A 55,539-nucleotide genomic window follows, 5' to 3' on the forward strand; every position below is an offset into this window, starting at 1 on the left:
GTCTAGATGAATCTTATTTTCGGTTGACTTTGTGTAGTAGTTGGGATAATGATTAGTTTTTGCTTACAGTGCTTGACAGTTGTATATTTTGTTGCCTTATGAAGAAATCCCCAACTTTTTTGCAAAATAAAAAAAAAAAAAGATATAATTTACATTGACGTTTCCACATGCCACATTATAATTATAAAGTTTTGAGTATTACACAATATTAATTACACATTAAACAATCCATTATAAAACTCAAGCTGCTTTTGAAAAAAATATGAATGTAATGAATGTGTTCCACAAGCAGTTTTTCTTACATGAGAATATTCTTTTTTGAGTTACCTGTACTACCAATTAATCAATTCAGATCATATAGCAGTGCAATCATAACAACCTTAGGATTTGAACATCACGATACGTGCATGCAGAAATCTCAACATAACAGAGAAAACAAAGAAAAATAAGAGTAAATTTTAAAGATAGTATAAAGTATCTTCCTTTGTCGCTGCAGTATCATTTACAGTAAATGCAGTACACAAATTGCTTTACAATTACAAGCCGTGATGGCTATGGTGGAATAATGACTGGTAGGGCTTCGTGTTTATATCTTTCTATCCATCTTAACAACTATTATGTGAACAGCTGACTAAATCTGGTATGACAAGAAAATGAACACCCACCATATCCATAGCTGCATCCAGCATAGGAAACAGGAGAAAGAATATGCTAAAATTGCATTAGTTAAATTTGTGTTTGTATTGTGATTAAAAAAGCAAGTCTTTGTTAAAACACTGTCAACCACTCTACTGATTGGTTTTTGTTGTTACCTTTGTACACAGAGATTAAGAGATGTAATTTCGAGATTATTTTATGTATTTTTACATATTCTAAGTTTGTTAGACATTTCTTGAATTTCATACATTTCAGCATTATCTAATTGTGCGCAGTTATTTTATACTGCCTATGATCAAGATATGTTTTTAAAGAATAATAACAAAAATGTATGATTCGGAGTGATGAGTACTGGGGAAAATTAGTGTTCCAATTTTTACTTTCATAACCTACAATACATTTATAGGTTTCAGAAGAATAAATCTTATTTGATCAACAATTAAAGACCCCATTCTTTCATACTCACCTTTTGACTTATTAAAACGATTCATTAAAATGGCAATGTTTGCTTTGAAATTTTGCTGTACTCCTGTAACAATACCTTCATTTCCTCTATACAAGTTAAGCTTTTCTTCTTTATTCAGTAAATGTTCTTCAGGGATTGGTGCCTTTCTAATGCTATCATAATAATATACTTCCAAATCATCAACCATTCCAATTCCAGTAAACTCAGGAAAACCTTCAGCCCCTGAGACTCCAGTGTACATATACCAATAAGAATGACTACCTGAAAAACAAAAATGTGAAAACCAAGAAGATTCATGTGAATATACTGTAAACTGTACTTATAAAAAAAGTAATGAATGAATGCAATGGATATAAGGGCGGCACAGTGCCGCAGTGGGTAGTGCTGCTGCCTCGCAGTAAGGAGACCCGGTTTCGCTTCTCGGGTCCTCCCTGCATGGAGTTTGCATGTTCTCCCCGTGTCTGCGTGGGTTTCCTCCCACAGTCCAAAGACATGCAGGTTAGGTGCATTGGCGATCCAAAAAAATCAGAAAATGTTCACTCTCTCCAACATTACATTCTAATATATAATTCAATACATTTGTTTATCTGAAAAGACCTTTGCACTACCAAGAAATACGTACTGTTTTAAAGGCTGGAGGCAAAACCTTTCAGAGTAGTAACAGTCTCTAACCATCTAGGCAGGTAAAATGTGTTAACCATCAAGTGCAAAGGGTGAAGGCAGCTCAAATGAACTCGTACAAAAGAGTAAAAAATTGTATCAGTAATGAGCTCTGAAGCACAACATGATTGCTCAAGTTAATAATCAAAATTACTTCATTCGTTTTCAAAAGTTTGAAAAACACCTAACTTATAAAATATGCTTCCACATTTACAGTAGTACACCAGTATGGCTCAAACATTGCTGTCCAGTGTAGACATTTTTAATTCGGTGGAGAAAAACTTGACTTTTTCATTCAATAAGAGGTTAATGCAGAATGATGATTCTTACTAAACACAGCAGCGTCTGTGGTGGACTGGTCACAGAATATGATTTTTTAAATTTATAGTATATGAAAAATTATATTACCTTTTAAATTAAAGCTGCTGTAACAATTTAACAATTCAAGTTTGTCAGCAACCTACTTTGTTGGGTTTGTGACATTTGCTGTTGTGAGATTTATGTTTGTACTGGTTTACAGGGCTGCCGGATTTGACAGGCACTTTATAGCCCAATCACAGTTATAACCCCACCCAATCCTACAAAATCTAGCCTAGCGTTGGTTACCCATTTTAAGCAAGCAAACAAACATTCACAGTTTCTGTGTTTTGGGGTAAATATAGAAATTACAAAACTAAGCTTTAGAATGTACTGTACCAAGCATTTATGTGTGTTATATGGTGATAACTTGGGAGTTTTTTTAGCTTTGTTTGTAAGAGTTTCAAAAGGCCTTTCCAGGTATTCTGATTATTGAATCCATCCATCCATCCATTTTCCAACCCGCTGAATCTGAACACAGGGTCACGGGGGTCTGCTGGAGCCAATCCCAGCCAACACAGGGCACATGGCAGGAACCAATTAAGGGAGCAAACTACATTAAAAAATGCAAATTAATAGTAAAACAACAAAAGTAGATCCAGAAATTGATAAAGTACATCCAGCACCATTCTTTCAGCTCAAGAAAGAGTGAATCACATACTCAAGAACATCAGTGGAAATTAGGGGGAAGTACATTTAAAGATGAATCCAGGAAGCACTTCATAACGTAAAGAGTTGTGGGGCTCTGGAATGAAACTACAGAGACTTGTAGTTGAAGCAGAAACCTTGACAACCTGTAAGTGGGTAACATATTGGGACAGCTTAGCTATTCGTTAAACAAACGGGCTTGATGGACTGAATGGACTCCTCTCGTGTGTCAAATTTCTTATGTTCTTCAAAGAGTATTAAGTGTTTAAGGCTATGGCAAAAATACTAATATTTCCAAATGTTTTATGAATGTAAAAATCATACTTCTGTACTTTTCTACATGATGAATAAAAAAGAGGCAAAAATGAGTAGCTAATTAAATTAGATTAATTTGAGGTAAAAACCTGCAACCACTGGGGATCCACAGAACTGTGGTTGAGAACCACTGTAGAATAGCATAATAATGAAACCTGCCTATGCTTCAACTAAATAAATAAAAGACTAAATAAGACACTACAGGTAGGTAACTATATAAAAACTGCTCACATCATAATATAATATAAAGTATTTAACAGAAAAGTACCATAAAAATCCATCAAGTTTATAATATCACTTTACTACTAATGTAACAATTAAAAACCAATCAGGTAATACATAAATGCTTCATTATGTTATAAAGAATAAACAGTCACAAAGAATATAAGCCTTTTTGATTATATAAGTTAAATTTTTTTCTTTCAGGCTAAAAAAACATTACAAGCTTACATTTGTGACTCCACTAAGACAATGTAACACAATGACAAAGATCAGAGTGAAATACAGCACATTCTGTGCTCTTCAAAAACAGCTATGTTACAAAATGCATTCAACTATTTAGTATGTTAACGATTTATTGAAAATGTTGTATTCAAATAAAAAAAGCTTACCAACTATTCTTTATGTTGCAATTATGGGCGTTCATTAACCCATTACAAGTTGCATCTTTAGAAGTATTATATTTTAATATTTATTATTTTTACACCAATTGCAAACATTTCTGGATGTGTGATGGCTGCACACACCTACTGACTAAACTCTTTCACTGAAGATTCTACATTGCTTCTTCCAATGGTACACTACTCTACATGTAGGATGATACATAAAGTAGGAAGGACTTTGGGGAGTGGGGGCACTGGTAGAGCATCTGGTAAAAACTGGTTGTTTTAGCAAAAACATTAAGAATTATTAATTTGTCAGAATACAATGAAACCAAACATGGTCCTTATTACTTTACAAATAAAACAGAATTAAAAGTGTTTTTACAATACATCATTATATCACTGGAAATTAACATTTCCACAGTACTGGAATTATAATTGGATATTAACGCAACAGGCTTCAAATACATACTATATTAAAGTGATAAAATGTGCAGAGCTCAATTTTTAAAGCTGGGATTTTTCAAGTAGAAATGTGGAAACATTCATACCTTCTGAAGTATCACACACAATCTCACAGTACACAGGATGCAGAACTTTATACTCGTACTGTACACAACAAAATTAGAAAGGTTTTCGAAAGTAAGGTAAATATGTGGGTGGCCAAAGACTGACTTGTTTTGATATCTAACTCCTTTGCAAGGACTTCCAGATAGTTGGAAGATATAATGTGTCTTGAATTTTCCTAGTGGTGTGACTGTGGACACACTTTCCATGAGAGGTGAACAGTAGAATTCTCACTATATATTAAAATCACTCTAATTAGCTTAGTTTGATTTCTTCATAAGCATCTTGCTCCATGTGAAGAGTTTCAGTTCCTTAGGGCTTAGTTTGTGAATAAGGGTAAAGCCACTGATGTACTTGATCAATGTATCAGTGGAATGGTGGAGTTTTACCAGTCAAGGCTGTTGCTCTGTTAGTTTGATGTCTCTTTTCTCTCCTGTAGTCCTTTGTACGTTTGCAGTTTAAAAAGTGCTGGTTCTCATCCCAACAATGTAACACTCACTGGAAGAATATACTATTCCAAGCTACAAATCAGAGCATGATAAAACCAACAGGACAACATGATTAACACATAGCAAATTGGAACCCTGTTATTTACCCTTTATTGCATATTCTCCAAAGCTCCCTTTGAGATGCAAGTGAAGATTACAAAAAGAAGATAGAACCAAAAACACTGTAGTAAAACTCTTTTATGCCAATGTAAAACAGATCTGCCTTAAAGCCAAGTATGCAAACAATTCCAACTGAATAAATCAAGGAGCTAAATGGTGTAGAGCAGAGGCCACAGAACCCATTCCTTTCTAACACCTTCAACAAGACACTTGAAGCAAGTTTTTAATTGTGTACCCTCAAGTCCACAAAAATTGCATAGACAGTACAAACAAACCTTAAAATATCCAAGTGCAGATAAACAGCTGTTTCAAAAAGATCCAGTGCCAAAGCAGAATTCAGATTACTACTCCCAGATTTGAAATTCACTTACAGCCAAAGTTTCTATTTCAAACTGATCTTCCTTAACTGAAACATAGCTTGTCTCCTTTTTTAAATATAGAGCCAAAACGCCTCTTACTAATCTCAAAACTCCGTCCCTGTTTTGAATTTAAGACTAAAGATAATCCAATATACTGACTGTTTTCAGATTTTCTGTTTTATCCACCTCTCTGGCATTTGAAACTAGTTAAGATTTTTAAAAATCCAGCCACAGAAGTAGGCTTGGAAGCAAAAGATGCATTCTTTGATGGCAAGACTACTGAATACAGCATTCAGCTTGATTTATAAATTGAACTTATTACTATTACAACTGTATTTACTGTATTATGTATAATTATTTTTTTTCCTGTAAAAGTACATCTTAGTGTATTCTGTTATTTATCTAAACTATATGATTATCTGAAAGCAGAGCTTAAAAAACTGAACATTACAAATAGACTTCCTATAGTGGTGATAGGAAATTTAAACTGGTTTATCTTTAAAACTGATATTTTAAATTTTTAATACGTCATCTACTGTTTTTATTTTATTAATCCTAAATTCACTGTTGGATTCAAACGTATATATTGATGGACACGTTCATTAACAAACTTATCATGAAATAAAGAACAATAAATGCATTTAAAAACACAAATATTTGTACCCATTACAGACCAATAACGCCTGCTCGTTTTCCAGTATAATAATATTATGTAATTTCACCATTAGTTTATTTCACAGGTTGCTCTGAATACCTGGCCAGAGGGCAGGCAGCAGGCCAACCGGGAAAGCACCCGCTGATTGTAAACATCCGTCCGGCTCTCCGTACTATCAATATACCCTAGTATGTGTCAGGAGCTAGGCAGCAATGTGAATAAAGCAGGGCTGTTTTATGACTATATTCTATCCATTAATTCACTGTTAAATTCGCTTATAAAGTTAATACTATATGAGCTTACCTGCAAGAGTACCATGGAAACCACATAAGAAAAATACAAGCTGAACTGGCAACATTTCAAAATCGATTTAAGAATTAAAACAATCAAACATTGTGAGTAAGGACTTCAAAATTCAACTGTTCTCTCGGGATCGCTGGGTCGCACGATGGGGCAGGAACAGAGACTTCTTGGAAGTATGTGAGCGTTTGGCTTTTTTTTTTTTTTTTATTATTATTTTACAGATTCATTGTCACCTCCTGATTGGTTGGCTTGAACAGCTAACGAATCAAATTTCTCGTGTAAGCAGAATCCAGGTAAAGTTTTCTTACACTAAATGAAAGAGGATGTTGTCTTATATTGAAGCCAGTTAATGTGATTTAAAAAAAGTTACTCAGGATAAAACAAGGTAAGGCGTTCATTGACGGCTGGAGAGAAATTTTCGACAGCAAAGTCCCGTTTCAAGCACACAGCTCCAAAGGGTTTCAGTCCGTCCGAAACGGACTGTGTCCGGGTAAAGCCCGCTCTAAACGATGATGATAAATAATAGTATATACTTATCAAAACAATGAACAAAATTCATATTCACAATGATCACATACATAACATCACAAAGAGAAAGGGTGCGTTAATAAAGTTTAGGAATAAAGTAAATATAGATTTTCACGTAAGTAGTGAATGTTGTATATGCCAAGGTTACTTATACATATAGGTGGCGCAGTGGGTAGAGCTGCCTCGCAGTAAGAAGACCTGGGTTCTCCACTCCTTGCGTGGAGTTTGCATGTTCTCCCCGTGTCTGCATGGGTTTCCTCCCACAGTCAAAAGACATGCAGGTTAGGTGTTAGCGATTCTAAATTGTCCGTAGTGTGTGCTTGGTGTGTGTGTGTGCGCACCCTGCGATGGACTGGCACCCTGCCCGGGGTTTGTTTCCTGCCTTGTGCCCTGTGTTGGCTGGGATTGGCTCCAGCAGAACCCTGTAGTTAGGATATAGCAGGGTGGATGATGGATGGATATACAGTATATATATATATATATATATATATATATATATAGTTATTAATGTCACTACTTGCACTGTTTTGTCTTTTCTTTTTTAATCTTTAATAGTTAGTATTATGAAAAAATTTGTGTCAAATCTTATTCATCCATACTCACCAGGTGGTTGGATTAAAAAATGTATGATATATTGACTGATTCTTCCTCTTCCTCTTCTTTTGGCTGCTCCCATTAGGGGTTGCCACAGCAGATCATCTTCTTCCATATCCTCCTGTCCTCTTTCTCTTGCTCTGTCACACCCATCACCTGCATGTCCTCTCTCACCAAATCCATAAATCTTCTCTTAGGCCTTCCTCTTTTCCTCTTCCCTGGCAGCTCTATCCTTAGCATCTTTCTCCCAATATACCCAGCATCTCTCCTCTGCACATGTCCAAACCAATGCAATCTCTCCTCTCTGACTTTGTCTCCCAACCGTCCATCTTGAGCTGACCCTCTCATGTACTCATTTCTAATCCTATCCATCCTCGTCACATCCAGTGCAAATCTTAGCATCTTTAACTCTGCCACCTCCAGCTCTGTCTCCTGCTTTCTGGTCAGTGCCACCGTCTCCAACCCATATAACATAGCTGGTCTCACTACCATCCTGTAGACCTTCCCTTTCACTCGTGCTAATAACCGTCTGTCACAAATCACTCCTGACACTCTTCTCCACCCATTCCACCCTGCCTGCACTCTCTTTATCACCTCTCTTCCACAATAACCCATTAATCTCTGTACTGTTGATCCCAAGTATTTAAACTCATCCACCTTCACCAACTCTACTCCCTGCATCCTCACCATTCCACTGACCTCCCTCTCATTTACACACATGTATTCTGTCTTGTTCCTACTGACCTTCATTCCTCTCATTCTCCAGAGCATATCTCCACCTCTCCAGGGTCTCCTCAACCTGCTCCCTACTATTGCTACAAATCACAATGTCATCAGCAAACATCATAGTCCACTGGAACTCCTGTCTAATCTCATCTGCCAACCTGTCCATCACCATTGCAAATAAGAAAGGACTCAGAGCCGATCCCTTTTGTAATCCCACCTCCACCTTGAATGCATCCGTCACTCCTACTGCAGACCTCACCCCTGTTGGCATCCGGATAAGTTGCCTCCCACATTTAGCCCCTCACATTTTGCCCCAACACATTTTGTTCCCGGTAATGAAAAATTTAATAAACCTTACCCAACATTGAAAATAAAAACGTTCACTCAGGTAGTGTTCTTATACGACTCACAGATCAATGTGTTCCACTGAAAATAGTATGCGTGATTACCTTCATAAAAGGTGAGTATTGTACTTAAAATTTAATCCGTGTTATGTGATATAGTATTATAAGATTGTACTGGATTTCACGCATTTTTTTGCCAGCACTATGGCCATTGCCTTTATGGTTTTCGTAGCCTGATTATCGGTGGTGCATGACTGTGTTGAAGAACCATATATCAAAACTGTTGCGTCACCACTCACCGCATCGTGTATTACTTTCTCACTGAAAGCATTATTTCTGCATCGTGACTAAACCTAAAATCAACTTTATAAAATTTCACTATGGCAGAAAGAATTTCGTCAATTAGAGGCAAAAGAAAATTGATAGATGATGATAACCACATTTACGTGTTTTCAAAGAAAACAGTCGATGAACAACATGGAATCTGCAAAGGACGTGTTTAGACAGTCGGTTTGGAAGGCCCAGTTGTGAAAGTGCTAACTAAGTATAATCATCCAGCTCAAGCTGCAAGACCGGAAACACTGCGATTGGTTGACCAAATCCGGCAACATGAAAAAACCACAAGAAATTGCTGTATCTGTTGTTGCAGAGGCACATGCCAATGTCACATACAACTTTGAGTTCTAATCAATAATTTTATAAATGGAAATAATTTTTTGTGAACATTAAAATTACAAAGATATTAATTTAGTACATAAATTATATTTGTTATTATAATTGTATTTCACGTATGTTTTTTCGCAACGGCATGTGATACTAATTTTTGTAAAATCATTTGGATTCGTTTAATCGAAATACAAATTTATTGATGTTTACAGAGGATTTCATTTAAGTAATGCACTATTGCTAACTTTTTTATCATTTTGCTACAAAAATGTTTAAATTAGGAAAGATATTTTTGAACGCTGAGAACGATTATTCACTTTATTTTTTCTAGAAACTTCCAACACTAAACACGTCTGGGTGTGGGTATTAGAAGTTACTGGGGTGAGGGAGAAATATCATGGAGGTGAAATGTAGTGGGGGTGAAACGTGCTGGGGGTGAAATGTGAGGGGAAAAATGTTAGGGGCAAAATGTGAGAGGCGAAATTTCCATAAATCACCACTGTCACACATCCCTCTACATATCCTGTACAACTCTTACGTACTTCTCTGCCACTCCCGACTTCCTCATACAATACCACAGCTCCTCTCAAGGCACCCTGTCATATGCTTTCTCCAGGTCCACAAATACTCAATGCAACTCCTTCTGGTCTTCTCTAAACTTCTCCATCAACAATCCTCAGAGCAAACATTGCATCTGTGGTGCTCTTTCTTGGCATGAAACCATACTGCTGCTCACTAATCATCACCTCACTTCTTAATCTAGCTTCCACTACTCTTTCTCATTACTTCATGCTGTGGCTCATCAATTTTATCCCCCTGTAGTTACTACAGCTCTGCACATCCCCTTATTCTTAAATATCGGCACCATTACACTTCTTCTCCACTCTTCAGGCATCCTCTCACTTTCTAAGATTCCATTAAACAATCTGGTTAAAAACTCCTCTGCCATCTCTCCTAAACACCTCCATGCTTAAACAGGTATGTCATCTGGACCAACGGCTTTTCCATTCTTCATCCTCTTCATAACTGTCCTTACTTCCTCCTTGCTAATCCGTTGCACTTCCTGATTCACTATCTCCACATCATCCATTCTTCTCTGTCTCTTATTCTCTTCATTCATCAGCCTCTCAAAGTACTCTTTCCATCTGCTCAACACAGTGTCCTCGCTTGTGAGTACATTTCTTTATCCTTTATCACCCTAACCTGCTGCACATCTTTCCCAGCTCGGTCCCTCTGTCTAGCTAATCGGTACAGGTCCTTTTCTCCCACCTTAGTGTCCAACCTCTCATATAACAACAACAACATTTATTTATATAGCACATTTTCATACAAGGTGGCACGGTGGCACAGTGGGTAGCGCTGCTGCCTCACAGTTGGGAGACCTGGGGACCTGGGTTCGCTTCCCGGGTCCTCCCTGCGTGGAGTTTGCATGTTCTCCCCGTGTCTGCGTGTGTTTCCTCCGGGCGCTCCGGTTTCCTCCCAAAGACATGCAGGTTAGGTGGATTGGTGATTCTAAATTGGCCCTGGTGTGTTTGTGTGTGTGTCCTGCGGTGGGTTGGCACCCTGCCTGAGATTGTGCCCTGTGTTGGCTGGGATTGGCTCCAGCAGACCCCCGTGACCCTGTGTTCGGATTCAGCGGGTTGGAAAATGGATGGATGGATGGATTTTCATACAAATAATGTAGCTCAAAGTGCATACAACTCATCATACTCCTTTTCTTTAGCCTTCTCCACCTCTCTCTTCAACTTGCGCATTATCTCCTTGTACTCTTGTCTGCTTTCTGCATCTCTCAGACTATCCCACTTCTTCTTCATTGTCATCTTCCTCTGTTTACTCTCCCGTATTTCTTCATTCCACCACAAGGTTTCCTTTTCCTCCTTCCTCTGTCCAGATGTCATGCCAAGCATCCTTCTTGCTGTCACCCTTACTACATCTGCTGTAGTTGCCCAGCTGGTCTGGTAACACTTCACTGCCACCCAGTGCCTGTCTCATCTCCTCCATAAACTCAACCTTGCAGTCTTCCTTTTTCAACTTCCACCATTTGATACTTGGCTTTGTCCTCAGTTTCTTCCTCTTCTTGATCTCCAATGTCATCCTACAGACCACCATCCTATACTGCTTAACTCCACTTTCCCCTGCCACCACTTTGCAGTCTTCAGTCTCCTTCAGATCAGCTCTTCTGCATAGGATGTAATCTACAGCACCTGTGTGTATCTTCCTCCACTCTTGTACGTCACCTTATGTTCCTCCCTCTTCTTAAAATACATATTCACCACAGCCATGTCCATCCTTTTGGCAAAATCTACTGTCATCTGACCTTCTTCATTCCTCTCCTTGACACCATACCTACCCATCACCTCTTCGTCTCCTCTGTTTCCTTCACCAACATGTCTATTGAAATCCGATCTAATCACCACTTTCTGTCCCTTGGGTACACTGTCCATCACTTCATCCAACTCACTCCAGAATCTCCTTTCTCATCAATTGTACACATTATTGTGCACTAACAACATTCATCATCATATCTCCAGTTTTCAGATTCATAATCTTTACTCTGTCTGACACTCTTTTCACCTCCAAAACATTCTTGACATACTGCTCCTTTAGAATAATCCCTACCCCATTTCTCCTCCTATCCACACCATGATAGAACAATTTGGATCCACCTCCGATCCACCTGGCCTTACTCCCCTTCCATTTAGTCTCTTGCACGCATAATATATCAACCTTCCTTCTTTCCATCATATCGGTTAACTCTGTCCCCTTACCAGTCATACTGCCAACATTCAAAGTTCCTACCCTCAGTTCCACTCTCTTTACCTTCCTCCCCTCTACTCTCCTGTTGTCTGCATATTGATCTGGCAAAATTTTACACCGGATGCCCTTCCTGACATAACCCTCCCCATTTATCCAGGATTGGGACTGGCACGAAGAAACACACTGGTTCATGAATCCCCTGTGGCTGGGTTGTGTTTAGCTTCTATAAACTTTGCTAATAATAGTGGAGCTAACTTATTTGAGAATATTTTATAAAATTCTGCTGGGTAGCCACTAGGGCCAGTTGCTTTCCCACTTTGAAGTGAGTTTATAGCATCTAGTAATTCTTAAAGTGTCAGTGGTTTATCCAATTACGCAGCATTAAGATTATCTAGCTGTGGTATCTCTAATGAATCAAGTAAATCATTAAATTGTGTCTTATCTTCTTTAAACTGAGTAGAATATAAGGACTTATAATATCTCTAAATATGTGAGCGATATATTTATGGTTAATAAGTTTATCTCCATCTATGTTGTTAACTTCCTGCTTGTAGATTTGTTGGGCTAAGATCTTATTGGCCTTTTCTCTGTGTTCATAATGATGATGTTACAATTTAAAGATAAGCTGTTCGGTTTCTTTAGTAGACAAGAGCCTAAATTGTGATTGCAAAACCTGTCTTTTCCTGTAGAGTGCCTCATTTGGAGACCTGGCGTATTCTAGATCTATTCTGGTAATTTTGCTGATTAAATCAGATGCCTTCTTGGTTTTCAGTTTATTTTTGTGAGAAAGATATGAAATAATCTGTCTTCTTAAAAATGCCTTCAGAGTTTCTCAGAGTATACACGCTGAGACCTCTGAGGATGCATTTGTCTCAAAAAAATAATCAGTTTGCTTGGATATGAATTACGTAAAGTTCTCATCAGCTAATGACGAGGTTAAGACGTCATCTACAAGATGACTGTGTAGGATGCAGTAATTTAAGCTCCATGATCAGAGGAGCATGGTCAGAGATAGCAATAGTGTCATTTCATAGTGGGCAAAAAATAATTATTTATGAGGAAATAATCAATTCTTGAATAACAATGATACATGAGTGAGAAGAAGGAGTATGCTCTTAGGTCAGGTTTTAAGAGCCTCCATGAGTAAGATAAGTTATTATCTGTTACAAACTGTGTAATTATCTTTTGCACTATTAGATGTTATCACCATTGTATCTGAGGATGTGTCCAGGGGCCTTATATATTAATGGTGTGTACACACAAAAATGTTGCATATGCCCATTTCCATGCTAACATCGCAAAGTATGAAAACTAAACTTGGCATAAAGCGACGCACATTCTCATACTAGCTCAGTCCATTGTGTACACAAGTTTTCGGCTCGGTTTTGCAAACTGGCAGCACCTAGCATCAAAGCAGTGCTACTGTTCCTGTGTGGTTTCCCTTTATTTTTTAGATTCACATCCCTGATGCAGCTTTATTAAATACACTGAAATTAACCGGATATCGTTTCTTACTATCGCTTTTAAGTACAATTTCCTCACTGTAAACTTGAACTACAGTTGTAATATTGAACAACCTGAGCCACTTATGCTTTCATATTGTATATTTTTCATTGTTTTTTATCATATTGTTATTATTATTGTTATTGTTGTAGTTTTTTATCATTTTATAGGAAAATAAGTTTATGGATATTTGCATATTGAATCTCATTGTACCATACAAAAACAATGAAGAAATTCAATTCAATTCATAATGTATTCACAGATGATGACGACTGGCTTCTAAGTCGATTTAGTAGATATCCAAGCGCTGTCTTCTTGGAGCTCTTGATATCATTTTTAAGATGAAATGCAGTAACGTATTTTTATTACATTATATAGATACATTTTTAATTTAATTTAAATAAGGTATACTGTTAATAATTAAACATGTTGATATGGTGGACAGTGGTAGCAATGAACTGGCGCCTCATTCAGGGATTGTTCCTACCTTGTGCTGTATGCTTGCCAGGACTGGCGTGACCCTGGATGGATAGATGGATGGAAACTCTACTAAATTAAACATTTATTTTAAGATTAATTTTACGACATTCTACTTTAATGACAAAATAAAGTATGAGACTGAAGTGGACATTTGACCTTTTTTTCACTGTCTCTATTTTTTTCTTTTCCCTGTACCCTAATATACTTCTGTATGACACTAGACGGTGGGCAATGACTCACCTTTTTATGGCGACTTTGATATCTGACCATTTCTTTTTTATTTTGGGCACTGTGTGACTTTCTGAACTTGAACTTTTGAGTTTCTCCACACTCTGTATCACGCGATCAATGTTTATACCACTGCTTAAGCCAACAAGTAGTACTTTTTCTTTGTCTCAAATTCGCATTCGCTTAAATTCTTTGTTTTCACATGCTTTTTCCATTGTCTTTTAACCAAACACTGAATGAAAAGGGCTGATTATATTGATTTGCATATTAAAATATGCAAAATTCTTTGAGGAGTTGGGGTGGGGCGGCAGGCACGTGCACGAGCATTACTTTTTACGCTGACTGGAAAAAGAAGAGCAGAAGAATGTGGAAGTTGGCTTACGCACAGTTTTGTGCATGTGAATTTCCACTTTTGTCCGTACACCATGTTTTAGTCTGAATTCTACACACGATGTTATGCATGAGGCCCCAGTTGTTTTAGAGAATAGTTCATCTATGAATTTCACTGGATTGGGACTTTCCAGTTTTTTAGAAAGACCTTAAATTCTTATGTTGTTCCTTCTATATCAATCTGCCAGTACTGACAGTTAGTCCGCGAGCACTTTGGATACTGATTTTGCAGCCGTTGCTTTTTCTTCTGAGGCAGAAACTGATTATTCAACTATTTCAATGCAATTAGACAAGATTAGTTGCATTGAAAATAGGTCAAACAATCCTAACATGTAAAATTTTAACAGGCCACAAGAAAGGCAATGTAGTACATATTCTGCGGATAACATTAGACACCAAAGGAGATCTTGATATGCCGTTCGTATTAAAACATTTACAGTTTCCCATTAGAACAGATTTTGCTATGACAATTAACAAATCACAGAGACAAACGTTCAAAAAAGTCAATTTATTTATTAGAGAGAAAGAAACGATACTCACTCATGGGCAGTTATACATTGAGTTGTCACGATGTAAGTCCAAACACAGAATCAAAATTCAATGTGATATTGAAGAAAAGTTCATTCCAAATATTGTTTATACTGATGTTTTACAGTAAAAGTGTAAGTTTAAAAAGTATTTGTGTGTTAATTTCAAAGCCAAACAGAACAAAAACGTATAACACAACAAATACCTTTAATGCAACATGAAACATAATTTTCTTTCAATTTATTACGTTTCACTATTTTTTACTATGGTCAATTACTCGCTGTAATGTAAAATAGTTAGTTCTATTATGTATATGTAATAATTCCCAAGAAAATAACAATCTGTTTAAATTGTACATCCGCTTCCCCATACACGAGCGGCAGAGCCTCAAAGTGGCTAGTGCATAGCGCCCGCCCATGAGTTGGTGAGTGAAGGAAGCAGGGGGCAGAGCCCCCTAGTCTTGAAAATGTCCACGATTAATACACTTAGAGATCTGAACATAGATAATGTCTTTGCATCCTACGAACAATTCCTCTACTACCTGCAAGGTAGAAACTTTGTTAAACAGAACCTGCTCAATCTTCCTCACCTTCCATCTTGTTCTATTCCAGAAGAATTATTGATCTGTCTTGAAGACTCAGATAGCATTTCTACAATTTATAAAAATATTTTAAAGTCTCTTCCTTTCAAAGACCCCAGAGTACATCAGGGAAAGGATCTGTCATTCAATATTTCAAAAAAGGAGTGGAAGGCAGCCATGCACAGAATTCGGCTGAAATACTAGAGACTTATTTTTGTTTAGTTTAGAGAGTTTTTACCCAGATGAATATCCTGAAAAAGACTCCGGTTTGTTTTCTGAATTCAGTGTATCACAAATGCTCCAAAAATACATAAACAACAAGAACATAACTCAGAATTATACATGAAAACAAACAGCACCATCTACTGGCATGAACTAATACCAGGTAATATATCACATTCCTCCTCGTGGGCATAAACTGCCTCTGAATGTACTGGTGTGAGTGCTATTGGTCCTGTACTGGTTGTCAGAAGAAAGGATGGAGTAAAGTGACTGTGATGGACAGCTGACATATTTCATAATAGTGTTAGCTTTTCTTCAGCAGTGTGTTAATATATGTTCTGAATGTGAGGGAAATACATGCCAGTAATAGTCTGCACTGATTTCACCTTCCTCTACAATGCTTTACAGTCCTGAGCTGAGTAGGTGTTGTACCAAGATGTTATACAACCAGTTAGGTCAGTTTCCACTGAGAACCTATACCTGAAAGTCAGTGAGCATAGGTGCAATCATCTGAACCTTCCTCAGATTCTGGGGACAGAAATGTATTCATGAAACTCTATTTGTCACATCTTTGAACAACTAAGCACCCCTAAATAAACTCAAAACTGTTGGGAGTTTTTATGCTAAGCACACAGAATATACAGGTAAAACCAGTATGTTAATGTTCACATATATATTCATTTTGTGCTTTCAAAGTTTTATTTTTTTCTTGAATGGCAAGGTGGTGAAATGGTCTGTGCTGATAAATCACAGGTCACCAGTAATGGGCTTGAATCCCACCCTGGTTACTGCTTTTATATAACTAGCACATTCTGCCCATGTGTTTGTTTTTCCTTAAGGAACTCTAAGTTCTTCACAACACCAAAAAGATGTGTGCATGTCAGATGAATTGGAAACCTCTAAAGTGGCCATGTCCAAATGAGTGTGGCTGTGTATGTGCCTTGGGGTAGAATGAGGCCTGGCTGGTTGCTCCCTTACACCACATATTGCCAGGATACTTTACTTCAACTCTCAACTGGATTAATTGGGCTTGACAATAGATGGAATCATGGATATTTTTCCATATATGTACAGTATGTTAATTAAATATAAAATAAATGTGTACATTTTATTTATCGGTGACATAATTGCATGGCGACTAGTGTCACTGCTTCTCAGCTCTACAACCTTGGACTCAGTTCCAAAGACAGTCAATATTCATGCAAGGTTTGCATAGTCTCCCTCTATATTTGTGGGTTTTTTTCCTCTCAAGTACCCCAGCTTTCCTCTAATATTAAGCAAAGGTATCCATGTTAGGTTAATTAGTGAATCTAAATTGTTCCATTGTAACTAGATGGTTGTGGATGTATAACCCAGGGTGGCCTGGCATCCTATCCAAGGCTGGTTCTTGTCTTGCCCAGGGCTACCAGGCTATATGCAAACTGTTGGCAACCATGAGCTGCATTAGCAAATGAGAAAAATTTGGAAGACAGTGGAATATTAAGCAATGCAGCTGAAAAATATGAAGCTTTGTATAAATTTAAAATCTACTAACAGTGAAAACAATAGCAAATTAACCCTAATGTAATTTTAATGACATAATGTATTATTATAATTTAGTGCATTATTAGAAGTAAAGGTGCACAAGTTCCCCCTAATTTTCTCTTATAAAATAGGGACAGCTATATCAGTCTCATATTAGTGAGATAAAACAAATTTAACACACACAATGAAATAAGAAACATTTATTTTATTTTTTATTGATTTTATTGTAATCATTCCATACAAATAGATAAATTTTTACAAAAAAAAGGGATTGAAAACAAATAAGAAACATTTAATCCATGCATAGAAAAGCAGACACACAGGAGCAGCATCTTTGGTTCTCTTCTCAATGGTCTTAATGCAAAGGTTCAATGTGCTGTTCACATTTCACTGATGAAACAAAATCAAAATATTAATAGAACACATTCTGTTGAAAAGTAAAAAGTGATACAGTCAATATAGCAACCATGGTATTCATTTTATCAATAGCATTGAAATCTGTTGTATTGTCAATTAAAACATTCAATAAATTCATTTAATGTGTTGAACAGATAAATCACATTAGATATCTGAAAAGATAAATAATACAAAGAAACTGCTGTTAACTCCACAGACTTTGGAAATCTAATTGCCTTCCATTAATAATACTTAGCAAACTATAGTTCCATTTTCTAGTTTTAAAATATACAATTTCTTTTCTGAAATATTTGTCCGAGCCACAGTGGTAGTGAATCAGTGGGTTGTTTTTTTCAGATCAAAATGGAATAAATCTGACATAATATGATAACCCCATGCTGATGGTATAAATTCAGCCTTTGTTTTTCTGCTAAGGGGATGGAAATTAAGAATTCTTTTAACCAAATTCAGATTAATGTAGATTATCAGGATTGTTGTATTTCTCATGTTATATAGCATGTTAGAGGACTACGACTCTGTGTCAGTGAAATTTTCAAGGTGGAAGGTGGTACTGTAAAGTATTTCTTTATCTCACATATCATCCCAGATCCTGTGCTACTTAACTTTACAGACACTATTTTTGACACAGTACAACAAAACAGTTTTATCAGCATTAGTACCTTCATCATTCTAGAATCCAATGCACACTTGCCTCTCCATATTGAATCCTTAAGTTAAAAAACTGTCTTGCATAAATACTCTCCACACAACAATGGAAACCTTGAGTGTATGTGCTCCTTGGTAGTTATTTCTGTATGAACATCTGTACGTGGAAAATACACTAAACTTCAAAGGCAGATGTACAGAACTTACATGTGCTCATTAATGCAAATAGTCTGCGCCACCAGACAGCCAATTGTGTGACTGCATCTCAATAAATCCAAGTATGCTGACTGAATCAAAAGGTTTACTTGTTATTAAACTACACTTTAGAACTGGAAAACTGTGATATGGCTGTTGGTTTATAATACGGTTGTTACAGTACCTCAGAAAAGAGCTTCCCTAATGGAATTTTCATAAACTAACCTCTCATGTTTACAGAAAATGGTGTAATAGATGAAAATACTTAATGATAAGAAGTTAAAGAATGCAGCTTACTTATCTTGAAAGACTAATAATAGGATGCTTGAGAAACATTTCAACTAAATGATACGCTGTGCAAGTTGGGCTAAGTTGTGGAAAATTATATAAATATACAAAGTTAGATACATTTCACTTTGTTTTCATTAAATCTGTTACCATCCTGATTCTGGAAAGATCTAAACTTATATATTTTCATTGATTTACATACCTGTTCATTTGTCTTAATTCTTCTGTGTTTCTTGCTATCTCTGTGTCCCTTGCAGATGCTAATAAAAATAAATATATGTTTTTCAATCTATATATCAAAACATTTGCAAAGCAAATTAAAAACATAAAACAAGTCACAATCTAGAATTCTCTAATTATACTGTAAATCGAGTAGATATACAACTGAATTATGACACTTATGAACACCAAAGTAATCAGGTGACATAAACTCAAGACAGAATCCAGCAGGAAAATCTTCAGACAATGGGTTATTGAAATCTGAGAAAAACTACAAAGTCATGCAGTACCGAGCCATCTCTCTTCCTAGCATCTGGAAGAACCAGGCACCCCTTTCACCTAATCGATTGTCGGCACTATAATGTCATTTATACTGGTGACCATGACTATTATCCTTCTAGAGTAACCAGCACACTTACCCAGAACATGTAGTTTAGTGAATTAAGAAACAGGAACCACATGACTGGACACTCGTTTAGGTGGTGACTCATTCTCAATGTAACCTTCATAATCATGATACTATTCTGTGAGAAAATGCAAAATGACTTGCTCTTCCTGAAATACTCGTGCTCTCATATATGGTTTCTATTACCATGAGAATGTTAAAGACCACTTAATTCTTACTTTTCACCATTACCACTCTGAATAGAAAAGACATAACCCATACCTGCTTTAAATACCATTTTTGGCACATTTCTTAGTAAAATTAAGAGGAAAAGACATGTCTACTTAACAAATTCACCCACAGTAATGTAATATGAGTTAATAGTAGACATCTTAAATTAATGTTCTACCATTCAAGCCTGCCTGCTTTAATCTGGCTCCATGTATAAGCTTTTCAGAATGGTAGGGTTTCTTGGGAGACTAGATGAAAGACGGAATATGATTTGCTTTAGAAAATCTTGAATTTTTTTGGAATATTACTTCAAAAGTCTTAAAATGTTTTCAATATATGGAGCTTTGTAGATTTACAGTATATCTGCTAAGCAGCATTGATAAATATTCTTGAAAGTAAATGCAAATGTTGTAGGTGACTAACATAGAGTAGACATGTTTCTAAACCATACAGTAAGTCAGAATGTTTGAACCAATCAATAAATCTAATGTTTTATCTAAGTTCTCTATGCACAGTCATATGCATTACTTAATTATTATGGAACATTGTTCTTGGTGGCTATATATGTTGTGGTTATACTTATTAGTAACAATTTTATATGAAAACTGGATATCTCCTAATTATATCACTTACGGATATTGCAATAACAAAATAAAGCAACAGTCGTAATTGTATTATAAGAAATTGCATTGTCACTTTAAAGTACAGTACTTAAGGGCCACATTCATATCAGGTATTGGTTTCCTTTAGTAAAACTGACTATACTCCATGTCACTATGAGTTTACATTGTTTCTGATGGATTTATCCCAATGGCGGTGGAACTACACAAGTAATTCTCCAGACAGTTTAATGAAATTTTCTGCAAGCTGGTAACTGTTGGGTCAACAGACCCTAGGAGGATATAATGGGGTTTGTTGGGAAAAATGTTAAGAATAATCAAAAAACCAGTAAGGCTCTGATGACTTAAAGACAATTGATAAGAGACAAGCAAGAAGTCATCAGCCTGGAACACAGGCAACAACTGAACAAAAGAATCAAAAAATGGGAAATCGTGAGACATAAACCGAAAAACAAAACACAAGTCACGAAAACAAAAGAACCAATCACCACTTAACTATCCAAGTTTAGAACTAAATTCATCACTAACTAAAGAACAAAGATTTTTATATGCTGAGGGATACCACACATTGCCAGTGTGTCCATATTTAACCTGGAGGTAACTGGCTTGACCCTCAGCTTAAAAAAGAACAAAGTATCACAGATCCTAACCATTATTAAGGAATTCTTTTTCTAACTATGTTTAGCCGAAAGAGATTTGTTGTTGTTTTAAGTTATCTGAAGCATGGATACTGAATACTATAATGGCAACTTGATGAAATCTTAGGCTGCACACACGTGATCCAATGCACTAAAGCCATGTGACCACCAATAGCTATCACTACTAAAAACAGTATGGCCAAAGTCATGAAAAACAACTACAAACCAGCAGCGACCATGACAAGAATGTTAACCAAAATGGGGCTGAAGTGATGTCAAAAACATATCATTAAAATTAAACAATATCAAGAAAAAATTCAAAACTGAACCAAAAAACGGACAAACACTTGCAATGTGTTTGTAAAATTAATATAAAACATATGGGGCACGTTTTTATTTTGGATTGGTGAGAACTTTGTACCTGTTGCTGTTAGAGGTGCCATTACTATGGTGTGCACAGCCACACTGAATTCACCTCTTCCTTTAAGGTTTAAGGTGTTGTGTTAAAAAATTCACACTCAAAGGTGTTTAATCATTATAGACGGTGAGCAGTGAAGTCTGATTTTACTGCCTTTATTCACAAGCTGCTGTTTACTAAATAAATACATATATATGTACCAGTAACAGCACAGAATACACTTGAATTGAGTATTCCTAGTTTTCATCCTCTTTCTCTGTACATTTAGCATTCGTTTGCTCAGAGGTTGATGTGCTTGCTGCTTCCTGAGCAGCTCTTCTTTTCTCTGCCTTAGTGGCCCGCTTCTTCTCTTCTTTCATCGGCATTTTTTCACGTTAAAACTGATTAAGTCAGTCATTAAGATGTTTGTGTTGCAATTACTTAGTACATTTTCTTTAATTTTTCACTTAAGCTGGCACTTAAGTCTTCAATCTGCCTCAAGAATGATTTAAGATATGAAGAGGTAGGGGAAGTGACAGCAAAGGTGTTAGGAATGAGAACAAGGCCGCCCTCCTGGCTTCCTGAGTTGATTCTACAATAAAATAAAATAAAAATAAAAAGAGGAATTACCTTGGAGGTCAATCATCACCCTGAAAGTGGACAGTAGACGTCACGTAGTATATGTGTACCAAATTTCAGGTCAATCGGTCAAACAATTTGCTAGCTACAGGTGATTTAAAATCCTGGACAGACAAATGGACAGCCATGGTAGCGTATTATATATAAAGATTGCCGGGGTGGCAAGCTGCATGGAACATGAGATGTGGAATGAAGAAAGGAAAGTTAGGTGAAACTCAAAGAAGATGTGTCAACAAGTGGTCTCCTTAGGTACGCACAGTAGTTCCTATTCTTCTTTCTCCTCACAAAGCTATATAAAATACCTATAAATTCAGGTTGGTTTGGATTGCTAAATGCTCTTATATACACAAACTTCAAAGAACAGGGGGGGCTTTGGGGGAGTGTCATGGTGGTAAAATACACTGGGGTGTTAATCTTAAAGTGAACTGGGGTGTTAATCTTAAGGTGCAAAAGAAGACCAAACTAATAAGGGACTTAGTTAAGTTTCACAAATCCCTCTGTAATATAAAGTGTATTTGGATTTTTTGCTGAAAAATAACCTTTGACCACATTTGAACCACAGACAGAGAAAGTGATGTTGATTAATATGGGCTTTCACCAATAAATGAAACATATTTCTTCATAATTATGGTGTCCTGGCTGGATCATGAAACAAACAGATCTCTCACACCATACACATATATTGTATTTTACCTCTTAAATAATTAAGTGTGACAGCTTTGAACATTTACAGGCTAGAAAATAATAAAGTAATCTTTACACCTATTAAACACCTTGGTGAAAAATATTACAATTATTTTACACACCTCCTCGTTTTTTCCTTCTAATGAGAACTCCGCTACTGATCACTATAGCAATTAGTATTACTGCAGCAATGGCCACTGTGATTTCCATGACAGGTCCCGTTTCTACAACAAAGCATAAAACACAACTCACTATACGTTACAAGATAAAGCAATATCTTCCATTAGGTGACTCCCATTTAATGTAAATTAGACCATTCTTTAACATGACAGGCCTTTCGTAACTGTGTTTTCTCCAACCACAGGTCTATTTATGCGATTTTCATAAATGATTTTGTCAGAATTTTAAATCATGCATAAGCTGGCCATAAGTACTGAATTGTTATTTCATCCATCCATCGTCCAACCTCCTGAATCCGAACACAGGGTCACAGGGGTCTGCTGGAGCCAATCCCAGCCAACACAGGGCACAAGGCAGGAACCAGTCCCATGTAGGGTGCTAATCCACCACAGGACACACACAAACACACCCACACACCAAGCACACACTAGGGCCAATTTAGAATCGCCAATCCACCTAACCTGCATGTCTTTGGACTGTGGGAGGAAACCCATGCAGACACTGGGAGAACATGCAAACTCCACGGAGGGAGGACCTGGGAAGCGAACCCAGGTCCCCAGGTCTCTCAACTGCGAGGCAGCAGCGCTACCCACTGCGCCACCGTGCCGCCCTGTTATTACATGATTTCTTTAAAAAATGTGCTGTAGCTGTGTCCATATCATTTTGAAATATGTTGAAGTAAACAACTGTTTATGTATCACCTTTGTATTTCCAAGCCACAGTTAGTTTCTTGGTGAGACTGGTGTGGTCCACATGACACGAGTAGCTGTGTCTTCCAAGGTCCATACGATTTACAATGATTGTTTTCCTAACCTGGTAAGTTTTATCATTGTTTGGCAGAATATCGCCACCTTCCGAAGGTAAATCATCCAGTTCATTTCTAACCCAGATCACCTCAATGTCTCGAGGGAAGAATCCAGTTACATGACACACAACTTTAATCTCAGAAGTTGTTTGATTTATTTTCTCAAATACTGAAATCTTGGGTTGAGCTGTAGGAAGAAATAACAGCTGTAAAGGATATGCAATTCTTTAGTCCTTAACATAAATAAAAATTGAAATGATTAATGATTACTTAGCCCAAATGAACATGAAGCAAGATAAAAAGGAACTGTGATGGAGTGTTCAGAGTAATGCTGTTAAAAGGAGCAACCGGTGTGGTTGACACACCATAATAATAAGTTCTGTAAATTCCTAATTTGTGCTACTATGCCTTGACATATCCATCCTCCTTGTGCTTTGTTATCATATTTTCAGAAAATAACAACATCTAGGTTGCCTTTAAACAATGTTAAATACATCTCAAACACACATCAGATGATTAAGAATCAAAACGGTGCCTGTATTCTACAACTTAATCTGCATCCTCCCTACAAATGCTGATGGCCTCTAAAGTACACTGTCACACATTTACTGTAATTCTTTGCTTTTCAGAACAACTGTGAAAAAACATAGTGATTATGTCCACAGAATTGAATCTGATTTGTTTGAGACATTTTCCAAATTGATCAAACCTGTTTGTGTTCCCCAGTGCAGAAAACACACTTTCCAAAGTCCAATGATGTTAAATTGAAAATCATTTTTTAAAGTCACTGCTCTTTCTGAATTCTTGTTACTTCCTGTGCATGTGTGTGATATATTTAACATAATTCATTTGCCACAATTTATATTCCTGCTTCAAGATACTACCTTTCCAGTAGATGATCATTAATCAGGTCGTCTAATCGGAGCACAACTAGCAACCTATCCCACACACTTATCTACATCTATATATATTGTACATATACAGTATATATAAATTTATATATATCAGACAGTATATATTCAGTAATTGTTTCCTAACTGAAAACACCCAAATTTGTATTACAAGAAGAACAGGGTACATTACATTCTATGGCAGTTTTAGGACAGAGGAAAAATGGGAAATATTTATAAAGCTGACTGCACTCTTTCAAAGACAAAGAACAAGTCTGAGAGATTGGGGAAGCCAACAGGAACGAACAAACTAAAAGACCAGACCACACACTACCCACCAGATAGATAGATAGATAGATAGATAGATAGATAGATAGATAGATAGATAGATAGATAGATAGATAGATAGATAGATAGATAGATAGATAGATAGATAGATAGATAGATACTTTATTAATCCCAAAGGGAAATTCACAAGTAGTCAGAATACTGAATGTGTTCTTACACACACACGGATGTGGATGGAAAAACAAGATGAATAGAAGTCTGTCCACAAGAATAATTAGGAGGGGAAAGTTAATGAGGACAAATTTAATTTGGCTGTAAGAAGCAGCAGTACAGTGAAACAACAGCTAGACAGGAGTTGCCAGTAAAGAAAACTAAAATGTTGTGGTCAGGCCAAAAGTAGATTTTTGCCTAGAATGTCAAACAGGGCAGATGCCAGGAATCCATGTGGTAAAACAGTAGCAGTAGTCAAATATTTAACAGCAATACTGTACTAGAAAGGCTCATACAGCACACAGATAATGATGAATTTAAAAAGGTCTGGAGTTTTAAATATACTGTCACATATAAAGAAAATTCCAGTCTGCTATTCATGCTGTTTAAATGGTGAGTTTTGCAATGGTCATCCTGTTCACATTATGTTTTATCATTTAGTTAAATTTGCTTTACAAAGTAAGTATTAAATGTGTACCATACAACCTTTTCTCTCCAGTGTTTTATTCCCATAACGCAAGAATTCCTTTAACCACAGGGTGCAAACCTCTCTGAGCATGACAACGGAATGGGAGTTGCGCTTTAGCGAAGTAATGCAGTCATCTTCCATATACTCTGCTTCTTTCAGTAACACAGTGCAGGTTAACTTGTCCAGATTCGCATCAACTAAAGCCACTCCATTAAATCCAAAATGAATAAAAAAATCGCCATTCTGGTCTTCTTGGTCTATCTCACAGCCTAAAATCATCTGCCCAATCTGAATTTCTGCTGAGACATTAAATTTAATTTAATGTGTTTAGTAATTTATTCATCTCTGTAAGTAAAAACATGATGGGAATCAAACAACATTAAGTATTTATAAATGACTTGATAAATCATAAATTGAAACAAATTATCACAAACTTAATAAGAAAAAAATATCAAAATAATAATTTTACTACTATTTTACATTTTAAAAACTCGATCTATGACTTCATAAATCATCTCATTGTATATCCAAATTATGTAATTTAAGAGTAACAAATTTTAAAAACTCAAAATGTAACATATATAATTCAGATATATACTGTAACATTCCTAGTGTAAATTCAAGAAAATACTATACAACAGGAACTGCAGCATTGTGCTAATGCAAGGAACTTACAACACTGTCTTAAGATGAGGATATTTACACTGTAATGGAAAGATAGGAACACTTCATGCAAACCAGCAAGTGGTGCTACTATCATAGAAGACCCAATTAATTAACATACAATTAAGATTATGGTATTCAACAATATGAAAGAAGTTTTTTGGTTGATTCTGCCTTTTAAAATAAAGTTTATCACGGCAGAGTGATGGTGTGTTACATGCTGATTAAACACAAAACCAGCGTGTTCACTGTACTGCTACTCAATACTACCATTTTAAAATGAGTTCTTCAACAAGAACACGGGGATGCTGATCAAAAGTTGTTAAGGGTTGATTTTGCACAAACATTAGAAGGGTTTAAGGAGTACTAGGGTGTTGTACCGTGTTAGCCATTATGAATGTAAAGAAAAGCCAAGCAAAATGACACCTTTTATTGGCTAACTAAAAAGATTACAATATGCAAGCTTTCCAGGCAACTCAGGCCCCAAGGGTTTAAGGAAAAAGTTACCAACAATAAAATTAAAGATCTAAATAATTCAACTAAAATAAATCCATCATCCATTTATATCCTTCCCTGTCTTCCCACTCCATCCAGCTCCTTTTCTAAATTTTCACCAGTCACATCGGCATTTGTTAATGACCTGTTTTGTAAGATGAGACCAACTACTTGTGTACTGGACCCCATCCCCACAACACTTCTTAAATCTTGCCTTCATGCCATAATCCCAATTGTTACGACAATAATCAATATATCCCTTGATACTGAGTTAGTGCCAGCCACTTTTAAAATCGCTTCTGTAACCCCCATGGTAAAAAAGTCTGGTCTTGATGGTGACGATCTTAACAATTTTCGGCCTATTTCCCCACTTATCTTTTCTGTCAAAAGTTCTTGAGCGTGTTGTAGCCTCCCAGCTCACTAATTACTTAATTTCTCATAAAATGATGGATCCCTTTCAGTCTGGTTTCAGGGCGTAGCACAGCTGTGAAACTGCTCTTCTTCGGGTAACTAATGATTTGCTTATGGCAGCAGACTCTGGACAAACCAGCATATTAATTTTGTTAGACCTCAGTGCAGCATTTGACACTGTCAGACATGACATTCTACTGTCCAGAATGGAGAACATGTTGGGTATCTCTGGCACTGCCCTCCAGTGGTTCAAGTCATATCTGACTGATAGGTAAGAGGGCTCTGTCCTTGGCCCTCTTCTCTTCTGAATTTATATGCTTCCCCTTGGCCATATTATTTGTAGCTATGGACTGGGTTATCATTTTTATGCTCTATTTCAATGTCAAAAGTGCAACTTCATCAGAGTTTTCTCAGCTCACAACTTGCCTCAGTGAAATTAAAACCTGGATGGAGCAGAACTCTTTAAAATTAAATTGCAGAAAAACTGAACTCCTGCAAATTGGCACTAAAGTGCTACTTAAGAAAATGAGCTCCTTTCCAGTCACTCTTAATGATGATCTCATCAGACCTGCCTCTACTGCAAAGAATCTTGGTGTCATTTTTGATTCTTCCCTTTCTTATTCCGCCCACACAAACCACATTAAGAAACTTTCTTACTTTCACTTCCATAACATAGCTCATGTTCGCTCATTCCTCTCCTTCTCTAATGCTGAGAAACTTATCCATGCTTTTATCACATCCCGCATTGATTATTGTAATTCCCTACTGGCAGGTGCCCTTTCTAATCTTATATCACAGCTCCAGTTGATTCAAAACTCTGCTGCAAGAGTCCTTACACGAACCAGCAACAGTGAGCACATCACACCAATCTTGCTCCGCCTTCACTGGCTCCCTGTGTCTTACAGGATTGAATATAAAATTCTATTAATAATCTACAAAGCTTTAAATGGCCTTGAACCGGACTACATCAGTAACCTTCTAAATCACTGTGCTCCTGTTCGCCTACTAAGGTCCTGTGATTCTGGTAATCTTGTTGTGCCTCACACTAACCTGCACTTTATGGGTCGCAGGGCCTTCAGCTCCATAGCACCCTGACTTTGGAATGACATCTCGAAATTAATTAGATCAGCTGACTCCATTCATTCTTTTAAAAAACAACTAAAACTCATCTATTTAGGAAGGCTTTTAACTTAACCTGACATTCTGCCCTTTCTTTCATTTTACCTCTCTATCCAGGTGCTCAGGATAATTTGTGTGTCTGTTATATCACAAATTAGGTTATTTGTTAGGTTTTTCTTTTAGTATTGAAGTTAGTATTTTACTCTGGTTTATTGTCCTTTATTCTATTTAATGCTATGTTATCTGTTTCACTGTTCTATTCAGGAAAACATTTGTATCCAAAGTTACATATACCCTGCTGTTTTTTCTAAGACTCCGTGAAGCACCTTGAGCATGGGAAATGCGCTATATAAATAAAATGTATTATTATTATTATTAAGTAGCTTGTGTAATGCATGCGTGTCAAAGGGTCATCTTTCAGGGTCATCAGAAGTAAGCACTACCACTCTGGGACATGAGGGGGAGATGTTGCTGATGGTATTGCCTCTTTTTCTACCCACAGCTGAAAGAAAATACCCAATGAGGATATCTGACTTCACCCCTTCCGGTCCAGGGTCTATAAAGCCAGGAGGTGCCCAGAAGGAGGCATCTCACTTTGAGAAGGACAGACTTCCAGACTTCAGCCTGTTTGTGTTTTTGTTTCTGTTTCTAATCCACTGTGTGCCTGTTCATTTTGTCAGACACCTCAGTTATTAAAATGGCAACCAGGTTGGCACCCCAAAATTTATTTTCTGGACTTGTGTCTTCCCTTGGTCAATGACAGCAGAATTGTGTCTCACGAGATGCCAGACACAGCCAACCTAGCAGAACTGGTGCAGCAATTAGCTGACCAGGGAAATCAGTTACAAGGCCAAGTAGCCACACAGTAAGAAGACTTTACAGTTAGGTTCTAGAGGTACACCAGGTGGGAAGAGGCCAGGGACAATCCCAACTGCTTGCTCCATTTTTGTTTTGTCAGGGGAGGCACAGCAGGAGGAGGACCCCACTGTGGACTACCCCACTCTGAAATGTGAGATTCTGGTCCTCTACAGACTCAAGCCCATCTGTGAAGCACAATGCTCTCAGGCTTTTGGCTTGTGGGGCATGATGCCCTGCTGGCTGTGCCCCAGGGACAACCATGGTGAACGAGTCATAGAGTTGATGACCGCTGACTTTTTTGTTCATGTGCTCCTCAAACACCTCGTCTGTCTGGTTCATTGATAGTTTTGGGTGGACATGGAAGGGCTGACTGAGATTATCGAGTGCCACCACCAAGCTATCCAGACAGAAAATTCCAAAAGAAAGACGGTGCAGCCACACAGTGAGATAAATGATGCAAGCCCCATGGAACTGGTCCCAGGGGAAGAGGCCATTCATTTCCCTTTTTTGGCTCAGCTTGAATCAATGGAGAACTCTGTTCATGCCTCGTATGACTCCAGCAGCAATATCACCATTGTTGCAGGTCACTATGTCCAGTTGCAACAATATGACAGTAAGCAAGGCAGCCTAACCTGCATACATAGCAATATCTGGAGATACCCCACCACTGTCTTCTGCTTACTCGTACAAGGTCAGCTACAACAACAACTGCAAGTTGTGATGCTAGGCCAAGACTGACCAGAAAACAAAAGTGACCTGGAGCAGTCGTGCCTGAGCACCTGCCCGAAGGTGAAACCCAGTGATGCAAATGTGCAGGTAAGGGAGAGACTACATAGTATGGAGCAGAAAACTGGGAGTTGGCGACGCTCCCAACCCTTAACCCGGAATTCTCCTAGGAAGCCACGTCTCATCCCACTGTCTCCCTGCAACTTAAGCTCCATTTCAGCTTGAAGTGATTTGGGAAAACAGATTGTCAACCTTTTGGGTCTTGTATTGGCCAGGAGAAGGATACCATGCATGGTCAACTAGATAAAAATACAGGAGACTGTAGAGTGTCTGTAAGTATATATGTTTATAGGGTCATTACTGCCAGTTGTACAGAGTATAGACAAATGTTTACTTGCATATGCATGTGATCAGTGATAATAACTACCTTACTTCAAAACTTTTTTGTCCCTTATCTGAAATAACTATGTCATCTTGAAACTTTTGTCTTCCTCACATGACAAATCTCAGAACATATTTGCCATTAACAAATGAACAACTGGTAAATTGAAACTTACTAGTATACACCATTAAAACAAGATAGAAAATGTCCACAGGACATAACATTCAGGTGGGTGCAGGGACTAAGTTAACTGATTTGAGAGTTGGTGCATTTTACAATTTTTATTTACTTCATCAAAAAGTTGGTTATCACTGGTTTGTTTATTACATATTTTGTAACAATGAAAAATAACAATGATAGTAGAATGAAACTGCATGGGTTAGATTGCATTATATACAGTGTATGCTTTTTAGAAACACTTTACAAAATCATGCAGCTAAGAATTGAGCCCAAATAAGCTTGTGGTGGCTCAGCAACCTCCATAGACAGGAGAGTCCAATTCAAATGACAAAAAATGGCATCCATTGATGTGCTATTTTTGGTTGTAAAGGGTCTGTAACTAACTGCTCAAATGACTTAAACCTAACATTTTGAAAGACATATCAGCTGGGGAGTTACACTCTCTGTGGGAATTTCAAAGTAAAATTGTTCCAGAGCTTTAATGGCAGAAAAGCACTGAATCATTATGTGAAGCAAGGTGTTTTTTGTTTAAAAAAAAATGTAATAGCAAAAGGAATCTAAAAAAGATAAAAACTACAATAAACTCCCAACAGGTATTTAGAGAATTAAATACAAACCCACCTTAGTAAGAACACTACATCATTAGTTAGATAGATAGATAGATAGATAGATAGATAGATAGATAGATAGATAGATAGATAGATAGATAGATAGATAGATAGATAGATAGATAGATAGATAGATAGATAGATAGATAGATAGATAGATAGATAGATAGATAGATAGATAGATAGATAGATAGATACTTTATTAATCCCAATGGGAAATTCACATTCTTCAGCAGCAACATACTGATACAAAAAAAACAATATTAAATTAAAGATTGATAATAATGCAGGTAAAAACAGACAATAACTTTGTATAATGTTAACGTTTACCCCCCCCCCCCCCCGGGTGGAATTGAAGAGTCGCATAGTGTAGGGGAGGAATGATCTCCTCGGTCTGTCAGTGGAGCAGGACAGTGACAGCAGTCTGTCTCTGAAGCTGCTCCTCTGTCTGGAGATGATCCTGTTAAATGGATGCAGTGGATTCGCCATAACTGATAGGAGCCTGCTGAGCGCCCGTCGCTCTGCCACAGATGTTAAACTGTCCAGCTCCATGCCAACAATAGAGCCTGCCTTCCTCACCAGTTTGTCCAAACGTGAGGCGTCCCTCTTCTTTATGCTGCCTCCCCAGCACACCACCGCATAGAGAGGGCACTCGCTACAACCGTCTGATAGAACATCTGCAGCATCTTTTTGCAGATGTTGAAGGACGCCAGCCTTCTAAGGAAGTGTAACCGGCTCTGTCCTTTCTTACACAGAGCATCAGTATTGGCAGTCCAGTCTAATTAGTTACATACTAAATGCCAACTCATATCAACAATAAAGTGAAATCACCAAAAGAAAAATAACTATAAATACAAAATGAGCAATATTAGCATAAAATCACTTTCAATATTACTCCATGGGGGGAGAACAGAACTGAAATAAATTTCCTATCTAGCAGATGAAATTTAATTTGAAACCTAGTAATTAATTCAAGTTAAACAACTAAGAACTTGGAAAGCAACTCATTTATTGTATAATGGGAATACCAAAGGTGACACTAAGGATTTTAATTTTTAGTCTCAACTTACACAGAAGCAAAAGCAGCTTTCCAAGCATGTATACACCATAAACACAGCTCAGTGTGGGTTGCGCTTATTCCTTACAGCATGAACAAACTGTTATTCTGCTCTGTCCTTGTTATTTGTGGCATAATAAAACTCTTCACCCACTGCAGAAACTGCACAGCACAACACAGTCCGTGGCTCTGAACTTTTGCCAGCACATCAACTCAACTGTAGTTCCTTTTCAAAGCCCATGTTTATACCTCTTATGGGATCTGCACCTTCCTGTGAAACTGACTTGCTCAAACTCCTTTTAGTTGCAGATTGATAAACTCCATCCTTTATAATAATAATGTGCAAATAATGCAGGCATTTTGTAATGTAAATTATTAGTACACTTATGGTTAACTTACCCAAAGCATCAGAAGACATGAGCTTTTACATGAGCGGGTTGCGTGTGTGCCTTCTTTGGAGTTTTGACTAACCTGCATTGGGCACTCGAGTAACAGAGTGAAATATGCAAGTTGATGTAACTGCTCTCAAGGTAAAATTGAGACTAAACTTACTAATATAGGAGGTTGCATAGAATGTTTCCCCATTTTAAAATAAGACAACTTTGTACATTTGCAAAAGCTTTTCATTAGGAGATTTTGAAATTTTAAAACTTTGTCCAGCATGTTCTGTTTATATTTCAACAACATTTAAACTGTCTCAACAAATTACTGTGAAGAGTAAGTTAGCCAAATTTCAACAAAATCAGTCTATAGGGGGCTGAGTTGTCTCATGTGGACAGACAGGTGCAAATGCACCTAAAAAGGCTCCGAGTGTTAGGTACCTTGCAAATCCTGAGGAAGGTAAGACTGGAGACTGTTGTTAGGGATAGGGTTAGTGACAACTGATATTCACTACACATTTGATTTAGATCACAACAAGAGTCCACTGATGAAACCCTCAGTTGTTCCTCTGTATCATAAAGTCCACAAATGTGCCACAGCTTTGATGTAATTAAATATAAAGGTGCAAACCTCTTGAAATGTACACATGCTCAATAAACATCACTGTACCTCTACACAACTGATAAAGTTACATAACATTTTTTGCATTATACCAGTATTCACACCTCATCCAGCAATTACTTGAGGCTTTTCACAATATATAGCATTTGTAGATTAAAAATGATCTTACATACTTTTGCAGCTGCCCTTGAATCTATAACACAATTTGAAATGCTTACCACTTCTTCTCAAACTTACCATTTGTTTCTTTAAAAAAAACGATAAAATCATTGGCATAGGAGTCTGCATTTGCCTCTAAGACAAAAATAAATTCATAATGTAAATCCAGGAAGTTAAACTTCTCCACTTCTTTTAACCAATCATATCTTCGGATCAGTGTTTTATTGTTGCTGTTATAATAATAGAGCTCATCTTCTCCCACCAGTTCAGAAAAAGTTAACTTCGGAAAGCCACTGCTTTCTAATCCTTGTGTGAGCAGGGCGCTAAATGTGTGCAAAACTATAAGAGAAAAATGGTGAAAAGTGGCTAAAAGCATTACAGAAATGTCACACCATTATCCCATCAGTAAACAGTATGCTTTAGAGGATTGAGTCTTTAAAACACTATGACAGTAAAATTAAAGTTATGAAACAAAAATAGATAAATAAATGTGAAGACTGATAAACAAACAGCAAATGATCACTGTATTTCTTTGCTGAAAGAGGAAATAATTATTCTTTACATCTTCATTCAGGTACTCAAGTCTTCCTTTCCTATCCCAAATTATGCATGTTAATTTAATTGACTACTTTAAACTAGCCCAGTATAAGCAAGTGTGGGTGTGTGCAGGAGTGTGCTCTATGGTAGACTGGCACCACATTCTGAGTTGATTGTTACATTTCACCCAATACTGTCAGTGTAGGCATCAGCTCATTGTGGCCCTAAAATAAAAAGCAGGCTAGAAAATGGATGGATTGGTGGATGGATGTGTTCAAACTCTGGTGAACCTGAATCAGACACCACAAGCAGAGGGTGATGGTGCGAGGAACCTTTATTAGACTGATGTTAAGAGTGGTGTTCCACAGGGGTCAGTGCTGCTATTTTTAATATATATAAATGATTTAGATAGGAATATAAGTAACAAGCTGGTTAAGTTTGCAGAAGATACCAGCTAGGTGGATTGGCAGATAATCTGGAATCTGAATCACTGAATCATTACAGAGCAGCATACAGGCTTGAGCAGATTTCTGGCAGATGAAATTTAATGTCAGTAAATGTAAAGTATTACATGTAGGATGTAAAAATGTTAGGTTTGAATACACAATGGTAGGTGTGAAAATCAAAAGTACACCTTATGAGAAGGATTTAGGAGTCATAGTGGACTCTAAGCTATCAACTTCCCGACAGTGTTCAGAAGCCATTAAGAAGGCTAACAGAATGTTAGGTTATATAGCAGGATGTGTGGAGTACAAGTCACAGGAGGTTATGCTCAACCTTTATAATGCACTGGTGAGGCCTCATCTGGAGTACTGTGTGCAGTTTTGGTCTCACAAAAAGGACATAGCAGCACTAGAAAAGGTCCAGAGTAGAGCAACTAGGCTGATTCCAGGATCAGAGGGGATGAATTCTGAAGAAAGATTTAAAGATCTGAGCTTTTTCAGTTAAGCAAAGGATGACATAATTGAAGTGTTTAAAATTACAAAGGGATTTAGTACAGTGGATCAAGACTGTTATTAAGAACACAGTCACACAGCTGAAGTTTATCTTTACACAGAGAATTATAGACACATGGAATAAAGTACCAAGTAGTGTGGTAAACAGTAGGACTTCAGGGACTTTCAAAACTTGACTTGATGTAATTTTAGAAGATTTAAGTGGATAAGACTGGTGAGCTTTGTTAGTTTGAATGGCCTGTTCTCGTCTGGAGTGTTCTAATGTTTTAAAAACTTACGTACTGTACATTTTACCGTTGGCAAAAAAAAAATTAATAATAGTTGGGGGAAATTACATATAAAAGTACAGAAATGTCATATTGTGAATTTCCCCTTGGGATTAATAAAGTATCTATCTATCTATCTATCTATCTATCTATCTATCTATCTATCTATCTATCTATCTATCTATCTATCTATCACTGTTTATTATACCAATATACCAGATAAAATCATTTACATTTGGATATTTTTTTTGGAGTTGTTACAGGGAGGAAGCATAAAAAAACTAGGAGGTGAAAGATTGACATGTTTCTGTCTTAAACATCTCTTTCTGTCAAAATATTTTTGGTTATTTGCAAAGATGGAATTGATACAATACTGATATGATCCATTTATTGTACTGGAGAAGGATTGTAATTAAGTACAATCCCAGGCGGGTTATGCCTCCATATATAGTGTCCATCCATTATGGCCTCCTGACCAGGCCAGGAATTGCCTTTCATCCCAGCTGGGGTGCAAGTCCATCCCTTAGGGCATTAACAAGGTAAAAAGTTAATAGAAATTAAAAAATAACTATATATAATCGATAATGTGCTTTGGACCCATGTTATGGAAACCTACTAGTGCATACTGTAAATGACTTTAAATATGATGATTGCACAAAATGTTTTTGCAACACTTCCTATACTACAGTGAAAATTAACAGAAAGTATCTTCAGCTTCTTCTGAGGTTTACCTGTAATATACTGCTTGCTATGACAGTGCCTAATCAAATGTGCAGCTGGCTCTCAAAATGGATTGATAATTGAAGTTCTGTGGAGAACAGTATTGAACATTCATGGGCAGTGAAAAATGTTTTTCTACCTTTTTAGTGCCCTAAAAGATGCTTCTAATGAAATGAGGATTCAGAGTGATGATGGACTTATTGCAGAAGTGAAGAACTGGCTGCAGGTACAGAACTCAGACTGGCAACAGAAGAGGACACATGTTCTTGTTTCTTGGTGATACAAGGCTACTGAAGTTCACTGTAATGATGTATAAAGACACATAATATAACAAATACATCTACATTAACCTCCTATGAGTACTCGCAAACAATTCTATAATAAATTACTAACAACAACAAATAAAGCTGCAAAACCTTCGGGACAGATTTGTACAATAAAAAAATAACTGACTTAGAGACCAAAAAACATTCAAATATGAAAACACTTTAGATGCCAGTGAATACAGGCCTTTTACACAATATTTAATTATCTCCCATTCAGTAAATGAGCAATATATAAAATAAGCTGAAGTACAAGGCTTTGCTCGCATATATTTATAGAATGGGTTAAGGAAAGGAAGCAAAGATTTGTGTAATTTTAAATGGTGACCCTGTTGTTAGATGTCCTATCCATCATCCACACTGCTTTTCTATCAACACCTCTGACCTTGTGAGTCAAGAATTTGCTGTTTTTGGGTCCAATTGAATTTCAGAATTGAGTTGTTTCGAACCTAGTTTTGTAAAACTTGACTTGCTTGTATGGAATGTTATTTGGTTTTCATAAAAATCAATAAAATGAAAAAAAAAGAATTTCAGAATTGCAGTAACTTGTTCTAACCATGAATGCTGTCATGTCTGACTCAAATATCTAGTTCAAAGTGAATATTGGAGCCATTAAAACTATTTTGACAAGAACGGGCCATTCAGCCCCACAATGCTTGCAATCCTATCCACCTAAATTCTCCAAAAATAACATCAAGTCGAGATTTGAAGGTACCAGAGTACTCTAAAATCAATTCCATTCAATTATTGTACTCATGGAAGGGGAACAGGCTGTCAGACCCCTGTGGGTACAGGCCCTGCAACAACCGATACCTTTATTTCTAAAAGTGTGTCACTGCCACGATGATATAACCGTTCAGTTTTCAATGAAACAGAACTGCACTGTAAACTTATAAAGATATCCATCCATCCATTATCCAACCCGCTATTAACCTAACTACAGGGTCACAGGGGTCTGCTGGAGCCAATCCCAGCCAACACGGGGCGCAAGGCAAGAAACAAACCTTAGGCAGGGCACCAGCCCGCCGCAGCTTATAAAGATATATTTTATAAAATTGTAATATTCTATTGTTTAGGTCCATCCATCCATCCATTTTCCAACCCGCTGAATCCGAACACAGGGTCACGGGGGTCTGCTGGAGCCAATCCCAGCCAACACAGGGCACAAGGCAGGAACCAATCCCGGGCAGGGTGCCAACCCACCGCAGGACACACACACACACACCAAGGCCAATTTAGAATCACCAATCCACCTAACCTGCATGTCTTTGGACTGTGGGAGGAAACCGGAGCGCCCGGAGGAAACCCACGCAGACACGGGGAGAACATGTAAACTCCACGCAGGGAGGACCCGGGAAGTGAACCCAGGTCTCCCAATTGCGAGGCAGCAGCGCTACCCACTGCGCCACCATGCCGCCCCCTATTGTTTAGGTACATACTAAAATCATATTTATTGGTAACTGAATACAAAAAATGCACATGATGTGCCCCGGTCATTTGACACTGTTCTGTGAAAGTTAAGATTATTACATCTCTGATCTCTATGCTGAGACTTGTCTCATAATTACTTCTACGCCCAGATAACACACTTGTTATTTATTGATTGTGGCTAATACTATCACTGATTCTAGTAGCTTTACAAATAATGAAACAAGCAATGTTGGAAATTGTCTTTAATATGAAGAGGTCTAATGAATATTGCAAATTCAGTTCTGAAATAAGACGTTTACATTAGAACACACATGTCAGATATTTAAACATATCACTGCCGATCGCAATTGTGGACAATGCAGTATTTACTCTTTGTGTATATACATACTGTATACTGTATCTATAAGCTAGTTTTGTTATACCTGTTCCTTCCATTATTTTCATACACATAATACAATTTTACATCATTATAATGATTATTTACTTGTTATCTGAATTTACTTCAGCGTTAATGTCCTTCTTTATGGTTATAATCTCCCCTACTTGTTTTGTTATAATGGTTATTATAAAATGCAACTACATGTATTTTTTTTTTTGTTTTAAATAATTTGAGTACAAATATTTTATCAATGGTCAAGCCTCTGGGCTTTTTAATGGAATATTTTTGTCTACACATCATGTTCAGTTATCACTGTTGCTCGTCATCTACAGTCCTGGCTCAGAGGAAGGTGACGGGTCGCCAAAACACATCAGCCAATCGTATGGACTTAGGTGCTCTCTTCACTACCATCACTACAGTCCTTGCACTACCACACATTAATCCACACTTTTGTCTGTTTTCATTTGCCATTCAATGGTTTAATGCAATGCTGGATATTTTATCTTCAGTGCCCACAGGGGTTTCCTTCTGGTGCTCCTGTTATCTCTCACAATATGAAGACATGCAGGTTAGGTGAGGCGGTGTTGCTGAATTGGCCTGTGTGTGTGTGTGTGTGTGTGCGTGTGTATGTGTGTGTGTGTGTGTGTGTGTGTGTGTCTGTTTGCTCTGCTATGGTCTGGTGTCCTGTCCAGGTGCTGTTCCTGCCTTACCTCCAGTGACTGTCTGGATAAGCAGGTTAGGAGAATGGATGGACGGATAGCCCTCATTGCTGTTGCTGAATCATTGGATATTTGCGTTTATGCAGTTGCATGAATAATTCACATTTTTAAATTCATTGGTTTCTTTTGTTACATTACTTTTTGTTAATGCTTGTATGCAAAACTGCTGGCTTTATATACTCTCAGTTTTCATATTGCACAATTAACACTTCCAAATGTTTTTTCTTTTCTTTTTTCTTTTTTCTTTTTTTTTTTAATTGACTTACAATTTACAATTATGCACCTCATTTTCAAATGTATCTGCCATTGGAAGTTCTGGTCAGTTTACCTTTTTTTTGCTGCAGTTTTCCACTTTATATTCACTGTACTACAAAGTTTATTGCAAATAAAATCTCATCCAATCTGATTTTCTCAACTGCAATTTCCTGTTAAGGATCACAGTGAACAAATAAAATAGTCAAGATACGCACAAAAAGCTTGAAAATAAATGCATTAGTCATTCCATACTTAGAAATCAATTTCATATGTATTCTTTATTGACTTGTGTATTTTATTACAACTTTAAAACAAATGTACATCATCGCCAGGAAATTATCTTCAGGAAAAATCAAGAAAAAAAGTAACCATAGCGTATTTGAATAGACGGGAAACTTACCAGCGAATGACGACGTTGGGCAATAAATAAATAGCAGAATGACAAAAACTATCCCGTATGTCATTATTAACCCAAAGTTTAGAACTGGACTCTGTGTACTGTGACCATTCTCGTAGTTCCTCTCAGAACTGTAGGCGGCTCCTAATTCGGAGAAGGTCCGTCCGGCAAATTGAAATCTCCTAAACAGGCGAAGGCGTGGCCCCCACTGAAATCGCACCCCTTCGTGTCGTGAAAGACAAAACAAGGAAAGACAGGGTTGCCGTCTCGCAGCACATGGACACCATGTAGGTTTTTCTGCTTGCTTGTATGTTTTTGCTTGGGCGTGTGCGTTGTTTTACTGCAACCAGCAGGGTACTGGTAACCTATGCAGCCTTATTTACTGCACCTGTCGGTTTAAATCGAGTCCATGCGTGTTTTTGAGACCAAAATGATTTTTGTTCACATTTGATTATCATTAAATGTGCAATGCTTTAAACTGATTGCCGCAGTTTCCCTTTCCTGCAGTAAGTGCTTATTAAGTATGCGACAACAGTCGTTTTCTAGTAAAGTCACCATTATGCAACATACATTATACCAAGGCAATAAAAACACGCAGTATCGTCGAGGTGCATTTCCCATTGCACAATAAATATCGTTGTGCAGTGTTCAGTCCTGCCGCACATCTGGATAGTCAATGCCCAGATCCATTTTGAGAGAGGCTCACATTTTTTGTAAAACAACAACAAAATCTCTGAAACTGAAAGGATTTTCTGCAAATATGAAACTTCCCCAAATCCTCCCAAAGCCTAAAAAGCAGGCAGTGAGATGACTGGACACTCAAATGTAGCACACGCACCCCTGTGTAATGCCTACCACTGATAAGGCCCGGGTTGACCTGGCTTCCAAACGATCTTGGATGGAAATATAGAGCTATTTATTTGTTGGAAAAACGGATGAATAGAGTCTCATTTTTCCATAAATCATAGATCACAACCTTTAAATGTTTTGTTTCTCCTGTGAGATGTATGGACCTGCAGAGACACATCACCATATGTCACCGCAGCTCTACACCAGCAGTTTCAGGGCGGAAGTGACATCACTGCTTATCTAGACTAGCAGTTTAGAAATACAGTAATCGTTTATAGGTCGCCACAAATCAAATCGATTGACACACTAACTACACCAAGCCCTAACCTAAAAAAAAACTAACCCTTACAACAACATCATTTATTTATATAGCACATTTTCATACAAAAAGTAGCTCAAAGTGCTTTACAAAACGAAGAATAGAAAAATAAAAGACAAAATACAAAATTTAAATAAGACAACATTAGTTAACATAGAAAAGGAGTAAGGTCCGATGGCCAGGGTGGACAGAAAAAACAAACAAAAAAAAAACTCCAGAAAGCTGGAGAAAAAAATAAAATCTGTAGGGGTTCCAGGCCACGAGACCGCCCAGTCCCCTCTGGGCATTCTACCTAACATAAATGAAATAGTCCTCTTTGTAGTTAGTATGAACTAACCCCAAATCTTAATCATTTATCCTACACACTAACCATACTAACCCCTAACCTTAACTTCCATCCTATACCTGCTGGCGTAAACCTGAGTTGGTGTATGATGCTTTGGTTCTGCGGTTGCATATTACTGTCTCCTGTTGGTGGGGGTCTCAAGTACCTTCACTCTTCAACTTTCTTCATTTTCTATATTTTCCGTGAATTGTCCACATCTTCCACAAAGTGAGGTTGCCTCTCAGTGTTCTAGCATGTCATTACTGCATTGTAAGTGTCACTAGGATTGATTACTGTATACCTAAATTGAATTTAATATTAATCCATCCATCCATTATCCATAACCCGCTATATTCTAACTACAGGGTCACGGGGGTCTGCTGAAGCCAATCCCAGCCAACACAGGGTGCAAGGCAGGAAACAAATCCCGGGCAGGGCGCCAGCCCACCGCAGAGCAAAATGTAATATTAAGTTCCATGAAAATATTTTTTATGTGACTCTGCAGTACTTTTAGAATCTGCTATTGCATTTTATACTACATGGCATATTTAAGTGAATTCGTAGCTCTTTTATTTTTTATATTTTGGTATCATTACCTTTCATTGTTATTTTATTTTTGCTGGGTCATAAAATAGTTAATACAAAATAGAATGTGCCTTTAATCATTTTATGCATGTCACTGTACCTCCCTTACTATTTCAGACTTTCAAGTGGAAATAACCTTTCATTCCGAATTTGTTTCCTTATTCTTGATGTTTCATGTTAGTATGGTTGGGGTAAAATTTTTGACAAGTTATTTAACTTGTTGATTATGTTAAAGGTTAACATATTTGTCTTTGTACTTACACATTTGTAATGATAAACCGCTTATTTAATTTAGCTTAATGAGGGCAACTGCTTACTTAGTTTGAAGCAGCTCATATCTCAGGTACAGATGGGGGTCTGAATATAAAAAGAAGGACCACCTGAATGCCCATTGTCCTTTGAATGTATGGCTGTGAAACTGAGAACACAATCTGATGCATTGCTGCTCATTGTTCTTTTATTAAATTCCAACATACACTGAGACTGTTTTAAGTTCACGTTTATTGTTATGTGTACATAGCACAATGAAATTCTTAGTTGCATGTCTGCTCACAATACCAACAAAGACACATAAACACACACAAAATTATACATTGAATACAATATACATATAAAATAAACATTTGCAAGTTTTTTGTTTATATAGTGTTATGTGACACTATTTGTTAACTATGATTTGCTGTTCAGTAGCCTTATGTTCTCTGCGCGTGACAATAAAACTTTGAACTTATGAGTATCATTGGTCCTGTACCATTTGCCAGAAGGAAGGAATGAGAAATCTATGAAAAATAGTGTATTATTCTGCTTACCTATGTAAGGCAGAGGGTGCCTTATATGTTCTGAATAGAAGGCAGTTGGGTGCTGGTAATATTGTGTGCCACCTTGACCACCTTTTGCAGTGCTTTATGATTTTGAGCCAAGCAGGTGCCATACTAAAAAATGAACAGTGAGGATGGACTCTACTGTGCACTCAAGGCCAGATTAAGAATTCAATGAGCCCTGGGATGTTAAAGTTCACAAGGCTCTTTGTCACCTCACCCCACTAAGCCCAGTGAAGACACCCCCCTACCAGGCAGACATGGGCGCTCTTTGGAAACTCCCTCTTAAACAGGATTTCAATGGGAAACAAACACACTCTTACACCTTCTCTTTGCAGGATCAGCTGTAGGTTTGCTGGCTTGCCACACAACATGCTTCTTGCACGGGGCTTCAAACATTTAAAAGACCATGCCGTAGCCATCCTAAGGTCTCACTCTCCTGTCCTGTCTTCCCCTAGAATCCTTTCGCTGTACCCCCTTGACGAGGGAATCGGGGCCGAGGCATCAACTTTGACAGGTGTTCCTTGTGTGGCCAGACTGCTTCTGAAAGAGACTTGTGTTTGTATCTACCTGATCAGCAATAAAGTTTCTAATCCTTGGAAATCCTACTGTGTCCACCTATGCAACTTTGTGACCCAAGCTTGACAATGTACATTTTGTGCCAAAAGGTGGTATGATTTGGAGACAAATAAAGTAAAAGACTGGAAAGGAGATCCTTCATTTGGGTTTGGAGTTGTTCAGTGGTTATTTGGAGTTTAAGCTTTCCTCTACTCCGTTCTCATAGTCCATAGTTCAACAATTCATTAATGGACGGATATTGCTGGGCTCCATTTATCTTGATCAGTTTCAAACTACTTTGTTTTCCTGTCTGTTTAAACACATCTGTGTTTTTATGTGTGGTCATCATGTAATAATAGAACTGAAGACAGCTCTCTTTACCTGCACTCCGTGAAGATCACTATATAAAGGTAAACTGAATGGAGCTGAGTTAGATTCAGTTTGTCTTTTCTTCTGCATTGGCCTCCTTGTCTGCCACATCAATCTTGCCGTCTGTGTCAATGACCTCACAGAATTTGGGTGCACATTGCTGCTAAAGCTGCTAGAAGCGGTGACACCAGCCCTCTCCTGACTGTCTTATTACTCTAAACTGTAGTATTTATGGCTCTTTCAAACTGTTTATTCAAATCATTATTTTATTTTGCTTTTTTAATGCTTTATAATTTTTTTTTTTCTTCTATCTCTCTTATATTTCCCTATTGGGCTCTAGTTTCAAATGACTATCCATTGGACTTTTTCTGTTTTGCAGCACGATAATACATCAAATATATGATCTCATAAAAGTGACCCAACATACCCCTGCTCTGATCATGCCTGACCCAAAATCATCCAACCTAGAGTCATAATTTGTACTCATAAGAATTATGAACCCTTTAAGACCACTGTAGTTTTTTTTGTTTTGTTTTTTTGCCTGGTGCCTCCTGACGTATGAGAAAACTCACACATATGATATTCTGTTTGACTTGCCTTGATGTCTAGTTAGGCAAGATGGCAAGCTTGATGGGGTTACCAATTCTTTTTGGACATCTAGGCCCGGAAAATCCTCATTTGTAGGCAATTTTGTGTAGGAAAGCAAGCCATTATTATAAAGAGTAATTTAATAGGTGTTTTCAGCAAAAATGATCAGACCCAAAGGGGCCCATTTCCTAATGGGATACTAGGAGTCAAAGTTATTCCTTTTCACAAAACTTTGAAAAAATTTGGATTGGTAATATTGGCATATGGAGTGTCATTTTATATTATTTTGAGGATGCTCATCTCGAGTTTGAAAATATTTTGAATATTTGATTCTTTATCTGTGGTGCATGTCCTCTAAGAGCCAGTCCCAGAATTACAAAAAAAAAATCACATTTCACGCATAAGCAGGTAGGCTATCATTTTAGACCATTTCAAGGTCAGTGATAGTGAATATAATGTTATTTTGCTTTTTGATCCTTTACTAGGGATCTAGCCCTCTGTGGACCTCATTTAGAGAATGAAAAATGCACATTTTTTACAACTGAGAATATTTAGACTTTAAACATTTAAATTGAAACACAGATTTTAATTTTTCAAATATTAACACAACTAGTCTTGTTATGTACTTCTACCTCATGAAGTAAATCATTATGTTTCTTATGCACACCCTGAATTAGGATGGCTTATGCTAATTCAGGCTTTTTCTTTTAAAAGCTTTTTGTTTATGTTGTGGTACCCGGCTGGGATTCCTACCCGGCCGGGATGCCCGGGGAGACAGGAGGAGGGTTCATGCCTCCTCCAGACCATGAGGGGGCGACCGCCCTGGTTGTATTGGGGGCCACGGGTACAGGGCTTAGAAGCTCAACTCTGTAGGGGCCCGTGATCACCGCCAGGGGGCGTCCCCGAGCCTGATGGACCCTGGACCCCAGCACTTCCGCCACACCAGGAAGTGCTGGGGGGAAGAAGAGAGGGAACACCCGGAGTGCTTCTGGGGAGACAGCCGGCACTTCCGCCACACTGGGACGTGTCGGGTGGAAGATTGCTGGTGCACACATGGAGCACATCCGGGTATGGATAAAAGGGGCCGCCTCCCTTCATTCGAGGCTGGAGTCGGGTGGAAGTAGGATGAGGTCAGAGAAAGAGAGAAGGAGGCGGTCCGAAGAGGAGGCAGTGTGGTTGGCATGGACTTTGGGGGAGATTGGGGTTTGTGGTGCACTTAAGGACAGTGTAAGTAGTAGTTGTGTAAATAAATGTGTGGTGGTGCAAAAATAACATGTCTGCCTGTCTGTGTCCGGGGCTCGTTCCACAATGTCTGATTGGATACGTTTCTAATCATGAAGATTCAAGTGAGGAGTAGATTGCTGTGATTTCCTTTACTATTGGTGAAAACATTGACTATTCTATTCTATTTCTATTATTATGCAATTTTTCTCTTGAATGTGTGAAGGCCCCTTTGTGAGCATTTGTGTCACCTTGATTGTAGATCCAGCCGTGTGTGTGGCTGTAGAAATTCATGAGAACAGATGGAGAAATGTGAAGTGTCCTCAGACATCTGAAGAAGTAAAGGCGCTGGTAAGCATTCTTGACAAGATGAAATGTGCTGCACCAATTTCAGTTCATCAGTGATGGTCAATCTAAGAAATTTCAAGCTCTTCATTCTCTCAACAGCATCCCCTCTGACGCAGGTAAGGGTGTGGTCTGCCTCCTGAAGTCTATGCCTAGGCCTTTGGTTTTGCTGACATTAAGGATGAGATTGCTGCTCTGACATTACAGAGTCAGCAGGTAGACCTCGTCTCTGTGAGATGTTTCATCAATGTTGGTGATCAGGCTTATGTAACGGTGTTATCTGCAATTTTAATGATGGAGTTTGAGTGTGTATGGCCACACAGTCATAGGCGATCTGATTGAATTACTAATTCATTCAGTCACTCATCATTTTTTGTTGTTAATTTTTATTTTTCATTGTGTATAATTTTCTTTCTTTCTCTTTCTCTCCTTGTTGCTCATAATCTCAGATGTTTTTGTGGTTTTTGTGACTGTCCATGCACTTATTGCATACTCTTGCACAACTTGCTATTTAGGTAAGGGTGTACATTACATATTAGTTTTTCCTGTGGTTCCCTCAGTACAGCTAGTTGGGGTCTGAACAATGATTTAAGTCTGCCCCCTCCCCAAAAAATACCCCCTGTTTATGGCTGCTATGCTATTACTGGTTAAGTTACATACTGAGTCTTCATTCTCTGTCTATTTAAGATGGTGACACACAGGAGTTCTTTTTCTGAGCGCTACATAAAATCTAAAAGAAACAAAGAACTTTAGATAGAGATAGGAAAAAGATATTGTTGTATTTTAGTCAGGGTTTCTCCTCTGGCTGGGGTTCAAATGTCTCCTTTGTGTCAATTCTATTCATTGTTTATGTTAAAAATCATTAATTATTTAGTTTCTTTATGTCTAAGCATCGTTGGCTTTGTGTGATCTGTCTTGTGGGTGGTCCTCCAAGAGTTGGAGCTCTATAAAGACTTTGGAAAACCCACAGACCCTTGTGGTTCTTTGTGAATATGGTTTTGGAGCTGGTGAGTTTCTCTTTTCGATTATTCTGTGCCTTTTGTGAATTACTGAAATTTTGACTTTTGTACTGTTTTTAAAACCATTCTTGTATTTTGAATTGTGGTTGTGTCTGCTGTCGGCCTATTTTGAAGGTATTGCCCTCTGTGCCTTTTGCCTTGTGTTCTTTGGAGCTTATTTTATGCTACAGAGTGTTTTTGAGGTAATACATATTTTTTCTGTGTTGCCCTTTGTTTGACTAGCCAGGGTCTGATGGTTATTCCCCCTCTAGTGAGTATTTAGGAAAGATTTGTGCTTAGAAACTCTTTAGTTCATAATGAATGCCCACTTAGAATGAGGACCTTTTACTAGATTTGTTGACTCCTTTTGTTTCTGAGCTTTGGCTGTAAAGATTGGTTTCAGTCTCATATTAATTCAGTTAAATTAATTCTTGCCAGCTTTCAAACCTTTAAAAACCTTCCTTGGCCACCACCAAGTATTCATTACAGTAATCCCTGACTGCAGATAAAACCACTTTGAAATAAATGTTCTCTGCCTCCACAACCTTACGTTCAAGCAAATAAATTGCTCGACTGTGGTATTTTGATATGTATGTTTTCTAAACAGGAAGAACGATGTTACTAAAACACTCTACTAGAACATTTTGGGGAGGAACAACAAAAATACAGAAAAACAGGGTGAGACACTGCTGTAATCCTATCATACCGTGAGTGAGTTTTGGAAAGGCAAGTAAGACACAATGCAAGAACACAGAAGGAAGCGCAGTTTCTCTTGCCCACCCATCAAGTGACTACCGGTCAGCTGTCATAGCTAAGCAACAAATAAGGATGAGTGGGACCAGAGAAAACCTACACATGAATGGAGAGCCTAAGAGGGGTGCACAACCTAATGTTCAGAGTGCATCACTGAAGTCGTTTCCCTTCTACATTTCAGATGGCTTAATTATTTTTGTTCACCCTACTTTTAAAAAATGCTTCCTTTTTCCTTTTTATTTATGCCACAAAGGCTATGGAGTATTTTAATCCTGTGTTTGTGTTAGGTTCTTCTTTTCAGTTTTAGTGAAATAAAACTGTAAATTTAACCTTTTGAGCACTGAGTACTTTGTCTTTAGCATAAATGAAAACATTTCGGTCAGAACGTAGCCTATTGTTCATCCATCCATCCATCCATTTTCCAACCCGCTGAATCCGAACACAGGGTCACGGGGGTCTGCTGGAGCCAATCCCAGCCAACACAGGGCACAAGGCAGGAACCAATCCTGGGCAGGGTGCCAACCCACCGCAGGACACACACAAACACACCCACACACCAGGGCCAATTTAGAATCACCAATCCACCTAACCTGCATGTCTTTGGACTGTGGGAGGAAACCGGAGCGCCCGGAGGAAACCCACACAGACACGGGGAGAACATGCAAACTCCACGCAGGGAGGACCCGGGAAGCGAACCCGTGTCTCCTAACTGCGAGGCAGCAGCGCTACCACTGCGCCACCGTGCCGCCCCTATTGTTCATAATACTGAAATTTTAAATTATTGGATTGAAAATAAAAAGTAAAAAAAATACAGAGGCATTTAATGTTATGTGTGGATCTGGATAATGAAAAACTTCAGTTGTATAACCAGAGTGAACCTTGAATTGCATCAGTGGACTTTTTCACTGTGGTTTGCAGTATCTGTATGCTCTACAAATCAGTCCTGAATCAATACCAACATTTTGATTTCCAATGTAATTTTTAGTCAGGCAAACTGATATTTACTTCCGGTCAGATGAGACTGTAATTCAGTCAATCACATTGCAAAATCTCTTTGGATGTGGGTTAGATGTTTCATTACCCAAGGAATTTTTTTATGGCAGATTTTTAATTTTGATTTGCATTAATTCTGTGTGGCCGGCACGGTGGTGCAGTGGGTAGCACTGCTGCCTCGCAGTTAGGAGACCTGGGTTCACTTCCCGGGTCCTCCCTGCATGGAGTTTGCATGTTCTCCCCGTGTCTGCATGGGTTTCCTCCCACAGTCCAAAGACATGCAGGTTAGGCGCATTGGCGATTCTAAATTGTCCCTAGTGTGTGTGGGTGTGTGCGTGTCCTGTGGTGGGCTGGTTCCCTGCCCAGGGTTTGTTTCCTGCCTTGTGCCCTGTGTTGGCTGGGATTGGCTTCAGCAGAATCCTGTAGTGAGGATATAGTGGGTTGGATGATGGATGGATTAATTGTGTGTTTGGAGCCCTATTGCTTTTTCAAGAAATATCAGAACTATACGTGGAGTAAATGAGTGTATATTTATGAAGTTGTTTCTAATAGGACAGGAGGCCAACTAGATATCTTGGCACATATTTTATTCTAACTATAATAAAACTGTCCATATTTATTTTTTCATTGATCATTTTTTAAACTGAAGCAAGATGGTCCATTATGCAGTTTAAAATTTAGACTGAATAAGGATGTCTGAAACTGTTTGGTTGTTCTCTCCTAAAAAAAAAGAAGTACATAAGAAAATTATAACAAGTAACATATTTCCAAACTAAAGTTAGAATTCTTAATAAAATGTGGTGTCAACGTTAAATAATGGTTCTAATTACCAATGCAACTGGTTCATATTAATAAATTGGTTCTGTTTTTGCATGAATTAATTGTTATTGATACATTTGAGCTGATTCTGGGAAGGCTTTACCTTCTAGTTTGGAAACAGACAGTGGTTTCATTTTATATGAAATTGTCATTGTTGTAAAGTCATATATTGTATTTTATTCTGATAATTGTATGTTACTATCTACAGCTGAAAGTTTTCAGCTGGGAATTAATAAATTAATTCGTCTGTTAGTACAAATTAATGTAACTACATATTGAGCAATGGAGCCAACATAAATCTAAATAGAGCAATGAGTGGATGAAGATCTGTCAAAACATTGAAGGCAACTGACAGAAAGTGAAAACTGAGGCCCAGTGGTGTCTGAGGGAGGCTATGTTTCATTTTATATTGGATTCATCCATGACCATTACAAATTGAGGAAGAGAAGATATATTGTATGAAGATCAATCTTCCGGTTAAATTTAGATGAACAATGTATTAAAACTGTAAAAACAGATCATAGATTAAACAAAAAATACACACAGAGCGGCGCTAATAAAAATAACTTAATTCCTGTTCCCTATATCAATAACGCACATAGTATTCATCTCTGCTCCTCCGAAACATTGAATATGGCACTATTAAATATTAGAGCTTTAACTAACAAGACGTTTTTTATCAACGACATTATTAGTGATAAAAAAATAGATTTTATTGCACTAAGTGAAACGTGGCTTAGCTCAGATGGCGCAGCTGTTTTAATCGAATCTGCGCCTCCGGATTACAGTTTTACTCGTGCTGATCGCCAAGGAAAGAGAGGTGGAGGGCTAGCAAACATTTACTCAAGCAGGTTAAAATGTAAAAATATCAGTTTTGGTAAGTTCAAGTCTTTTGAGTATCTCGCCATTGTTATTCAGGGAGATTCTCACGTTCTAGTATTATCCGTGTATAGACCTCCTAAATTCAACGCGTCTTTCTTTGAGGAATTCTCTGACTTGATGTCAATCTTAATTACGAACTATGACACACTCTTAATAGTCGGCGACTTTAATTTTCATGTAGATAATCAATGTGACCAAAAAGTAAAAGAATTTATGAACCTCCTGGACTCTTTTGATTTGAGACAGCTCGTTAATCAGCCTACACATAAAGCAGGTCATACGTTAGACTTAGTAATTACTAAAGGACTAAAAGTTGATATAAAGCAGGTCATTGATACGGGTCTTTCAGACCATTTTCTTCTACTTTTTTAATATAGAAATAATGATAGAAAACACTCATGAGAAGCATATTGTTAAAAAACGCTTCTTTGACTCATCAGCAACTTTAAAACTTACAAACATTCTAACCAATCAGTCCGTTTATAGTGCCAACTATAATAGCGAGGAGAATGTAAATAGTAAGGTGGAAAGATTTAATACTAAAGTGAGAGCTGCTGTTGACATAGTTGCACCTGAAAAGACAGTTAAAAAATCTTCTAGCATTGTTATACCTTGGAAGACCCAAAGAGTGTCTGATTTAAAGAGAACATGCCGTAGAGCTGAGCGTAAATGGAGGAAGACTAAACTAACTATTGACTATGAGATATTAAAAGTTAAAATAACAGAATACAATAACACAGTCCGTCTTGAGAGGCGCTGCTATTTCTCTAAGCTTATAAATAACAATGCTAGTAATCCCAGAGTCTTATTTTCGACAATTGATCATCTGTTAAACCCAGGTAACTCAAAGGAGTGCCTCCTAAGTACTTCCAGTAAAACCTGTGAGGCTATCGCTGTATTTTTCAATCAAAAAATTAATGATATTAGAAATAACATAGTATATCTCCCCAACACTAAGGATCCTCCTAAACCCCAGTGCTCCATAATAAATAAATTAGAGTCTTTCACTAGGATAGATTTACCTGATTTACATAAAATAATTTCTCAAATGAAACCCTCCACCTGTGCCCTTGACCCAATACCAACAAATTTTTTCAAAGAAGTATCGGGTGTGCTTAGTGATAATGTTCTTGACATAGTAAATTCGTCATTAGATACGGGGGTCTTCCCAGACTGTCTTAAGACTGCGGTAGTTAAACCCCTACTTAAGAAAAATAATCTCGACCCCTCTGCTCTTGAAAATTATAGACCCATCTCTAACCTGCCTTTCTTAAGTAAAATTCTAGAGAAGGCAGTCATTATGCAGTTAAATGAGCACCTCAATAAACATGCTATTCTTGATAAATTTCAGTCAGGTTTTAGAACAAATCACAGCACAGAAACTGCACTCGTTAAAGTAGTAAATGACTTGCGGATAAATGCAGACAGAGGCCATTTATCTGTTCTCATCCTCTTAGATCTGAGTGCCGCATTTGACACTATTGATCATAATATTCTTAAGAATCGCCTTAGTCAATGGGTGGGCCTCTCTGGCAGTGTCTTAAATTGGTTTGAATCCTACCTGGCAGGGAGAAAATTCTTTGTTAGTTGTGGTAATTATAACTCAAAGACACATGATATTCTATATGGTGTTCCACAAGGCTCTATCCTGGGTCCGCTGCTCTTCTCAATCTACATGCTTCCATTAGGTCAGATTATCTCGGGACATAACGTGAGCTACCACAGCTATGCTGATGACACACAGCTGTATTTATCAATAGCACCTGATGACCCCAAATCTCTTGATTCGCTAACACAATGTCTAACCTGTATCTCAGAATGGATGAATAGTAACTTTCTCAAATTAAATAAAGAAAAAACCGAAATCTTAGTGATTGGCAATAATGGATACAATGAGGCTATTAGAAATAAACTGGATGCATTAGGATTAAAAGTCAAATCGGAGGTAAAAAGCTTAGGGGTAACCGTTGATTGTAATCTGAATTTTAAATCGCATATTAATAAGATCACTAGGACAGCATTTTTTCACCTAAGGAACATAGCAAAAGTTAGACCTCTTATATCATCGAAAGATGCAGAGAAATTAGTTCATGCGTTTGTCTTTAGTCGGCTAGATTACTGTAATGCACTCCTCTCAGGACTACCCAAAAAAGACATCAATCGTTTGCAATTAGTGCAGAATGCAGCTGCTAGAATCCTTACCAGGAAAAGAAAATCCGAACACATTTCTCCAGTTTTGATGTCACTACACTGGTTACCTGTGTCATTCAGAGTTGACTTTAAAATTCTGCTTATGGTTTATAAAGCTTTAAATAATCTCGCCCCGTCTTATATATCGGAATGTCTGACACCTTATATTCCAAATCGCAACCTCAGATCCTCAACTGAGTGTCTCCTTAGAATTCCAAGAGCAAAACTTAAAAGAAGTGGTGAGGCGGCCTTCTGCTGTTATGCACCTAAAATCTGGAATAGCCTGCCAGTAGGAATTCGCCAGGCTAATACAGTGGAGCACTTTAAAAAACTACTGAAAACACATTACTTTAACATGGCCTTCTCATAACTTCACTGTAATTTAATCCTGACACTCTGTATATCCAATTCATTATAATAACTATTCATTCAAAATTTGTACTAACCCCTACTCTCTCTTCTGTTTCCTTTTCCGGTGTCCTATTGGTGGTGGCTTGTGCCACCACCATCTACCCAAAGCACCATGATGTTCCAACAATGATGGATGGATTAAAAGCCAGAAGTCTGTATAACCATCAGCATCAAGTGACTCCGTGAGAACCCTAACTACAAAGAGGACTATTTCATTTATGTTAGGTAGAATGCCCAAAGGGGACTGGGCGGTCTTGTGGCCTGGAACCCCTACAGATTTTATTTTTTTTCTCCAGCCTTCTGGAGTTTTTTTTTTTTGTTTTTTCTGTCCACCCTGGCCATCGGACCTTACTCCTTTCTATGTTAATTAATGTTGTCTTATTTTAATTTCTTATTTGTCTTTTATTCTTCTTTTCTTCATTATGTAAAGCACTTTGAGCTACTTTTTGTATGAAAATGTGCTATATAAATAAATGTTGTTGTTGTTGTTGTTGTAAATTGACTCCGAATGTACTGTAAATAAAGTATCTTTCTGCCATCCCTTGTTTAGGAAACCTGAGGACAAGTAGTCTTGTAAGCATCAATATACTTTTGACATTTCACATGTAGGGTTATTCAGTAGCTATGTGTCTTTAGTAGCCAATGTTATATTAAATAGCTTTTTTGCCGCACTGCTTCAATTTTTGATATCTTTTTATGCATTTATGAAGTTTGTTTTTTTTGGTGTTGATATTTTTAATAGTCATTTTTGTGACATCACAGTGCCACCATTTTGTTGTTGGTCTTTAGTTGTGTCTGCCACTGTTTCTGGAGTTTTGACCTTATAGTAGCCATATTGCTTTTGTAGATGATGCCTGGTTACCATCACGTGCCTACTGGATGTCCAACACATGACATCACTGCAGCACCATGATTTAAGATGGTGGCACTCTATCAGCAGTGTTTCTGAATAAAAATAAAATCTTTGTGAATGTTCTGCCACAGGCAGAGAAATGTTTATGATGGGCCTGGAGATAGAGGTGACAAAAATCATAGTAAATGATTACATGCTGAGTAGTCAATAAGGAACTATAAACTACCAAGTCCAAAATGTTAATCAATGTCAAAGTCAAACATTCATGCTAAGCATCTGTCTCCCTTAACACTAGAATTACCAGAGCCTACGAAAAAACTTGTAGATCCATCCCACCTTAAATCGCTTTGCACCTCTCCATCAGCGTCTTTTGTCCTGTAAATGTGTCAATAACCAGCAAGCAGCCAGCAGCCTGCTATCACATCCCCCCACCGCCACAGTTTTCTCAGCTCAAGTCTGTTTACCTGCGTGTCAGCTGCTTGGAGTTGTATAGAGTGAGAAGTCAAGCAAAATGACACCTTTTATAAATACTATATCATTATTTGGAACACATGCATTTCATGTGTGTTCCGTGTCTACAACAATCTATGTAAACACATCGTTAAAACAGAAAGGTTTTTCATGTTTTAGTAAAATTGACAAAATGTAGACATGAAGTTTATAATGTGTGAAGCCTAAAGTCCAAATATCAAAGAAACACTTTCACAAAAGGTACAAATATAATAGAACAAGTGCGCTTCTATTCAAGAATATAACTGCAGAAATGAACCCGCGTTAGGGTGCATCATTGACACACATTTGCTACGACCACTTCGGTGGTGCAACGGTATCAACTGTTGACTGGTAATCAAAACTTCACGGGTTTGACCCCGGATGAGTCCATTTTGAGAAGTGAGCTGCTCTTATTTTTACTATTTTAGAATAAAAACATACATTTGATTCCAGTCTGTAACAGCCGGTGTAAATTTATGAAACTTGTAAAGGTTGGCTTTGTTTTGTTTTTTATTCAGTTTTATTCTCTCAGTCACGTTCACAATCCCACTTACCCCAACCCACCCCCCACCCCCCCTCCACTGCTGCTTTCACATAAAGACGCGCTCTAAGAGAAGTGAACTCACGATGCTTCTACATCGGGGCAAGAATGCACGCCGCGCTTTTGCCATCGCTGTACTTTGTATATGTACATGGGAAGCTCTGCAGTCTACTTGTGACTTTACGCTGTAGGAAGTAAGTAAAAAAAATAAAGGTAAATAAGTAAATAACATTCGATCTGGCTGTTATATACAAAGTACAGCAACAGCAGCTTCAACCTTCAGCTATAGACTCTATAGTACGCGAGCAACTCTCCATGCTAATGCTTAGATCTGGACGGTGCATGTGCCCAAAACATTAACATTTATATGTTACTTACATAAAAGCCACATCGAATGTTATTTACCTTGAGTTATTTACTTACTTCCTACAGTGTAAAGTCACAAGTAGACTGCAGAGCTTCCTGTGTTTGATCGACACTGGCATGCTCAAAAAATATGTGTAATGCCACAAAAATTTGCCTGCTGACACTTTAGTATGCAAGCAATGGCATGAGAATGCAGTTAGACTTTTTTTTGGGGCACATACACCGTCATGATCTAAACACTTGTGTAGGTCTGTGAAAAAGACCCTGAAGATTAAGGGGTAATAATAATGGTTAAAAGGAAATTTTCTTGATTTTCTGAGGAATATGAAACAGGCACTGGTTGATTTTTCTGGAATGCAGAATGAAAGCAGGATAAAGATATCTAATTAAGAAAATGATGGTAAAATAAAACCTGCAGCTCCCTGTACACTGTAGGACCAAGTTGCATTCTCCTAACATTGAGGGGTTGTATGTCCAAAGATCTCCAAGTAAAAATGACTTGATAATATAAAGTCAAATGTGAATCGTTGCCAAGGGTGATGGCACTACTGCTTTGTTGCACTTTCTTTCACTTTCGCAGAAACCAAAATCCTGTTCAGCAAGATAATCTGAAATGAATACCACACATAACACTGGCACTGCCCAAACCTTTGTCTTTTGGTAATAGACATGGCAATCCAAAGAGAAATGAAAGGATACTAAACAAGGTGATGCATTAATAATGTGCATACTGTATATCTGTGCTCCATATTAATTGTGATCAAGTTTCCAGTAGAATTTGCTGTAAAACTAAACTGGATTTAAAAATGTTGAATAATAGTAGACAGGTGGATAGATAAAGTAAAGTGTAAACAGTGACATTGCATTACTCATAGATAATCTTAACAAGGTGAGTAGAGTAACACTTAACATACAGGTCAGGTCAGGTCATTTTGGGGAGCATGCACTGGTACAGCGCGTTGCTACACCCACCACGCGACAAAACGGTTCGGGATCCTGGTTGGCAACTCCCCAGGCAAACACACGGTCCAGTCCCACCCTCTGGAAATGACCAGATGTTACGTGGGCATCCCCTTGGCCTGGTTCAGCTGCTCAGGTCCTCAACAATGAGGATCCTGCAAGCCGGACCACCCTTGGGGAATCGCACCACATGG

At 37.7% G+C, this 55,539-nt stretch overlaps 2 protein-coding genes across 3 annotated transcripts in view; both read right to left on the minus strand.

The window, feature by feature from the left end:
- Nucleotides 1-6,367, minus strand: part of LOC114669373 (uncharacterized) — a 60,265-nt gene extending 53,898 nt beyond the window's left edge. Inside the window, exons 1-2 of the mRNA XM_051922180.1 lie at nt 6,198-6,367; nt 1,124-1,384 (exon numbers count right to left, since the gene is read on the minus strand). Of these exons, the coding sequence (XP_051778140.1) occupies nt 1,124-1,384; nt 6,198-6,252 (316 nt within the window). The 5' untranslated portion in view covers nt 6,253-6,367. The remainder of the gene's footprint in view (nt 1-1,123; nt 1,385-6,197) is intronic.
- Nucleotides 6,368-17,523: 11,156 nt separating this feature from the next.
- Nucleotides 17,524-39,294, minus strand: LOC114669374 (major histocompatibility complex class I-related gene protein-like). Of its 2 annotated transcripts, XM_028825585.2 has the most exons (7): nt 39,114-39,294; nt 33,206-33,466; nt 25,485-25,763; nt 23,507-23,797; nt 22,748-22,849; nt 19,015-19,072; nt 17,524-17,657 (listed from the first exon to the last, which is right to left on the minus strand). In XM_028825585.2, the coding sequence occupies exons 1-7, from the start codon at nt 39,175-39,177 to the stop codon at nt 17,648-17,650; spliced, it is 1,065 nt and encodes a 354-aa protein (XP_028681418.1). In that variant the 5' UTR covers nt 39,178-39,294; the 3' UTR covers nt 17,524-17,647. The 2 variants fall into 2 exon arrangements, with proteins under 2 accessions (XP_028681418.1, XP_028681419.1); XM_028825586.2 differs by lacking the exon at nt 33,206-33,466 and having other exon boundaries at nt 39,114-39,293.
- Between the last annotated feature and the right edge of the window lie 16,245 nt (nt 39,295-55,539).

The sequence above is a fragment of the Erpetoichthys calabaricus genome, chromosome 1 (assembly GCF_900747795.2).
Source record: "Erpetoichthys calabaricus chromosome 1, fErpCal1.3, whole genome shotgun sequence".
In the NCBI taxonomy this organism is placed as follows: domain Eukaryota; kingdom Metazoa; phylum Chordata; class Cladistia; order Polypteriformes; family Polypteridae; genus Erpetoichthys; species Erpetoichthys calabaricus.

Bases quoted from the DNA above. Each gene is read 5' to 3' on its own strand.
- LOC114669374 (XM_028825585.2), bottom strand. From the start codon at position 39,177: ATGACATACGGGATAGTTTTTGTCATTCTGCTATTTATTTATTGCCCA. The intron at 22,850-23,506 runs GTGATACATAAA...GCTTTGTTGTAG, and splicing joins TGTGGCTTGGAAATACAAAG to AAACGGGACCTGTCATGGAA. The intron at 19,073-22,747 runs GTGTGTAAAATA...TATTTTTATTAG, and splicing joins TAGAAGGAAAAAACGAGGAG to CATCTGCAAGGGACACAGAG.